The sequence below is a fragment of the Acomys minous genome, assembly GCF_964271855.1.
Source record: "Acomys minous genome assembly, chromosome: 16".
Classification (NCBI taxonomy): Eukaryota; Metazoa; Chordata; class Mammalia; order Rodentia; family Muridae; genus Acomys; species Acomys minous.
Genome location: NC_140498.1, coordinates 63,089,642 through 63,161,440, shown reverse-complemented (window position 1 = coordinate 63,161,440; position 71,799 = coordinate 63,089,642). Strand labels below are relative to the sequence as shown.

Here is a 71,799-nt window from a genome sequence, read left to right as displayed (position 1 = left end):
AGAAGCAAAGCCAATAAGAAAGGCAAAAGGGCTGGTATTTTCAGCCTGGAAGGTAATGTGTCTCTCATTACATTGCTCATAACATTAGCAATGTGATTTCCTAAATGTATTCTTTAGGAAGACACACTATTTATCTTAGGCTCTTTAAGAGCACAAAATAAACTACTTACAATATTGACAAAGGGGTAAGTCAAGACCTGTACAGAAATGGTTAAAAAAAAAAACAAATGAAGTGTTTATGGAAAGAAGGAAGTGTATTCTAAATCCACATCAGTGTTTTGTGTTGTCATATCAATGATTTCTATATTTAAAAAATACAGAAAGTATGTAGTCTTGTAGGCCTTATGGCAGGCAGTTGAGACTCTGGAGGCTAGAACTGATTGAGGAGAGTGCAGTGCCTATATATACAGAATTATACAACTTGGGAAAATGAGTTTGTGGAGACAAACTGTAGGAAGAAACCAACTGAAAGCATTATATGTAAGTGTGTCAAGCTATGGAGACGAGGCTTCAGAAGAAAAGGAAGTGACTGATCTGACCGAAGACGAGCTACTTCTGCACAGGACTACCATAGCATGAAGCAAAGCCTGTGGGAGCAGACTGGGCAATGCAGACGCTGAAGGTAGGGTGCCCTGGTATATAATTCTACCACATGCAGCGAAGACTACAGAAGATGTGGGTGGTGGAGCTGGTCCAGGGTAGGGTCCTCTCACTCAGATGGCTATCTTGATTTCAACAAAAGCAGCGACCAGCCAGGAGTGTACTGAACCTTGCACATTGACTATTATTGGAAATAGAAGCTGACTCTCAGGAAAAAAATTTAGGCATAAAACTTGTCCTCAATACTAGTCCCACAAAGGAAAATTACTCTTCAGCCCTACTAGGACTTAATCCTCCTGTCTTGAATTGTAAATGCCTGTAGTAAAAGAAATATGCGAGTTGAATTAAAAAAAAAAAAGAAAAAAATAAATAACTTTTACTCAATCAACGAACTAGCTCCTAATGTACAAACCCCAATACAGAAACAAAAATATGAAAGAATAAAAGGTAATTCATCTCCTCCAAAAATGTACAGTAACTTCAACAATAATTCTTAACATTAATAATCCCAATTCTGCAATAAACAGATAAAGACTAGAACGTTGGGTTAGAAAATAGGATTCATCTGTTTCACACCTCCAAGAGCAGAAGAGACAATTTGACATCATGAGAGACAATTTGAATAGACCTATAATCTTAGCAATGAGAGTAGAGTAATAAAAATTTTCCCAACTTAAAAAAAAAAATCTCAGGACCAGTTTCTACAGAATTTTGCCAGAATGTTAAAGAACTACTGTCAATACGTCTCAAATCATCCTATAAAATAGAAAAAATGAATACTGCAAAAACTTTCTATGAAGCCAGATTAATTAATACTAGTGTATTAACCTGATACTCAAACCGGATAAAGACACAACAAAAAAGGACAATTCAGACAAGTCTTCCTAACAAGCACATGTGTAAAAATTAATATAAGGGAAGGGAGAAATTATGTAATAACATTATAATCTCAAAATAAATCATTTAAAATTTAAAAATGTAAATGAAAATAAATTCTTTTTATTTTTATCCTTTATTTACTTATTTAATCACATTTACACCTTGAGCCCAGGCCCTTCTATCCTCTCCTCCCAGTTCCACCTTCCTGCTCCCTCCCTACCCACCCTCCTTCTCTTCTCAGAGATGGAGGGCCCTCCCTCAGCATGGGTACCAACCCATCCTGGCATCTCAAGTCACAACGGGACCTAATGTATCCTCTCCCACTGAGGACTAACAAGGCAGCCCGTTTGGGGAAAGGGATCCAAATGCAGGCAACAGAGTCAGAGACAAGCCCTAGTCCCATTGTTAGAGGACCCACATGTGGACCAGGCTGCATACCTGTTACATGTGTGTAGGTCTAGTCCAGCCTATGCATGTTCTTTAGTTGGTGGTTCAGTCTCTGTTAGTCCACATGGGCCCAAGTTAGTTTACTCTGTAGGTCTTCTTGTGGCATCCTTGACCCCTCTGGATCCCTCTATCCTCTGTCCCACACTTTCATAGCACTCCCTGAGCTCAACGTATTGTTTGGCTGCATTTGTTTCCTTCAGCCGCTGGAGTAAGCCTCTCAGAAGTCAGTTAAGCAAGGCATATGTCTGCAAGCATAGCAGAGTATCATTAATAGTGAGAGGGGCTGATTCTCTCTCATAGGGTGGGTCTCAAGTTGGGCCAATCATAGGTTTGCATCCTCTCAATCTCTGCTTCATCTTTTTCTTTGTGTAGCCTTGACTATCTTGGATTCACTTTGTAGACCAGGCTAGCCTCGAACTCAAAGAGATCTACCCACCTCTGCTTCCCCAAGTGCTGGGATTTCAGGTATGCGCCACCATGCCCAGCTTCCCTACACTTCTTATAGGCAGGAAAATTTAGGTCACAGGTTTTATGGGTGGGTTGCTGTCCCACTCTCTCCACTAGAAGTCCCACCTTGCTACAGAAGGTGGTTGACTTCAGGCTCCTTAACCCCCATTGCTTGCAGTAACAAATAGGGTTATTCCAATAGACTATGTCCCAGAGACACTCCCACTGATGTCCATTCTCTCTCCCAGTCCTTCCACCCACATCCTCATCCTCCCATTCCCACTCCCCTCACACCTGATCTCTACCCCTGTTGCACTCTCCACAACCTCTCCTACCCCAGTACTACCCTGCAACTATTTCAGACGTCTGTTTTATTTCCCCTTATGAATGAGATTCAAGCATCCTCCCTTGGGTCTTCCTTGGCTTCTTTGGGTTTATGGATTTTAGTATGGCTATCCTGTACGTTACAGCTAATATCTACTTACAAGTGAATATGTACACACTATGCATGTATTTTTGAGTCTGGGTTACCTCACTCAGGGTGATCTTTTCTAGTTCCATCAATTTCGCTGGAAATTGCATCGTGTCTTTGTTTTTAACAGCTGAGTAGTATTCATTTTGTGTAAATGTACACATTTTTCTCTTTGTCCATTCTTTGGTTGAGAGATATCTGGGTATTTTTTCCAGTTTCTAGCTACAAATAAAGCTACTATGAACACAGCTGAGCAAGTGTCCTGGTGGGATGGTGGAGCATCTTTTGGGTATATGCATAGGGGCATATATGGGTCTTGAGGTAGATCTATCCCCAATTTTCTGAGAAACCTCCAGATAGATTTCCACAGTGGTTGTACAAGTTGCACCCCCAACAGCAATGAAAGAGTGTTCCCGTTTCTCCACACCCTCATCAGAATATACTGTCACTTGAGTTTTTGATCTTAGCCAATCTGTTGGGTGTACGTGGAATCTCAGAATTGTTTTGATTTGCATTTCCCTGATGACCAAGGATGTTGACATTTCCTTAAGTGCTTCTTGTCCATTCAAGATTCCCCTGTTGAGAATTCTGTTTACCTCTATATCCCATTTTTAACTGGGTTAATTGTTGATCTTAGTGCCTGAGCTGTTAGTGTCCCATTCAAAAAGTTGTCTCCTGTATCAATGAATTTGAGGCTATTTCCCATTTTCTCTTCTATTAGATTTATTATATCCAGTTTTATATTGAAGGTCTTGAGTTTTGTACAGAGTGATAAATGTGGATCTACTTGTATTCTAAATGTAGACATCCAGTTAGACCAGCACCATTTGTTGAAGATGCTTTCTTTTTTCCATTGTATGCTTTTGATTTCTTTGTCAAAAATCAACTGTTCATAGTTGTGTAGGGTTATTTCTTGGCCTTCAATTTGATTCCATTTATCAACCATTCTAATTATTTGCCAGCACCATGTATTTCTTTTATTATTATTGCTGTGTAGTACAGCTTTAAATAAATAAAAGATGGTGATACTTCAAGAAGTACTTTTATTGTACATAATTATTTAACTATGCTGGGCTTTTTATTTTCTATATGAAGTTGAGGATTGTTCTTTCAAGATCTGTAAAGAATTGTGTTGGAGTGCCGGGCAGTGGTGGTGCACGCCTTTAATCCCAGCATGCAGGAGGCAGAGGCAGGCGGATCTCTGTGAATTCGAGGCCAGCCTGGTCTACAAAGTGAGTCCAGCACAGCCAAGCTACACAGAGAAACCCTGTCTCAAAAAACAAAAACAAAACAAAAAAAATTGTGTTGGAATTTTAATGGGAATTGCATTAATCTGCAGATTGCTTTTGGTAAGATGGCCACTTTTACTATGCTAATCCTACCAATCCATGAGTGTAAGGAATCTTTCCATCTTCTGATATCTTCCTTAATTTATTTCTTCCAAGAATTAAAGTTCTTGTCACACAAGTCTTTCACTTAATTGGTTATAGTTATACCAAAATATATTATATTATTTGTGTCTATTGTGAAGGGTATAATTTCCCTAATTTCTTTCTCAGCCCATTTATTGATTGTATAAAGGAGGGCTACTGATATTTTTTTAAATTTTCTACCCAGACACTCTGCTAAAGGTGTTTATCAGTTGTTAGGAGTTTTTTGGTAGAATTTTTGGGGTCACTTATACATACTTTCATATCATCTGCGAATAGTGATACTTTGACTTCTTCCTTTCCAATTTGTAATCCCTTAATGTCTTTTAGTTGTCTTATTGCTCTATCTAGAATTTCAAGTTGAATAAGTGCAGAGATAGTGGTCAACATTGTCTTGTCCTGGTTTTAATGGAATTCCTTTCAGTTTCTCCCCATTTAATTTGATGTTGGCTATTAGCTCGCTATATATTGCCTTTATTGTATTTGGGTATGCCCTTTGGATCCCAGATCTCTCCAAGACTTTTAACATGAAAGAGTGTTGGATTATGTCAAATGCTGTCTTAGCGTCTAATGAGCTGATCATGAGTTTTTTATTTCAGTTTGTTTATTTGGTAGATTACATTTTGGAAATGACTTTAGCAGCACAGGAAATGAAGCAACAGACAAATGGAATCTCTTGAAACTAACATTTTCTTTACGGCAAAAGAAACTCTTAATTAAGTAAAAAAAAAAAGGCAATCAACAGAAAGGGAGAAAATATTTACAGCTATATAACCAATTAAAATTTGTATGAAAATATACAAAGAACTCAGAAAACTTCAAATATGAAGAAAACAAATGATGCAGTTTTAAACTTGGCTACAGAACTGAACAGAGAGATCTCAGAATAAGAAATAAATATGGGTAGTAAACGCTTTTAACGTTTTCAACATCCTTACTTATCAAGGCAACGCAGACTAAAATTACAGTAAGAGTCCATCTAACCCCAGTTAAAATGGTTATTAGCAAAAATACAAATGAGAGCAAATGCTGTTATAGATGTGGAGAATGAGGAAACACTTACAGACTGTTGACAGAAGTGGAAATAGTGCAGCCACTCTGGAAATCAGTTTAAAGGTTTCTCAAAAAACTAAGATGGAACTACAAAATGACCTGACTATACCATGCCTGATAATACACCCAAAGGATTCTATATCTGGCCAGAAAGATGCTTGTGCATCTATACTTACTGCTGCCTTACTCACGGTAGCCAGGAAGTAAAATCAGCCTAAATATCCATCAACTAATGAATGTTTAATGGAAATGTAGCTCCTATAAGCAAAAGAGTGTTATTCAGATCTCAAAAAAAAAATAAAATAAAATCATATTTTCAAGTAAATGGATGAACCTGGGGGGAAAATCATTCTGAATCCAGACAGACAAAATTCAGGTGGCTTCAGTTCCTTGGCTATGTGTACTTAGTTTTCAATGCCTGTAGAATGAGAAAATCAAAAAGCAGGAAATAGCTATTGTTGGGTATTTAAGAATATAAGGTAAAGTGGAAATAAGAGAGGAAATTCTGGATGTTAAAGTTGAAAGAAGGGTGGGAGCAGAGAAGATGTAGAGAGATGGTTAATCACAATGAAGACTCTATAACCAAGCCGAATGCAAATCTACTATGGAACCCAACTTAAAATAATACTCTTTTAAAGGTAGAGGGTAGGTATACTACATGGCTGGATAATTTGCAAGTTTATAAAAACCAAGAGTTACTAAGCAAAAATCCCAGTAACATGTGTGGAACACTTCCATGCGACTCCTTGATCAGGGAGATACCCACCAGACTACCGAACCAAAAACAAACAAATATAAGTTCCCGCCACTTTTTTTAGTTATAAGGCAGAAATAGAGCATAATAACTTATTGCATCAAGTTCCTCAAACCTTGGAAATATAACATAGAGATGACAAGCTGTAACTGAGCTGGAAACAACTTCCCTGTCGGCAAGATTTTATAGTACCAAATGTAGGTTGCTGAAGAGAAAGACCATTAAGGATTGTAATTAATCAGGGTTCTCTAGAGTGACTTATATGGGGATGTGGTCCAGTTAATCCAAGAATGACTGACTGTGAACAGAAAGTCCAAGAATCCAATAGTCGTTCAATCCGCAACACTAGACTCCTCTCTGCTGGTCTTCAGGATAGCTGGAATCTCAAAGAAGTAGGCTATAATGTCAGTGAAGGAATTGACTTGCTAGCAAGGAGAAGGCAAGAAAACAAAGAGTAAAAACTTCCTTCTTCCATGTCCTACTTAGGCTTTCAGCAGAAGACATAGTCTCTGTTCTATCTAGATTAAACACATGTCTTTTACCAGCTTCAATAGATCTAGATTGGAGGCTTTTCTTCCTACCTCAAAGATCCAGAATAGAAGTGGATCTTCCTAGTTCAAACTAAGCAAACCTTCCTCACAGGTGTGCCCTCTGCCTTTTAGTTTTAGTTGACTACAGATATAGTCAAATGGACAACCAAGAATAACCATCACAAGTCCACCCCTTGTCAACTTGACACACAATCATAACTTACGTTTAACTTTCAAGTGAAAACAATAACATGATACAGTTATTCCCCATGTAATCACAAATGACTTATATATTTTACTATGCCATGGCATGGTGCATGGCCGTAGGCATAGAGACTGGAACAGAAAAGTGACATCTCAAATATTTTACCTCATTCAGGAATCAGAAAGACTGACCTAGAAGTGCAATACGTTTTGAAGCTCTCAAAGTCAAACTCCAGGCACACACTTCCTCCAACATCCCCAAACAATGCCACCAAGTGAGACCAAGTTTTCAAATATCTGAACCTATGGGGAATGTTTCTCAATCAAACATCCATATTCCACTCCCTAGCATCCAAATGTTTAGGGCCATACCTTTAAAATTTTTTAAAATTTATTATTATGTATACAGAGCTCTGCCTGCATGTACACCTGCAGGCCAGAACAGGGTATCAGATCACATTATAGATGGTTGTGAGCCACCATGTGGTTGCTGGGACTTGAACTCGGGACCTCTGGAAGAGCAGGCAATGAGTGCTCTTAACCGCTGAGCCATCTCTCCAGCCCTAGGGCCATATCTTAACGCAAAATTCCCCATAGCCTTTTACAGTCTCAACACTATTTAAAGTTCCAAAGTCACTTCTGAGACTCAAGGCAATCTCTAAGTATAAAGTCCTGTAAAAATCAAAAAGTAAGTTATATATATTTTCAATATGTAAATGGCACAAAACTCACATTACCACTACATACTGGACCAAAGCAAGACTGTAACTCAGGAAAGCAGACATTAAATCCTATAGCTCCACATCGGATGTTTGGAAAGTTTATCTCAAAAGGTTCCACCCCTCCAGCTTTGATGCCAGCAAAATACATCTTTCTCGTAAGATGGTTCCCCTCCCTGTATGCAGCTTCCTTGACAGGCATCTCACAGCTCTGGCATCTCCAGCGTCCTGGTGTCTCCCGTGCACAGCTTCACATAATGCCCTCTCAGGGCGTCCTTCTCCGTTAGGACCCACACACAGGCACTTCTCCACCGGAACCTGCCAGTCCTTAGCAGCTCTCCTAAACCACGGAGGAAGAATCACTCTTACATACTACGTAGCTCTAAAGCCAACGCCACATAGACAACATGGCCAAGGTTGTTTGGCTGTCAGTTTAGAGTGGACCATCTCTCCCTACCTTAGTTCACGTTAGCAACAGCGCTTTCGCTCACTTACTTTTTAGGAGCAGAAAATGAACCTCACGCTCTCTCCCAACTCGGAAACTTACCCTTGGAACTTGACCTGACACTACCCTTCTCTTTATTCCAAGGCAGAAAAGGCCTCTTCTGAGTGACTGACAGTCTCACAATCCCAGCCGCTCTTCTAACAAAGGCAGTACCTGCCTGCTGTTTTGCTCTACACACCACATTTTCTACTTCTTCCCACCCCACTTGCTCTTTCTCATCCTATAGCTATGTTAAGAGTTGTTAATAGCAATGACACCACAGATCCAATATTAGGCTGTCTCAAAATTTCTTCTACCAAAAAACAAAAAACAAAAACCAAAAAAAACTAGCTCATTATATTTTAATTTAGCCTCATGCAAGGTTTTAGTAGTACAAAGGCAGAGGAAAACAGAAATTTTTTTCCCCCAAAATATCTTAGGAATGACCTCTAGCCCAGTTACTGCTGGTGTCCTTTTTCCGCAACCTTTTGAACTGCTCCCCTCAGTACACACTGCTCTCAGCACCACTGTGTGGCCTTGGCTGTCCTGAACTTAATTTGTAGACCAGGCTGCCCTTGAACTCACAGTGATCCAGCTGCCTCTACCTCCTTGAGTGCACCGTCATGCAGATAAGACTACTCTTGACACTTAAATATTCCCATCGTAACCATTGAAGGTATTCAAAGCCCCGTTTTACTCCCTGGGCAATGTACTGGCTAATTTTTGTCAATTTGGCACAAATGAGACTCACCTGGGAAAGGGAACGCTCAACTGCGCAATCTCTGTGGACAGGTGTGTGGTGCATTTTCTTAATTAATGACTGATGTGATGTGGGAGAGTCCCACCCACTGTGGACAGTGAGATCCCTTGTCAGGTTGTTCTGGGTTGCTTAAGAAGGAAGGCTGAGTAAGCCATGAAAGCAACTCAAAAAAACCCAACACTCCTCCATGCTCACTTCATGTCCTACCTCGAGGCTCCGGCCTTGAGTTCTTATTTGGCTTTTACAATCTTCAGCACTGTCACCTGTAAGCTTTATATCCTAGCAACAGAAAGCAAACCAGGACAGGCTAACTCTGAAAAAAAAAATAGATGAAACTAACTTTTATTAGACAAACTGACAACTGGATGGTTTTCTTCCTTTTTTTTTTTTTTTTTTGGATTATTTTGGTGTATGATTGAGAACTGTCTGTGGAACAGATTGATATTTTCAGCAATGTTACAATATTTTGGTCGTTCATAGACTGCCATTTGTCCTAAATGTTTATGCCTGTGTTATACAATAAGAGATTTTCCCTAACACTTGGGTTATTTGCCTTTCACTATGGTACCAGCTTCATCATAAGATCGTGCATAACACATCTTTTTTTTAGATGCACCCTTTTCTGAAGAAGATGCAGTTTACTAATCCTGCTGGAGACAAAGTAAATTTGGATGAGAGAATAAAATTGAATGCAGAGTATGACATTCTCAACTATTGGAACTTTCCAGAAGGTCTTGGACTTAAGGTGAAAGTTGGGCAGTTTTCCCCATATGGCCCAATTGGTCAACAATTATCTCTATCTGAGGACATGATTGAATGGGCCACAGGCTTCACAGAGGTGAGTTGGGTAGAACTGTAACACTTTTAACTACGTGTAATACAATGTATCTTGTTTGGGCTTCCATCCCCCCAACCAAGAAGCTATCTGCAATGGTCACTCACAAAGGAAAAAGTAGTTTCCTCCAATGGCTTCTCTCTTCAGGGCTGGCCCTCCACCCAGGAAAATCAGTGGTATTTGTGTAGAATTTGTATATTATGTTTCTTTGTTTGGGCACTTTCTGTCTTATTAGTCTCTCTCTCTCTCTCTCTCTCTCTCTCTCTCTCTCTCTCTCTCTCTCTCTCTCTCTCTCTCTCTCTCTGGGTTTTGTTCCCAGTTTTGTTTCCTTGGTTTTTTTTGAACACAGAAAGAATGGGCATGGAGTTGAGTGAGTGAGAAGGGGGAAGTTCGGGAAGAGCTGAGGGATGTTGGAGAATGGAAGATGTATGAAAAACATTTTGTATGAAAAAAGTTTAAATACCTTTTCTATCATATTGCCTATTTTTATTTATTTTTGCCAGACAGTTTTGTAAGTTTTTAATATACTGACATTTTAAAGTTTTCTATATAAAATTTCAAAATATTCTTGCGATGCAAAAAATAATACAAACATATAAAATATTATATGTTGTGTTTTACATTATGTAAGCTATAGAATTCGACAAAATTAAAAATAAAATTACCGTTGAAACTGAAAGTTTTTATTCTGGATTTTTGCTTCCTGACTGCTTACTCATACACCAAAAATGCACGTTTTTTTTTTCATTATTTGTTTTATTTATTTTTAAAAATGTTCCATACAGTATATTATGATAATTTCCTCTGCAGTGAAGCCTTGCAGATCCTCCCCCACCTTGCTACTCGCTTGACTGCGTAATTTTTCTTTTGCTCTCTTTTTAAAAAAGAAAAAAAAAAACCAGAAAGCTCACATAAAAAATAGTTTTAAACACCCACAAAAATGGAAACCAAAATATATAAGGGGAAGACCAATAAGGTGAAAGATACCCAAACAAACCAATATGAGAGAAGCAGCCTACTAAAATACCATTGAATTTCTTGTATATTGGCCAACTAACCTCAGCCTACCCTGAAATGTGCCTAATATACCCAATGAGACTCCGTTGGAGAAAATTAATTTTTCCTTTGCAAGCAGCTATCAGTTACAGATGGCATTTTGGTTAGGGATGGGACACTGTGACCACTTCCCTCCCCCCCCCCCCAGTCCTGGGACACTGTCTGGCTTGAACTTGAGCTGACACTGTACATGATGCCACCACAGTCCTGTTGTTTCTGGAAGACACTGTTCCCTTGGCGTCATTCACCATCTCCAGCTCTTAGAGTCTTTTGGCCTTTGCACCACCATCGATGGCTGAGCACTGAGGAGAGGAGTTTAACGGAGAAATTCCACTTACAACTGAGGACTCCGAAGTCTCTCACACTCTGCCCATTGTCCAGTTGCGGGTCTCCGTGTTAGTTCGCATCTACCGTAGGAAGAAGCTTTGCTCATAAGGGCTGAGTGCGGCGCTGATCTAAGGGTACAGGATGTCACTAGGAATCCTTTTATTGCTATCTTCCTTTAGCAGAACAGTGCTATTTTGTTTTCCCCTTGGTCTGTGGCCTATCGAGTCTCAGGTTCTTGGCAAGACTGGAAGTGTCAAGCATGGGCTCATCTTGAGCTGTAGCCCTTAAAACCAGAGAGTGCTTAACTATTGTGCCACTGCGGTGTCATCATATCTTGCAGGCAGGTTACCGTTGTAAGTCTCAGGTTTGGTAGCTGAGATGACGATGACCTTCCTCCTCTGGTAGCACTGCAGAGTTACCTTCCAGTGCCAAGGATACTAGTTGGTAGGTGTAAACCCTCCAGTTAGACACCAACTCAACTTCTATGTGATTGATGACATATGCACGTTTGTTCTGCGGCAATGGAGCTTTTACCATCAGTTTGCGGAGAGCCACCCACAGACTTTAAGTAGCCTGATGTGTCTGGCCAGTGATTCCCTAGACGTTTCGCCCAATGATTCACCCATTCCTGGCACTGGAGGTTTCACTAAGGTGCCCTCGTTGAGGCATAGACTCCATTATTTGGCGACTCCATTTAGATCAGAGAGCGTCTATAGCAGCCAGTTTCTATGTTGGTCTTTAGTGTAAGTTGCCCCTCACTATATTCCTTTCCTGATGGCTAAAGATGTTGGACACCGCTTTAAGTGTTTCTCAGCCATTTGTACTTTATCAATTGAGAACTCTCTACTAAGTTATGTACCTCCATTTTAAAAATTGATTAGTTAATTAACTTAATTTACATCCCGGTAGGAAGTTCCCCTCCTTCCCCTTCTTCCAGTCCCTCCCTCTCACCTCACCTCACCTCACCTTCCCCTGTTCCCCCTCCCTAACTCCTCAGAGGAGGGGAGACTTCCCGTGAACACCAATCAATCCACCTTGGCATATCAAGTAGCACTGGGCTCATCTTCTTCTATTGAGGCTAAGACAAGGCTGTCAAGTTAGGGGAAAGGCAGGCAGCAAAGTCAAAGGCAGCCCTGTTCCTCCCTGCTCTTAGAGGCCCCTCATGAGAACCCACATCTGTTACATATGGAGGGGGCATAGAACCATCTTATGAATGTTATCTGGTTGGTGGCACATTCCCTGTGAGCCCCTATGGGTCCAAGTCACTTAGTTTTGTAGGGTTTCTTGTGGTGTCCTTGACCTCTCTGACTCTTTCAATCTTTCTTTCTCCTCTTCCATAAGATTCCCCAAGCTCCATCTGATGTTTGGCTCTGGGTCTCTGCATCTGTTTTCATCAGCTGCTGGGTGAAGCCACTGAGATGACTGTTAGGTTAGCCTCCTGTCTTCAAGAATAGCAGAATCTTATTAGTAGTGTCAATGGTGGGCTCTCTCTCTCTCATGGCCCAGTTGGGCCAGTCATTGGTTGACTGGGTAAAAGGTTTTGTGCATGGCTTGGTGTACCCCCTCCCTCCACTGGAAGTCCTGCTTGGCTACAGAAGGTGATCACTTCAGGCTCTGTATCCCTCCACTGCTAGGAGCCTCAGCTAGGGTAACCAACATGGCCACACACACCCCATTGCAGAGATGCCTCCCCACTGATCTCAGTTCTCTCTCTCAGCTCTTCCCCACTCCCCACACCTGATGCCTACCCCCCAATTCCCTTCTCTATACCCTCTCTCACCCAGTTCTCTTTTCCATCTATTTCAGATGTCTATTTTATTTCCCCTTCTGAGAGAGATTTCAGGATCCTCCTTTGAGGGTGTAGGGTTGGTAAATTTTTTTCCCCATTCATTGGGCTGCTGTTTGATCCTATTGACTGTGTCCTTTGCCTTACAGAAGCTTCTCAGTTTCATGAGGTCCCATTTATTAATTGTTGATCTTACTGCCTGAGCTGTTGGTGTTCTGTTCAAGAACTGGTCTCCTGTACCAATGTGTTCAAGACTGCTCCTCATTTTTTCCTCTTCTATTAAATGTAGTGTATCCAGTTTTATGTTGAGGTCTTTGATCTGCCTGGAGTTGAGTTATGTGCAGGGTGGTGAATAGGGATCTATCTGTGTTCGTCTGCATTGAAGACATTTAATTATACCATTTGTTGAAGATGCTTTCTTTTTTCCACTGGCCGCTTTGCTTCTCTGGCAAAAGTCAAGTGCCCAAAGGTGCATGAGTTTATTTTTGGGTCTTCAATTCCATTCCATTGATCAGCCTGTCTGTTTATATGCAAATACCATGCAGGTTTTATCACTATTACTCTTAGTGCAGCTTGAAATAAGGGATGGAGATACCTCCAGAAGTTCTTTTATTGTACAGAACTGTTTTAGCTAGCCATATAAAGTTGAGGATTGCTCTTTCAAGGTCAAGGTCTATAGAACTGTGTTAGAATTTTGATCAAAATTTCATTAAATCTGCACATTGCTTCTGGTAAAATGGCTACTTTAACTATGTTAATCCTGCTAATTCATGAGCATGGAAGATGTTTTTCAGTTTCTTTCTTCAGAGACTTGAAGTTCCTGTCATACAGGTCTTTCACTTGCTTGGTTAGAGTTGCACCAAGATATTTTATACTATTTGGGGCTATCTGAAAGGTGCCATTTACTGAATTTTTTTTCTCTTAGTCCTTTATCATTTGTAAGAATGATGGTTGCTAATTCTTTAAAAGTTAATTTTGTATACAGCAACTTTGCTGAAAGTGTCTATCACCTATGGGACTTCTCTGATAGAATTTGGAGATCACTTATATATACTCTCATATCCTCTGCAAATGATGGTATGTTTACTTCTTCCTTTCTAATTTGTATCCTCCTTGACCTCCTTTAGTTGTCTTATTGTTCTAGCTGGAACTTCAACTGCTATGTTGAATAGATATGGAGAGAGTGGGCAGCCTTATCTTCTCTCTGATTTTAGTGAATTTGCTTTAAGTTTCTCATCATTTAATTTTTTAATTAATTAATTTATTTATTCACTTTACATCCCTATCATAGCCCCCTCCCTCCTCTACTCCTGGTTGAACACTCCCTCTCTTTCCCCGCATTCTTCCTTTCTTACTCCTCAGAAAAGGGGAGCCCTTCACCAACTCACCTCTGCACATCAAATCACATCAGAACGGAGCGCATCCTCTTCCCCTGAGGCCTGACGAGGCAGCCCCACGAGGGGGAAATGATCAAAAAGCAGGCAACAGAGTCCATGTCAGACACAGCCTTGGGGACCCACATGAAGCCTGAGTTGCCCATCGGCTACATCTGTGTAGGGGGCTGAGGTCCAGTCCATGCGTGGTCCTTGCTTGGTGCTTGAGTCTCCACAAGCCCCTCTGGGCCCTGGTGAGTTGGCTCTGTTGATCTTCTTGTAGAGCTCCTGTCACCTGCAAGTCTTCTTATCCTTCCCTCCACTTTTCCACAAGACTTCACACTCTTTGTCCAATATTTTCCTGTGAGTCTCAGCATCTGTTTTGATCTGCTGCTAAGTGGAACCTCTCAGAGAACAGCTATTACAGACCCCTCTATGTAAGCATAGCAGAGTATCGTTAATAGTGTAAGGGGTTAGCTCTTTCCCACAGGTGAGTCTCAGATTGGGCCAGGCATTGGTTGGACATTTCCTCAATCTCTGCTCTATCTTTTTTTTTTTTTTTTAGTTTTTTCTCACTTTTTATTGTTTGAATTTTGCATACATACATAAAACATGTTTTTTTATAAACCTGACCACCTTTGTTTGTTTCTATGCAATTCCTCTCCACTTCTTTTTTTAAATATTTTCTTATTTTTTAGATATACATTTATATTATTATGCACATAGAAAGTAAACTACATACAGCAAGAAGAGCCATGGAACAGGAAATATATTAACGTTATATTCATAGTGTTTGGCTACTTGTATTTGGTAACCTTGAAGAAAACATTTTCCTATCTTAGTCAGTCTAAAATTCTTAATGTAAATCAATATCTGTCATATCTCATCTTTAGCAACTTAAAACATCTATCTATACCTAAAAACATCTTAACCCCTAAACAACTAAGCTTAATTGTAAAATCAACCTATTTGGTCTTCAACACAATCAGATACTTGATAAGGAATAAAATTAATCACCTGAGTAAACAGGAAGTTCAGGTTAACAGTTTCTAAAGTGAAAAAAAAAATGACAGAGACAGTTTGCTGCCTGAAAAGTCACCCAAAACTCTCTATAATGTTGGAGCATCATCTTCAGCCTTCTGGCCCAATATATCTGGCATACATGTTTGTGAAGCAGGAACTATTGAAGACTTGCTTACCCTATCTTGGCAGAGTTTGGCCATCGACTCTACCTGCATCCAAGTTTGTCTATTTTTAGGCAAAATTCTGTCAGAAGTCAAAATAAGGACATTCTGCCCAGTGGCTTGTTGGACACATTTGAAGCCATCTCCATAAGGAGGTTCTTTGATGTTCATCATCTTCTTTGAGGAAGGCTGGGTGTTGCCAGGAGTTAACCTGTCTTATTGTCAAAGAAGCTTTAAAACAATAAAAACATCTTTAAATGACAGGTAGGACTCTGAGGTTTTTGAAGACCTTATCTAACTATTTTACCTTGTCTATCTATAGAAGCATACCTATCTGATAAACCAAGGATGTATATTCTTGTGATTAAGTAGACTAGTAATTGACATGACCATGATTTGACCACCTAGTTTGTATTACTCAATTATCTTAAACAGCCTGCAATAGCACTTTCAAAGTATTGGGAGTAAACCTTGTATTCTACTTGAGTGGTACAGGTACAATACCTCATATTTGAGTAGAAATATATATATAATGTATGTGAAAAATAATCTTAAATTTGAATTTATACCAGTGTATCAAAAATAAGCTTATTTTTATATCAATATACAAATGTCTATACCAATGAATTAAAAATAACCTTGTGAGCCCAATTAAGGCCTTAAATTGAGGAGTCAACTCAATAATCTACTTTTTGTTCAATCATCTATATATATTTCTATATTCTCCTTCTATCTTTTCAGCCCCTATCTCCAAACCTAAGAAAAAAAGATAAAGGAAAAGAAAGACATCCATGAGTCCAACCTCGTTTTCTGCCTGGATAAAACCAATAATAACTTATACCCAACTCCCAATGAAAATAAACATCTATAGCCCAAGAAAGCAGCCAAAAACCTACCCAACCCTCTGTAAGGGAAATGGGGCATCCTTCTCTTAGGGTTTCTTTCAGCTGATTTAGGGCGATTAATACCTTTATAGGTGCCTAAATAAAATTGGTAAAATGGTTCAACAAGCTAGGATTAGCATTTGTGGTCCAGTTCCTAAATGTTGAGAGATTCTAGGCCTAATAGAAGTTCTTTGTGTGACAGTCTGAAATGCTGGACCAATTGGGATCAGACGCTTTCTTCAGAGCTGTCTTGGAAGCTGTCCTGTTCTGATGGAGAATGCCAAATGCTGCACTTGGAGCTGGAACATGAAGGATAAACATGAATAGTTGCTATTTTTAAGTCCTTGGCTTTTTTGCAGCTACACTCCATTTCTCATGGCCTACTACAGTATGTAACTAGGTTATCATGAGATATATTTCCTTAGCTGCTAATATTTGTGGTTCTATGCTGGTGTATAGGCATCTGGGGTTAGAAGGACTGAGGTGATTGTAGGTTTTGTATCTGGTCTTGTTTTTGCTTTCTGTGTGCTCTGTTCTTTGGTTGCTGTTGCCTCTTTGGATCCTAGGCAAGTGTAGTGACTGTGAGGTCCTTGGAAAAGACTGCTTCTGCAGGACAGCAGATGAAAGAAAGGGCTGAGCTAGGAGGAAAACTGAGAGAGCCCATGGGAAAAGGCTATGGGCATCAGGCTATGTCACACCATGGGGAGTGACAGTGTGCTGGAAGGAGACGCATCTGCAAGAAGGCTGTAAACAAAGAGTAAGTCTTGAGAGATGGGGGTCAGAGGGGTAGGGGACCCTGAGGACTCTACTCTGGGTCCTCACCAAAAGTAGAGTCCCCAGGGGATGGAGGTAGGGTGTAAGGAGGGACTCCCACAAACTGATTGCTATGGGACTCAGAGTGAGAATGAGAGATCGCAGTGGAGGCCATGAATGAATAATAGTGAAAATCACCTACCTGAGTCCTAGCCTGGTATGGTCGCCGGGGGGTGGGGGTGGGGGGTGGGGAGGGGGTGTGTGGGGTGGGTGTGGAGTGGGGTGGGGGGGTGGAGGGGGGGTTCCTGATAGAAAGCGTTTCTTGGTATCAGCAGTTGAGATAGCACAGAATGGGGATAGGTTAAATGGGAAGGCTGGGCAGATGGAGGAGGAAAGAGTTAATGTAGGACCACCCCAAGGGCCAGAGCCCTTTCATTGGTTTTGTAATTACCATACAAAGTAGAGTTCCTTGCAGCATCTTCCTACATACTTTATCCTAGTAGCCCCCCAGTCTCCTGTGTGTGTGTGTGTGTGTGTGTGTGTGTGTGTGTGTGTGTACATACTCGCAGAGCCTGTACTAGGATGTGTTTCAGCTTGCAAAAACCAAGCCTCCCCCTCCCTGGCTCACCGAGGTGGTTCCCGACTTCTAAGTGGATAAACATCACCTGTTGTTCTCTCACAAGTCTGTTCCCCATCTCATACTTGGGATCAAAACAAAAACATGTTTATATCCACTACATTAAACTTTTGTTATCAAAATTACAGAAGTTTAAGCATACTTAATAACTTATAAGTCAACAATTCTTTTAGTCTCTGACCCCAGACACACACTTTAAAAGCATGCCTGGGGCTGAAAAAAAAAAAGTGAGCTTTAACCCAATTTTAGAGCCAGCAATAAGGTAAAACAGCATTAAACAAATTTAATGTTATCCATACCCAAATAATATTTGAACCCCTATTATATCAGATCTAGTGGCCAAAAAATCCAGAGGTAAATTCTGAGCCTAGTTGGCTGGCAGCAGGAGAAAGAAACAGTCTATTGCTTTTTGCTGTGACTCTTTGTCTTTCACTGAGTCTCGCAGAAGCAGCTTTGAGACATCATCATACCCAGTAGTTCCCTGTACATTTAAAATTTTTATATTTCCATTTTTTTTTTAAAGACAAGTATTCTCTGTGTAGCTCTGGCTGTCCTGGACTCACTTTGTAAACGTAAGTCTGTCTGCCTCTGATTCTGGAGTGCTGGGATTAAAGGAGTACACCACCACACCTGGCTTTATATTTTCAATTTGAGGAAGAGAATTTTCTTATCTACTGTATGTAACTAAAGTATGTGCATTTACCAGTATGTATCTAAATGTTCACGCATTTCATATCAAAATATGCCTAGCATCTGTTGTAGGATTTCATTATTTACAACATAACTTTGTTTTTCTTTTTTCCTTTTTAGTTTGTGGAGACTTGGTTTCTCTCACAGTCCTGGCTGTCCTAGACTCACTACCAGGTTGGCCTCCAACTCAGAGATCCACCTGCCTCTGCTTCCCCGGGTGCTGGGATTAAAGGTGTGCACCACCACGCCCAGCTTTATTCACGACATATCTTTCGGCTGAGTTTGGAGGTTTCTATCTGAGACCCACTTAGCTGTTACTTTTGTGTCTGTGATAATGAACAGTGGTGTGGTTAGTGGAAGTGGAAGCCACTCACCTCAAGGCAACCAGGAGAAAAAAAATAGAGGTAGGATTAGCCTATTGTCCCTATATACCTCCCAGTTGCAAGCCTCCAATCACCAATTTATTCGTTATTAAAAATATTTCTTTTTATTTTTCATCATTTGTATGCATATATAAATATTTGCATGTGGAATACAGGTGCCTATGGAGACCAAAGGAGGCTATTTGATCTCCTGAAGCTGGAACTACAAGCAGGTTTGAGCCATGTAATGTGGATTCTGGAAACCAAATTCAGGACCTCTTCAAGAGTAGTATGTGTTCTTATACTGAGCTATTTTTCCAACCCTGAGGTAGTACCACCACATGTGAAGGTCAACACTGTTAATATGACATCATGTCCAAGCTGTAGCCACATCCAATCAATTACTTATGGATACAAAAACTATGTTCATTAACGATCTGTTCTATAAACAATGGGCTCACTAGAGCAGTAGGCAAAAAAATCTGACTTATAACTTACACACATCTGATTTTCCTCAGACTCCCAAGTCTGCATGCAGTGAAAGTTGTGGTCCTGGATTCAGAAAATCCCTCCCAGAAGGAAAAATGGCTTGTTGCTTTGAGTGCATTCCATGCCCAGAGAATCACATTTCCAATGAGACAGGTAAATATGTGTACTGTGGAGAAATTCTCTATCCATAATTACTAGTCACTTTTTTTTTTAAATGAGGAGCCTGATTGTTACATTGACATTGGAAACACTTTACATACTGAGCCATCTCCTTAACCAAAAATGTTTACTTAATAATCTTAGTGTCCAGGTGAGCTGCTGAAGAAAGACCCCAGACTCAGGCAGGATGCAAAAGCAAAGAGCATTTATTCTGCAGAGATTCCAGTGTGCCGGGATCACCACCTTTTTCAAAATGGTGATCCAGAAGTGAGTATGCAGGCTCAATTTATAGACAGTCAGAGGGACTTGTGGTGAGCTTCAAACTGATTGGTTCGAGGTAAATCAGTGTATGGGGATGGGATGGGGGGATTCAGGATTGGCTACTTGTTCAGGGACTCTTCCTAGTTACTGGGGATTTTGTTGAGTCATTGAAGTATGGCTTCTACTTAGAAGCTGACCTTTAATTTGAGTGGTTAGGGCCATCTGTCATAGGGTCTGGCTGCCCTGTTAAAATTGTCCTCCTGAGTAAGATAAAGAATGTTAAGCAGTATAATGGAGCACAACTTCTGCACTCAGGAGGCAGCAGTAGGCAGGTCTCTGTGAATTTACAATCAGTCTGATTTACATGACAAGTCCCAGGACAGTCAGAGCTTGTTTTATGAGAACTTGTTTTAGAAATAATATTAGTATCAGCCGAGCACAGTGACCAATGCATGCTATCCTAGCACTTGTGGAGGCAAAGACAGGTGGGTCTCTGTGATTTTGAGGCCAGCTTGGTCTACAAAGTGAGTCCAAGACAGCCAAGGCTACACAAAGAAACCCTCTCTTGGAGAAAAACAATAATAACAATTATTACATTATTTTAATAATTTATTAATCAATAATAATTTGTTGGTTTTATTGATATTATTTTAATAATATAATAATGCAAGTCATTATTGTTGTTGTCATTGTTTTAGTATCAAATAAAGTACCTTCACACTGACATTTCTGAATGCTATCACAGGGCTTAGAGGACTGCAGCCCATGCTCATCAGTGCTCCTCTCTGTCCTCTGAGGCTACGTGCAACACACAAAGAATGACTGGGCAGTTTCCCACTCACACCCACACACTGTGTCTCTTTCAAGTTTGGGCAAACAAGAGCTGGTTAGCAGAAGTGATTTGAACCTAAAAGTATTTGAATTCCTCTCTGCTTCTTGACATACTGGGAGGAACTGGTGGTGATCTGGAATGAGACAAAGATTATTTCAGATTTTTAGCCACCCTGAAGTCAGGGCAAATGTTCCTTTAAGGTATGTTTCTCCAGATACCTCTGAATATAGGCAAGGGGCGACAGATCTTCAAAGACCCATGCAGGGAGAGGGAAGAAGAACAAACATGCTCATCCCTAGAAGCCTCACACTTGACTCCTGGCTTAAAGCACAGGCGGTGCTCTAGTCCCCCAGACTCAGAAAGGTTTCTAAAAATATTTTTCATCTGTTTTCAAGGGAAGCACTTTTCACCTCATTCTATGAGTCTGAATTCCCCACAGTACATAATTCTTAGGAGGTTTAGGTCCAAACTGCTCCCCAGAACAAAGATTCTACTCTCTGCCCCCCTCTAAGATTGTAGCCATATTATATTGCAAATGCATTTAGTCCAACTTCAAAATTTTCTATAGTCTATAACAGTCATGTAACACAGTCTTGAAATCTCCTCTGCCAATACCATGAATATAAATCACTTTGATTTAGCCCCAAATTAGTCTCAAAGTCTTCCACATTGCTACAACAAACATGGTCAGGCCAATCACAGCAACACCCCAATCTTGTTATCAACTTCAGTCTTGGTCATTGTTCTACTGTGAAGAGACACCATGACCATAGCAACCCTTATAAAGGAAAGCACTTAACTGGGGCTTGCCCTAAGTTTCAGAGGGTTAAGTCATTATCATCATGGTGAGAAATATGGTGGAACACAAACAGTCATGGTGCTGGAGAAAGTTGAGAATTCTACATTTGGAGCCACAGGCAGTAGAAAGACCTGGCATGGGATTTGGAAACCTCAAAACCTACCCCGAGCTGCACATTTCTCGCAACAAGGCTAATATTACTCAAGTATTGCCATTCGCTAATGACTAAGTATCCAAATAGGTGAGCTTATGGGTGCTATTCTTATGCAAACCAAAACAACACACATGCATGTGAAAATAAAAAGACAATTGTGGAAGATCAGTTCTCTCTTTACCTTTTTGCAGGTTTAGGAATAGAACTCAAGTTGTCAGGCTTGCAGAGCAAGTGCTTTTCCACACTAAACAGTCTTGCCTTACCCTGCCATTGGATATTTTTTGTTAAAGCTATGACTGCTTTTCCGCTGGCACCCTTCAGCTTTTACCTAAGTATGTCGATGTACACTGAATTAAGAGTTCAGGGCAGCTTTTGTGGATGTTCAAGGGGTTCTGTAGGTGCTTGCTTTCTTAGGAAATGGGTTAGACTTCAGCAATAGGAGAACCAAGGTTTTTACAATCTCAAATACAGTGGTGATAGTGGTATGTGGTGGTATTAGTAGTGCAGGTTCTCTCTCTCTCTCTCTCTCTCTCTCTGTGTGTGTGTGTGTGTGTGTGTGTGTGTGTGTGTGTGTGTGTGTTCATGTGTGGGTGATTGTACACATCTGTATAGAGACTAGAGGATGATGTTGGATGTCATCTTCAATCACGCTCCACCTTCTTTTTTGAGACCGGATCATCTCTCATTGAACTTGAAGCTTGCTAAATTGGGCCAGACTAGATATGTAGAGCGTGCACACACACACACACACACACACACACACACACACACACACACACACATACACACACACACACACAGAGAGAGAGAGAGAGAGAGAGAGAGAGAGAGAGAGAGAGAGAGAGAGAGCACGTTATAAAGACTCCCAACACTGAAAACATCACCACTCAAATATAGAAAATGCAGATAAAAATATCTTCAGAAACAAATCCAAAAGCAAATGCATGTCCACATGGTATACATCTTATTTATTAATTGTGCTTAATAAAAAAAAGATGAAGCTCTACAAATGAAACTTTCAGATAAAACTAAAAAAGGAATGGGATATCAAATACAACAATAGTGTAAGAGAAAAATTAACAAGAGAATATCTTCAGAAAATTACAGAAGAAAAAGATAATGAAGAAAATGAGACTTCAATTCCCAGTACCCACATGGAGACTCACAAGTATTTATAACTCTAGTTCAAGAAATACCCAACACCCTCTTCTGGTCTTCAGGGAACTATGTGCACATGATATGCAAACATATACACATACAGAAAAACACCGAGAGAACTTTAAAAATTAAAAATAAATATTTTAAACTAAATTTTATGAACTGTTTAGAAGTTTGATAACCAGCAGAAGAATAACTGAAAAAATATTAATACTGAAAGTGGAGTCATTGAAGTTTTTAATAATGTGAAGTGTAGTATAAATAACTTCTCATCCACATATTTGAAATTCTAGGCAAATTTAACAGAAAGCAAATAAAATGTAACAATTGCCCCAACAATAAATTTAAATTATCAAGAGCCCACTACCTGAGATTGGAGCACCAACTTGGCTGGTAAGACCACTTGCTGCTCTTCCAGACCTGAATTCAGTTCAAAGCACCCACATTTGGCGGCTCCCAACAATCTATAACCCTAATTCCACAGTACATGATGCCTTCGTCTGGCCTCTACAGGCACCTGCAATCATGTGCACAAGCCCATATACATACACATAATTAAAGGTTTTAAATATTCTTTTTAAAAAATAAATCTTAATAAGAAAAATAATCCAATGTCTATAAATGAAGAGAATTGTCTACATTTTTATATTAATGCCTTCACGCATTCCCTTCTTGTTGGTTGTTGTTGTTTTCAGAGAAGATCTCATAAAGCCCAGGCTGTCCCCTACCTTGCCAAGTAGCCAAGTCTGGCCTTGTACTCCTATTCCTCCTGGCCCCACCTCCTGAGTGCAAGGACTACAGATATGTGCGATCATATGGCAAATAATTTACTTACTAAAACTCCTTCAGACAGGAGAAAAGCAACCAGAGAGGCTGGTTCACTGAAGATCTACACTTTAGAACACCATTACAAGAACTTCAGAAGCCATTTCATCATCTTCTTCTTCTTCTTCTTCTTCTTCTTCTTCTTCTTCTTCTTCTTCTTCTTCTTCTTCTTCTTCTTCCCACTTTCTTTGTTTTGCTTGGTTGGTTGGTTGGTTGGTTTGGTATGGTTTGATTTTTTTCGGTTGTTTTTTTGTTGTTGTAGTTTTGTTTAATTTTGTTTTTCAAGACAGGTTTTCTCTGTGTACCCTTGGCTGTCCTAGAACTCTGTAGACCAGGCTGGCCTCAAACTCCTAGAGATCTGCCTGCCTCTGCCTCCCAAGTGTTAGCATTAAAAGCGTGCACAACTACCACCTGGCCAGAAGCCATTTCTTACCTCACTAAAATGTCAAAATCGAGAGGGGGACGGGGTACGCGCGTGGGGACTGAACCATGTGAGTGGGTGTGCCTATGCCACAGTGCACATATGAGATTGGGGACTCAGTCGTCAACCTTCCACTTGGCTTGAGACCACGTCTCTTCACAGATGCCTTTGCCAGGCTAGATGTCCCATGAGCTCCCGAGAAGTGTTCTATCTGTCTCTCATCTCACTATAGGGGTGCGCAGGGATAGCAATGTTTGTGCTGCTGCATCCAGCCTTAAGGTGGGTTCTGGAGATCCAAAGTCAAGTTGCCAAAACAACATATAGTTGAATTAGGATGAGAACTTGTAACTTTGTCCATGTCGTGATGCAGGCAATAGGCAGGCAGTCATCACATTATTCTCCACAAGGCCTTCTTTTATTAGTAACAAAGGAGGGCTGTTAGACTAACCTACTCAAATGCCTGGGTGAAGGAGAGGGGCTGTAAACCAAAGAAAAATAATGAACATGAAGTAAGAAAAAAAAAATACCCATTTTCACCAGGTGTGGATCAATGCATACAGTGTCTGGATCATCAATACGCCAACACAGAGCAAAATCACTGCCTCCAAAAATCTATGACCTTCCTGGATTATGACGATCCCATGGGGCTAGGTCTGTCCTGCATGGCCTCGTGCCTCTCTGCACTGTCAACACTAGTTCTCGGCATCTTCCTGAAGCGGCAGGACACGCCCATCGTGAAGGCAAATAACCGCGCTCTCAGCTACATCCTGCTCGTCGCCCTCAACTTCTGTTTTCTCTGTTCTTTTCTCTTCATTGGCCATCCCAGCACAGCCACCTGCATCCTACAGCAGACTACATTTGGAGTCGTGTTCACCATTGCTGTTTCCACTGTCTTAGCCAAAACTATCACTGTGGTTCTGGCCTTCAAGGTCACTGCTCCCGGAAAAAGAATCAGGTGGTTGTTGGTAACGCGGGCACCGAACTTCATTGTTCCCATCTGCACCTTGATCCAAATCATCTTGTGTGGGATCTGGCTGGGAACATCTCCCCCCTTCATTGACATAGATGCACACTCCGAACATGAGCACATCATCATCATGTGCAACAAGGGCTCGGTCACTGCTTTCTACTGTGTGCTGGGATACCTGGGGGCTCTGGCTCTGGGTAGTTTCACCATGGCTTTCTTGGCCAGGAACCTGCCTGACACCTTCAATGAAGCCAAGCTCCTGACATTCAGCATGCTGGTGTTCTGCAGCGTCTGGGCCACCTTCCTCCCTGTCTACCACAGCACCAAGGGCAAAGCCATGGTGGCTGTGGAGGTCTTCTCCATCTTGGTCTCCAGTGCAGGGCTGCTAGGCTGCATCTTTGCCCCTAAGTGCTACATCATTTTCTTAAGACCACAAAGGAACTCCATCCGGGGTCTCAAGGACAAAATACAGTATAGGTACAAGGCTTAATACATTTTCAAATTAAGTTTTCAAGTTGGAACACGAAGGAGATTTCACTATTGGATTTTCATACATATATTTTGTCCCTATTCATCCTCCCCCTCATAAACTGATACCCTATCCCTTCTATCTACATCCTCCTGTTCCTTATCTTAAAACAATATTTCTATATTCATAGATGTGTTTCATTACTCCCACCTCCCTCACTTTCTCCCCTCTCTTGGCCACATTCTACTTTCATACTGAAGAAAGAGAAAGAACTCCAGCCACCTGTAGTATTTATACTTAGGAATATGGCTTAAGTTGCTTGATTTAACAACTTCCAGTTCCATAAAATTCCTCTTAAATGCCATAACTTTAGTCTTTTTAAAAGCTGAATAAATGCCACTGTAAATATGCTCCACATTTACTTTGTCTATTCATCTGTTGATGAATCTCTAGCATCTTTCCTTTTCTCAGCTACCATCCAAGTACAACAACAAGCATGAATGTGCAAATATCTCTGTCGACGTTCTCCGGTCATCGTACTATCCAAGAGTGCTATGGTTTCATTGAATGGTGGTTCTACATTTAATGTTTTGAGTAACTTCTACACTGTTTTATACAGTGGTTAATATCCTACTAAGCATGTAATGAAAATCACAATGGAAAAAGACTGGGTGTTGGGCCAACTTCTGGAGGTTTCAGACTTTGGAGAATGGCAGAGAGACCGGCAAACTGCTTGTCCTTACTTTCCCTATGGTCTAAGTTGTTGATGATGTTTACCACCACCACTACCTCCCCAAAATTCAGAAGAGATATATAAACCAGCAGACATGCAGACTCCAACACAAGATACAAGAAACATTAAAAAGGAAGGCAATATAGTTTCCCCCAGAGGGGCATAACTCAACTGGTGAACTCAACATTCTGAAATAAATAAAATATCAGTTGACTATATCAGAAGCTTTCTTGTTAAAAAAAAAAAAAAAAAAAAGATCAATGACCTGAAAGCAGATACTTACCAACAAATTAATCCAATACAGGACATACAGAGAAAGTCATCAACACAAAAGAAAAAGGCAGGAAGAAAGATGAAAAAAAAATCAGCAACATGGAAGAAAACTTAAGCAATGAGACTGAGATGAGGAGGGACAAAAGTGTTGAAAATAAAAAGCAAAACAAAAAACCACAGTGGGAAGCATCAACAAGGGACTCAAAGAAACAGAAAAAAATGTCAATTGGGATGGAGAAGGGTAGAGAAATATAGACACCAGTAAACAAAACATGACCATAATGTCCAAGAAAGACCAAGCCCAAGAACCACATGATAGGAGTGAAGTGAACACCAGAACTGCAGGAGATCCATTCGATAACCTTAAGGCAGAAAATGTCTGAAGCCTGTAAGAAGAGGCAGACTTTCAAACACAAGCAGCATTCAGAACCCCAAGTAGACATGACCAGAGAAGAACCTCTCCATGGCACATTATAGTCAAGATGTCAAAAACATGTAGCAAAGAAACAATATTAAATGCTGCAAAGGAAAAACGCCAACTCACCTACAAAAGCAAACCATCAGAAACCCAGAAGTCATGAAATGACCTATTATTTCAAGTCTCAAAAGCAGATAATTTCCAGTCAAGCCTATGATAGCCAAGTGGTCTTCTAAATTTAAAAATAAGGATATTTCAAGATAAACACAACTGGTGGGGGGGGTGTCCTGACCACCAAGCCAGCACTGCAGATGACACTAAAGGAATACTATAAGCTACAGAAGAAGAAATTATAGTCACCAGAGAACAGGAAGAATAGATATCATGAGCAGATGAACAAAAGAGAGCTGGAAAGAGCCTATTATATGCAACAGAGTAATCCAGATACTAACGCAGGACAACATAAAGAACAAACAAATTATCCAGCCAACAAACATGACAGAAATTAGTAGAGATTTTTCAATAATAACCTATGTGTGGTGCCTCAACTCTCCAATAAAGAGGTACGGACTGGTTGACTGGATGGAAAGCTACATCGGAACAGCATGGAGACGGTGGAAGGTCATGGCTTGACAGGGGGTTGGGAATGAGGAAGAGGCGATGAAGAAGAGCATGGAGGACTGGGGCTCTAAAATGACTCTGTGTGGTATTTCAGTGGTGAACATAGGTTATTACGCATTTGCCAATACCCACTGAACGTATGATGCCTGTTTGGTGTAATGGTGGATGCATGTAGTAACTGCAGCAGTTGGGGGGCTGTCGGAATGGCAAGTTGAAAGGTAGCCTGGGCTACAGATAAAATCTTGTATTAAATTAAAAAAAATTAGAACAAGAAGGAAATATGAACATAATGTGAAATGTGGACTTTGGGTGAGGATGTGTCCATGTGGGTTGTAGGAAACTGATGGTGGCAGGGTCTAACACATGACAGGGAAAGGGAAAGGGAATAATAAAACCCCTGTGCCAACCTCTTGATGTTCGTGTAAACTTCAAGCTCTAAATTCTTGTTGTTGTTGTTGTTGTTGTCTTGCCTTTTGAAACAGGATTTCTTTGTGTAGCCCTGGCTGTCCTGGAACTTGCTCCACTGACCATGCTGTCCTCAAACTCATAGACATCCACCTGCCTTTCCTTCCCAAGTGCTGGAATTAAAGGTGTGCACCGAGACCGCCCATCAACTAAATAATTCTTATAAAATGAAAATAAAATTTACTCATAAGTTCAAGAAAAAAAAAAAAAAAAACTAGATCCAACTCTACAATGCCTCCAAGAAACACACATCCCTGGAGGAAAACATTCAATCGAGGGCATTACAACCAAACACACCAAATTTTAGGGCTCCAGCTTCATAAAATAAACATCAAATGGAAAAAAAAAACCAAACAAACAGGTCCTTAGATGATATTATTAAGTAGATTTAATACCAAACTTTATTTATTTATTTATTTATTTATTTATTTATTCATTTATTCACTTTACATCCTGACTGTAGCCCCCGTCCCTGCCTCCTCTCCTCCTGGTCCCACCTTCCATCCTTCTCCCCTCCATCCGCCCTCCCTTACTCCTCAGAAAAGGGAGCCTCCCCCTACCAGCCCACCCGAGTATATCACGTCGCATCAGGATTGAGCCCGTCCTCTTCCCATGTGGCCTGGGGAGGCAGCTCCGCCAAGGAGAAGTAATCAAAAAGCAGGCAACAGAGTCCATGTCAGAGACAGCCCCTGCTCCCCTTACTAGGGGGACCCACATGAAGCCTGGGCTGCCCATTGGGCAACATCTGCGTAGAAGGTCTAGCAACACCAAACTTTCATATAGACGGGTCATCCAAACTAATAGTCCAGCCAAGACACAGCAGAGTTAAACTACACTGTAGATCAGATGGACTTAGCATACACCTACAGAACATTCCATCCAATCCTTATTAGCAATCATATTTGGCTATACACTTTCTTCTTAGCAGGAAGCAGTGCCGCCTGCAGTGGTCTTTTCACTCCAATTAACTTAATTAAAATACTCTCTTACAGGTGTGCCTAGAGGCTCACTTCCCAGGTGGTTCTTGATTTCGTCAAGCTGACAACGGAGGTTACCTGTCACAACTACTGATCCTATTTTAAGAATCCAGCATTACTCTATACTAAGGTTATTAGTAAGGTCGGTGTGTATTTTAAGTTTATCGGTCCTATATATTTTTTATTTTTTTTTACATTTACATAGAAAAGTAACAGGTTTCATCATGACATCTTCATACACATGAGTCGTTGTATTTTGTTCTCCTTCACTTATTCATTACACTTCCTGTGCCCCTCTCTGGCGCTGTCCCTTCCTGGTTGGTTTGTTACCTTTCTGTTTCCACGTCACATGGATTACCTTCTTCGTCTCTCTAAAGATTGCTTCCTCCCTCTTCTAATCCCTGTTGTTTTCATGACCTCTAAACGTACAAATGCAAAAAAAAATCCACACATATACACAAATATTTATATGTCCAATCTAAGTTTCGCATGAAAGGAAACATTCAATATTTGTCTGAGTGTGGCTTATTCTCCCAAACATGATTCCCAGTTGCATCCATTTTCTGCCACCGTCATGACTTATTCTTTACCGCTTTACGAAATAATCCCGTTGTGTCCATGTATCGTTGTACCTCTATGGGTGTCCACTCTGTTTGTTCTGGTCGCTTTTCTAGGTGGGTTCTCCTTCGGGGCTTGCCTCAAGCCTTTCACCCCCCTGCCTCAGTATCCAGAGTACTGTGGTTTCAACCTGGTGGCCCATACCTATTTCCGGGCCTCAAGTTCTCTGGGAAGCTGTCGGTCTCATCAGTGCCCCTCCACTTTCTTTCTGAAATGCTCCTTCCTGCTCTCTTCCTGCTCTCTCATCCATGCACGATCTACAACATTCTTCTCTTTCTTCTTTCCTTTGCCCTCGTTTCATCTCCCCGCCCTGCTGCCTTTTCCCTTTCCTTACTGTGGCCTTCTCTTCCTCGCTTTTCCACACGTCTCTACGCAGGCTCTGCTTGCATTACTTTTGTTTCCCCTGAACGGTTATCTCGACAGATGCCACATTTCTCATCTTTTATCTCATATTGTCCCAAAATCTACATCCCGTCTTACCACCCTGCTCTGCACCCGGAGTTGCCCCTCATTCTCCTCCCCTTGCCCCCGCCCCTGTTTTATCATTTTCTTCATAGCTGTTTCTGTCTCAGATATTTGCCCAACTTTTCTCTTCTAAGGGACCTGTTCCTTGACAACCCCTCCCATTGTTTGCTTGGAGACTGGACCCTGCTTTGTATCCCAGCCCATTGACTTCTTCCTCCCTGGTGTCAGGCGACAGTCATGGACTGCCATGCTAGGCTCTGCTTTGTCCCAGAGCATTTAATTTTGGATGTCTCCTGAGATGGCACTCTCTCCCCTCTCTCTCTCTCTCTCTCTCTCTCTCTCTCTCTCTCTCTCTCTCTCTCCCATGACACTCGGGTCCTCTTGCATACTCCCAAAGATGGCATGGTCTAACCATACACGGATGCTGTGGCTTTGATTTCTGAGTTAAGTAACACTGGTCAGTCACCAAGTCTCCATCTTAGAGGAGGATCTTTTCCTATGGCACTCCTGAAGACGGTGATTTCCCACCGACCCTTGGGTCGCCACTGTCCCAAGGGAATATGATGACGCTGGGTGGGGCTGGAGGTTGATTTAAGCAAGGGACATGCACAGGTCTCTGTTCTATACTCTGGCTTGACCAAGAAAGCTATGTAAGCTCAGACAGAGGAGCTGCGTCGAAGCTTAGTAACTTCTTTCCTATAAGCAGGCCTATATCAGCTAACGCCAGTGTCCTGGAGGGCTACTCTGGAGGAGAAGTTAAAGGTGGTGACTGAAGGGCAGGGATTATCTTCACACTGTATGTAGTGCTAGGTGGGCAAGAGTGGACACAAATCTTCATGTGGCAGTGAGGAACACCTGCCAACAGAGTAAGTAGTGAAGAGGACGAGCTGTGAAGGGAACCCAAGCTCTCAGGCAGAAAATCCATCTCTGTTGAAGTTTTTATTGGTCCTTGGAGCCAAGGCTCCCCCACAGCCGGCAGGCTACAGCCTGAGGGTGGCTGTGGCAAGCTACAGAGGACAACTGCTCTCCCAGGCTCTGTCCAGTTGCCCAAAGGGATAAACTGAAAGGGACAGAAGGGACGCGATGGAAACAGATCATCAGTCCTCTTCCTATCTTGGGGTAGGACTTCCCTGTCTCCCAGGGTCACCAGCCCAGCATCCAGATATCCACGGTTGCTGGAGGCAACCCTTGAACTTCAGTCCTAAGTTGTCTATGTGGTCTGGGTGTGCCCATTGGTCAGATGCCCCACTGCCCGGCTCCTCACGCCATTGGTGACGGATGCTCCAGATGCTTGAGCCACCTTATTCTTCAGCTGGAGATCTTGGGGGACTGCCTCGTCACTGCTGGAGTCTGATTCTTCCACATCACTACGAATGTCACTCTTCATCTGTGAAAGCAGATGGTGCTAAGGGTCAGAAAGGAACGGGGGGGGGGGGGGGGCAGGGAGGGGCTCTGCTGGGGGCTGACCTGGTCAGTTCTCCGTACCTGACCACTCTTTAGGAAACTAAAGAGCATGCGTAGAATGAGGCTGAACCAGTACAGGTGAAGAATCTGCAGTATCACCAGGAGCACATTAAAGAAGTAGTAGGCAAAGAAGGGTCCCGAATTCTCGATGGATTCAAACAGAGTGGAGTACATGACCCTAAAACAGGAAGCAGGGAGGGGTTTCACCATTTGGTATAGCTTGCCATTCCTAGGAATCTGCATGGACTTTCTGTGCTCCTGAACTTCCCTAGTTCCCCCATCCTAAGATGGTATCTCTCTTCGCCTGCTTATGCTAAGTCAGTGGAACCTACAAGTTTGTCAACTGGCGTTTCTGGACTGCAAACTCCAAGGCAGTATCTAATGTCCCACTGGCCCTCCTGGGTGACCCTTTATGGTTATCCATCTCTCTTTAGAGACGCAGTAACTCTACGTAGACCAGTCAGACACAACGTTCCTGAGCCTGCTGTTCCTCCACCTCCACCCCTTGCCTGCTGTTCCCCAGCTCGGGCTAAACCATCTCTCTGCAAGGTCACAGCTCTTGTTTCCTACCACACACCCTTGATCATTAAAACCACCCTGCTGTTATTTCATATGAAAAAAAGGAAAAGCCAAGCAGACACCATTGATCAATCTCTGCCCCCTGGCTACTTCATTTCTTTCCCCCTTCTGACTCTTGTGCCTTCTAGGAGCCCACACCTCTCTCTCCTCCTCCACACTTACCTCTTCCCTCCTCCTCCTCTCCTTCCTCCCTCCTCCACTCTCATCTCCCTCCCTCCTCCTCTCCTTCCTCCCTCCTCCACTCTCATCTCCCTCCCTCCTCCTCTCCTTCCTCCCTCCTCCACTCTCATCTCCCTCCCTCCTCCTCTCCTTCCTCCCTCCTCCACTCTCATCTCTCTCCCTCCTCCTCTCCTTCCTCCCTCCTCCACACTCATCTCTTCCTCCTCCACCTATCCCCCTTCTCTTCTTCCTCCTCCACACTCCCCCTCCTCCGTTTTCTTCAATAACTTCCAATTCCTTTTTTCTTCTCTTTCATCTTTTTCCTCCTCCTCCTCCTCTCTCCTTTTCATCTTCCTTCTTCCATGTTTTCCTCCATCTTCTCCCTTTATTGCCTTTCTTTTCCCCTTTTCTTTCTCCCCTTGCATTCCCTGTCTGCTTCTTTCACTCTCTCTCATCACCAACCCTACACCTAACAGGCACTAGGCAAATTCCTCACCACCAGACTTTGCTACACCTGCAGTCTTCACATCTCATACATTCTCCATTAGTCTCCCACAAACATCAGGGAGCTCCAGGAATTGGCTTGGATCCATACCTTATCCCCAGATGACACCATCCAGCCTTCTGCTGCAAATGCCTACCACAAGCTGGCCATTCCTGCATTTATAACCTGCCCTTCCAGAAAGTTCAGCCTAGCATACCACTTGTCTCCTCTATGTCTACAAAGGGGCACAGGCCCCCCAAATCAGCACAAAGCAGCTGGGCTCCTGACGCCTCCTGAAGTTTCTCCTAGCCCTGATGGTGTCTATTTGATCTGGTCTCCTTCTCTCGGCTGCTCTGGTTCGTCTATTTGCCCCTAGACTCCCACCATCTGCCCTCAGCCCTCCATGGCTCCCACCTCCCTGCACATAACATCCATAACGTCCTTCACGACCTGCCCTGGTCACCCACCTGTATTCACCTTATCTTTCTCTCTCTCTTCCAACCACATGAACTCACTTCTTCTGTTCTCCCAACACTGGAACACAGTCTAGCCTCAGAGCCTCTGCATATGCTGTTCCCTCCACCTGGACCATCTTCCTCTAAGGTTCTCGAGCCCCATTCATTCTCTCTATATATGACAGCTGTCACTGCAATGTCTCTGAAGAAATATTCATCCAAGGCCAACTACCTACACGCCTACTTCCTGCACACTTCCTAGTTTTACCTCCTCGTCGCTTCCATAAGCCTTGTTTGTATTCTGCTTGTTGGTCTATCTACCTTTTCCTCACTGACATCAGCTAGCTCCAGGAGGCCAGTCATCTGCGTTGCTCTCTCTGATATTTCTTCACACACACACACACACACACACACACACACACACACACACACTCCAGACTCAACGCATTATCAAAAGGAGAAGATAGTTACTAGACAATTTTAATGACCAGGCACTTGGACAGCTTCCTGCTCTCTCTTTTCCTGTTCCGGGAGTGCCCTGCACAGCGCTGCACTCGGTTCTTTGTTTCTCTTACCTCTGGGCCTTTGCATATGCTGAGCTCTGGAAAAACAAATCCCAGGCAACACATCCAGTTCCCTGAGGTAGGGCAACAGGAGTGAGGCATGCCTGCATCCTGGACACACCCCCTCCCCTCTCCCTAAGCCCTCGGGACTCACTGGGTGGGTAAGTATATGAGGCGAGTGTAGAAGAACATTAAGGAGAAGATGACGAAGACAACGTTGCACGATCGCCGAAATTTAGCATAGTTCAACATCTTACCAGCCTGGAGAGAGCAGTAAAGAGAAATACACTTAGGACCAAGAAAGTGGTGGACCAGATGAAGGGGATCCTCAACTTGGGGACAAGAAACTATGGGGTGAGTTCAAGTGAACTGGGGGTAAGGCCATATCTCCAGAACTACCTAGGAAGGGCAAAGACAGAGACAGAAGATTTCATCTCCAGGAAGACTAGGACATGGGGCCTCTAGTACCTGAAAGGCTGGGGGTGGGGGTGGGGAGTGGGGGGAGGGGCAGGGCCTCACAACCAAAGGGGGTCAGACAGGGATGAGGACTTCCTGTCCCAGAGACCAAGAGGGAATAGGCCTTGCGTCTCAGGGAAACTAAAGGGAGAGGGCGGGGGGGGGGGGGGGGGGCCTGGTCTTATCTCTCAGCAAGGTTGGGGAGGGGCAGAGCCTTATCCCTCTAGCAGATTAGGAAGAACAGGGTATCCTTAGATAGCCCAGTTGTGGTAGGGGCCTCCTCCCCATGGTCAGGAAAAGAGCCGGATGGCAGGGCAAGTGTAAAGGTGACCCTACCTCCAGCAAGTAGTCGGAGCAGTCATGCAGCAGCATTATCACAGCACCAATGCGCAGCAAGTTGGTGCTGTAGGAGAAACTCAGCAGGCCCACGGCCACAAAGTGGTGCAACACCTGCTCCATGAAGTCCTGCAGAAAACAGTAGGTCACCACCAGGACAAAGCCTGTTTGGCGAGAGGGCCACATGCCTGGAAGCAAGCCTTTTTTCAGGAGATCCATAAGGCCTCTGGAACCCATACCTTTTTGCCAGGAATCAAAGGCACCTCGGGGTACAACATTGAAGTCAATCCATCCCACACAGTCCTTGCCCAGAGATTGGGAGGCATCTCCCACATGGTACCCAGCTGGACTCTTAGCTCATTAACTCACCTTGCGTTTGATGTCGAAGGGCAGAGACATTAGCAGTGACATGTAGAAGCTCAGCTCCAGGAGGTACCACCAGTACAAGGCGGGAGTCAGGATCTACAACAGGGGAAGAAAAGATTAGCTGTGAAATATACAGATTCCTACCTGAAAGGGCCTTGGATGGAGATTCTCCCAGGTTTGCCCAAAACCCTCGACACTTGACTAGTAACTAAGTAAAGCATGCACTCCCCATCCCTGGAGGTGATCAAGAGATTGGGGCTTCGTGGCTCAGGGAGTTGAGGCAAAAATCTTCAAGTCCCAGGAGACCAGGGGGGACTAGGGACCACAACCAGACAAGTTATGGAGGGAGGGGGAGCTCTATGGGGGAGTTATGGGGAAGGGGTTGAGTCTCTGGAAAGTTGAAAGGGAACCATCTTAACTGCCTGAAAGCCTGAGGAGGAGTGAAGCCTCACATCCTAGAGAGGCTGTGAGAGTCAGGGTCTCAGGGACCAAGAATACTAGAAAGGGTGGGTCCTCAGCCCTGAGGCAGGGTTAGGGAAGCAGGTGCTGGGGCCAAGGCTTCATCAGCTAGACAGCTGTGATTCTTTAGCCTGTGACCACAAGAGCCGAGCTTCTCCACCATCCCCGGCACTCACCTGGGCTGGGTAATTTTCCCAGCACAATGTCAGTGTCCACAACCATGGCTCCTAGGAAGGAACAAGGGAATCTCAAGCTCTCCAAAGGCAAAAGCCAGCCTCCTACACTGGGATCTGAAACCCCTCCCCCATCCCCATCCCCAACCCATGAGCCAGGCTTCCATGGCCTTCTAAGTACCAATTCCACTCTGCCCTGCTTTTCTATATTTTTCCAGCAAGGGTTGCACTATGTGGTCCACATTGCCCTCAAATTCACGACCCTTCTGCTTCAACCCTTGAGTGTTAAAAAGTCTGATGACCGGTTTTCAACCGTCAGCTTGACACAACTGAGAAATCACCTGGGACTGCGGCCTCGGTGAGGGACTGCCGAGATTAGGTTGGTCTGTGGGCACGCCCTACACGAGCGACTTCTCTCAATGGGGTTATTTGAGATGGAAAGAACTATCCTGAACACGGGTAGCACTATTTCATGGGGTGGCCCTTAGACTGGATGGACACTAGCATCCGTGCCCCTCCTCGCTGTGTAACCATGACGATGGGTGTACCCAACTCCCTCAAGTTACTTCCCGGGCTATGACGGACTGGAACCCCGAACCGCGAACTGAGCTGCAGAACAGAGCCAGTCTCCCTTGTCGGGATATTTTATTACAACAGCAGAAAAAGAAACTAGGACGACGTGTTCTCTCCTCCACGGTAGCTCAGGCCTCCTCCCACTCCTCCCCAGCAGGTCCGCTCACTGAAGATGAGCGGCTCCTGGTGCACAGTAGGCCTTCAGTAAGCACCTGTATGTAGGAGCTTATGGGGGATAGGTGACCCTTTGGGTTTACTCACGTGATAGAAGACTGTGATGCTACCCACGAAGGAACACAAATAGAAGACAAACCTCCAGCTACAAGGGCGGGGGAGAGAGGGGAAGCTAGTGAGGCATCTGCCCAAAGAGCAGTGTCCAGGCCCCAGAGGCAGAACCACATCTGCCAGGGAGGCTGAAAGGGGGTGTGGCCTCACATCCCAGGGAGTCTGGGAAGGGAAGGCCCTCAACAAGTACCAAGAAGGGAGAAACCTCATCACCCAGTCAGGCTGGGAGAGGCAGGGCTCCATTATCCACCTAGGTTTGCAAGGATGGCGCCTCCTTGCCCAGGCAGGCTAGGAGGAATGGGGTCTCGCCATTCCGACGGACTTTCCCTCCCCTGCACCCCGCAATTACCTAGCTTCACAGAATTTCTTGGACAGGTAAGGCATGTCCTGGTTCCGACGTCTTCTGAACCAGCACTGAGTCTGCCGCAGCGTGAGGCCACACTGGGCAGCCAGAAGGACCATCTGGGCCTGAGAAGGAAAGAATGAGAGACAAAGCTTATACAGGCCTAGTGCTGCTTTCCTACCCTTCGTCTCTGGATGCAATGATCCCACTGTGATTCCCTGAAGCTTTAGATCTTCCCCCCACAGAGTGGCTGGGTCTACTAGAGAGAGAGAGAGAGAGAGAGAGAGAGAGAGAGAGAGAGAGAGAGAGAGAGAGAGAGAGGAGGCTTGGGAGAGAGACTGCCAGAACGCTAGACATTAAGAGGACTAAGCCCTACTCATAGAATTAGGCGGGTCACTGGGGGAGTGTGACATTAAGAATGGGCGAGGTAGCTTTGTGTTGCATCCCACACACCAGGAGGAAAAACAAAAATTACGAGGATGAGGGATGGGGTTTCCTGAACCACCATCCCCACTCCCCCCACCCCCACCCCCACCCCCACCCCAGGGGCGGTTGAGTCTCACCCTACCCGGTTGATTTTGTATTGGTCAACTTTTGGTGGCCGTGTCTTTGAGGTACTATCTTGACTACTGACTGATGAGGCAGGTACCATGCCTGGGCAGATGGGCCTGAGCTGTGTTAAGCAATCTGGCTGAGCACAAGCCAGAGGGAGCAAACCAGTAAGCAGTATTTTTCCATGGCCTCTGCTTCAGTTCCGGCCTTGACTTCCTGCCCTTTCCTCCCTCAGTGATGGACCGTTACCTAAAAGTACACGCTGAAATGAATGAACCCTTTCTTCTCCATCTCCTTCTGCGCTTAGTGTTTTTAGCACAGCAACGGAAAGCAGACTAGGGTGCTACCCTAGGCAGGCATTTAAGCTGTCTGCTGCTCTATAGAAATGACCCTGTCCCCAGCCAGGGGACACTGTCTTCACTTCCACCTTACCGGACAGAACCTGACTCAAACCAGGCAACTGGGTGGCCACACCAAGGATGGGAACAGAGGCAGGCACAGGGCTGCTTCTGGCATTCCAGCCACTCCACTGGAACAGAGACATCTTGTCCCTCCCCAGAACAGAGAAGAAACCTATTCTTCTTATCATAATTCCAGAATGTGCTTATTGAGTGACCATAAGGCTGATGTTCCAGGCTAAGAGTTGAGGGCTTCCTAACCTAGGAAGCCTCTTGGGGGTAGGACCTTGTGCCCAAGGAGCCTGGGAAAAAGAGGCACAGCCTCAGGCCCCAGGAAGCCTAGAGGTACAGGGACTCACGACCCAGGAAGGATGGGGGTGTCAGAGTTTCAAACCCTGGGGAACCTGAAATCAGTGGGGCCTTCAAGTCTCAGGGTGACCAGGAAAGGTAGGTCTTCATGTCCCCAGGAAGGCTAAGTAAGGGACATTTGGACAATTTCAAGCCTGGAGTCTTTCAAGGGTAGATTCCTCCAGGTCACAGGGAGACCAGGAAGGGTGGGGCCTCATAACCCAGGAAGCCTGAAAGGGGAGACAGGGTGGCATTGCATTTCTGGAGAACAGGACCTCAAGACCTAGGGAACCTGAGACTAGGAAGGGCAGCCTGCTGCTGGGACAGAAGTGGCTTTAAGACCCACGGGACTGGCCCATTAGTCTCAGCACAGCTGGGAGGGATGAGGCCTCATAAACTAGGAGACAGAGGGAAGGAGCCTCACATACCAAAGAATCTGTGGACACCAGTTGAATGTAGGGCGGGGCACTTATGGGTCGAAGGTCTCTGCCCTGCTTGCTATAAGGGCCACACACCACTTTCTATATGCCTGAATCCCAGGCCATCTCTATGCAGATGTCAAGAGGATGTGGGGGGGGGGGGGGGCGGAGCCTCACCTCCACCGGTCTCTTCTCCTTCCTGAGGTAGTATTTCTCCAGCACCGGGTTGGGATTTATCTGTCTCCTGATTCGATCCCGTATACCTATCCACTGGCTCAGGGGCAAGGCCAAGAATCTGAGTGCAAGGGAGACAAAACCAGTAGAACTCAGATTAAAGGATGTGACTATATAAAGCAGGAGTATAATGAGGAAATCTGAGGCTTGGATGAGCCCCGTCAACATGGTTCAAATCTATCCGAACAGAGGGTTTGGAAGCCCAGAGACGGAACACCCACATGGGCAGGACACAAAATTTTCTGCCACTACTCCTAGCCTTAATTCCTCAAGGCTGAAAGGGTTTACCTGGATACTGCATGCATCAGACCAACTGTAAGAGAAGACACTAGCTTCCTCCTCAGGAGAAGGGTGCTCAGGACAACTCATAGGGAAGCCAGGTTCCTTCCCTCACCCTCAACCAGAATGAAAGTCTTTCTCACCCCACCTGTCCTAGGCACTTGGGTCTTCGTCTCCCTCCGTCAGTCTCCTTTTCCTCAAGGGAAGGGGGGGAGGGGGCAAGGATTGCTCCCTGTTAAGTCTGACATCCCATCCCGCAATCCCAACTCCAGTGAAGGTACCTGGTTCATCTGGCCCCACACTGCCCACAAGAGGGAGCCCCAAGACCACAGACAGAGGCTGAACGCCATCTCCAGGATGTGTGTGTGTGTGTGTGTGTGTGTGTGTGTGTGTGTGTGTGTGTGTGAGCGCGCGCACTTTTTTCTAGGTCTATGAGGTAAATATAGCTTCAATGAAAGTTCCTTGGGTCCCTCATATCTGGCCTGTGTTCCAGAGGCAGAGAGTGTTCAGGAACCCCTTGATGAATAGAAACCACAAAGATGCCCTTCTGCTCAGGGACAGGACCTGAAAGGTAGCCTCTTGAGAATGACCTAGGGCTCTGTCTAGGACTCCTTGGAACACAGCCTTAGAAGAATTCTGGAGGTCTGGAGATGCCACTTGGTTGGCAGAATGTCTGCCTAGCTCGTACAAAGCCCTGGGTTCCGTCCCCTGCACTCCACAAACCGGGAGTGGTAGTGGAAGCCTGTCATCCAACACTTAGGAGTGGAGACAGGAAAACAAGATGTTCAAGGGACTAAGGAGAGGGCTCGGCAGTGAAGAACACTTGCTGTGTGTTTCCAGAGGGCTGTAGTTTGGATCCCAGCACCCACATCAGGTTGCTCACAGTCACCTGTCACTGGAGCTTCAGAGGATCTGACACTGTTTTCTGGCCTCTGTGGCCACATGCATGTTCGTGGTACACACACACACACGTGCACACACACACACACACACACACACACACACACACACACGCACACATGCACACATACACACACACACACCACACATACATACACACTCACTCACACACACTCACACACACACACACACACACACACACACACACACACACCAGCCACAGAATGGCACTCACCTCTCAAAGATGATGCGCACAACCATGAGGACCAGAGCCACTGGCAAGGCAGCAAGCATGTGGTGAGGGTGGGCGAACACCATGCCATCTCGATCTTCCAGCTCTGCCCATGTTCTATTGGGTGGCAACCAGTACACATCCTGCCACAGCCACTCGATCAAGTTGTACAACATGCTGTGGAAACACAAGCAGGTAAACGCCAACCAACTCACGTCAAAGGGAGTGGGAGTGGGAGGGGGCCGGATCTCCTGAGCCAACAGAGCACTCCGCTTGAAGAAAGGTCAGAAGAGGGGGGAAACACTGAAGAGATGGCTCAGTGGTTCAGAGCACCGGATGCTCTTCCAGAGGACCCAGGTTCAATTCCCACCTCCCACCCAGCGGCTAACAACCACATGCAACTCCAATTCCAGGGCGGGGGGGGGGGGGGGGCGCGGAGGGGGGTGGGCGGGCGTCAATGCCTTCTTCTGGCTCTGGCAGGCAATGCACCCACGTGGTCCCATACACATTGTAGTGGTCTGAGTGAGACCGCCCCCATAGTCAGATCTATTTGAATGCTGGGTCCTGGTTGGTGAGAAGAATTTTGGAGGAAGTCACTGAGAGTTGTCAAAGCCCGCTCCAGGCCCAGTGTCTCTCCCTGCCTGCAGTCAGGATGTAAGCTCTCGGCTGCTGCTTCAGTACCCGCTGGCTGCCGCGCTCCGCTCCCGCACCACGGTGATCATGAACTAGCCTTCTGAAACTGTGCGCAAGCCTCAACTAAATACCGTCTTCTACAAGTTGCCTTGGTCGTGGTGTTTCATCACGGCAACAGAACAGTAACTAAGACACACACACACACACACACACACAAAATAAGTAACTCTTCTAAAAGTTAGTGATATTTCCGGTTTGTCTACGAAAGCATTTCCGCAGTTAGATCCTGGAGGTTCGACCTACCCCAGGGCTAATCCTCAACGGATGCACAGTATTAGGATACAGCAAAATGGAAGAAGAGCCTTTGGAGGTGGCACATCCTTGGGACCGCCCTATCTTGGAGCCCTTCTTCTATTCTGCTGCTGCTGCTTCCTGGTCGCCATGCCTCAAACTGCTCTGCTCCACCGTACCCTCCCACCATGATGTAATGACACACTCCTCAAATAGTAACCCAGGACATACCTTTCTCCCCTGAAACTGTTTATAATACATGTTTTGTCACAGGGGTAAGATCACTTAACTGAGGCTTGATATCTGTTTGTGTGATCTTGTCTCTGGTTGGTTGGTTTGTTTGTTTAGGGGGGCATTGTTTTGTTTTGTTATTCTTTATTTTCAAGATAAAATTGACTATAACGAACCACATAAAAGCCAAGTGGACATGCAGCGCATCTGTAATCCTAGCTCATGGGAGGCGGAGACAAAGACATCCCCAACATAGCTGAAACAGCAAGCTCGGTCCCAAAAATAGACCTTCCATGGATGAATGAGATGGTGAGGAATTGAAAAAGGCACGTGACGTCAAGCAGGAGCCCCTAGACGGACATGCTCACATTCGTATTTGCACTCTTACACACATGTAAACATGCATACACAATTATGCACACCACATATGCAAAGAAAAACAAATCACCTCACCAAAGTGGGCGTGGTGGTGTGTTTCTGGAATCCCACCACTCAAGAGATTAAAAGGCAGCCAGGCGTGGTGGCACACTCCTTTAATCCCAGCACTCAGGAGGCAGAGGCAAGTGGATCTCTGAGTTTGAGGCCAGCCTGGTCTACAAAGCAAGTCTAGGACAGCCAGGGCTGTTACACAAAGAAACCCTGTCTAGAAAGAAAGAAAGAAAGAAAGAAAGAAAGAAAGAAAGAAAGAAAGAAAGAAAGAAAGAGGAAGGAAGAAAGAAAGAGAAAGAGAAAGAGAAAAAGAGAAAAAGGGAAAGAGAGATTAAAGGCAGGAGATCCAAAGTTCAAGGCCATTCCCTTGGCTGCATACTGAGTTTGGGGCCAGCCTGGACTATGTAAGACCCTAACTCAAAAGACAAAAATCAAATTCACAATGGCAAAGCAAGAAAGAGATAACAAAATCAATGCCTGGGGCTTCAGATGTCCTCAATACCCTCTCTCCTCCTCCCTCCCCAAACCTCAAAAGCACTTCACACACACACTAGCACATACTGCCTACACAAAATGCTATCAACATAAAATTCGAAATTAGGCCAAAAAAAAAAAAATCTAGGATCCTAAGGTCGGCTTCCTGTGGCTACTCTTGCAAACTGGTTATCCAGCCGTTCTGTAGGTCAGAAGTTCCAAATGGGTCTCACTGGGCTCAAATCAAGGTGCCAGCCAGGCTGGCCTCCCCCTGGAAGTTCCTGGGAGAACCTGAATATTGGCTTTTCCAGCATCAAAGCTAAATCGTACAGCTGAGCCCCACCCTCGGCTCCTGCCCCAGGGATTCTAAGCAGCCACTCTTGAGGAAGTCAATTGAAGGGCTTCAGGGTTCCTCATTTTTCACTTTCTTCTTTGAAAATGCAGCTCTGCAGCTCTCCTCACAGCCCATATGCCCAATCTGAAAAATGAATATAACAAAGCCCTACTTTCCTGGGCTACGGTGAGGGCTAGAACAGAATAGAGGTGGGGCATAGGAGGTGGTAAGTCATCAGCTCATAAACACTCCATCCTGGTTGAACTCCTGGCTCAGTCGTTTACCGGTTATGTAACCCTGGGAGTGGATGAGTTCATCTCTCTGCATCTCAGTTTTCCCATCTGTAAATGGGGTCCACAGTGGTTCCTTCCAAGTAGGAAGTTAACAATGATGCCTAGAGCAGTGTGAGCATGAGTGACAGTGGCAGTAATGATCCCCAGAAATAAGATTTGGGGGAGGGAAGTGGTTTGAGAAAGACTGGGGGGGGCGTCACTGGCACGTGGCAGCCTCTGGATATTGTGGGTGCTATATGCAGACACGGGCATGTGTCTATCCATAAGCTCGTGCATGTACCTGTGGAGCCCAGAGACAGACACTAGGGATCTCACTGAATTGTTTTCCACTTAATTTTTTGAGACAGGATCTGTCACTGCACCTACAGCTCAGCAGTTGTCTGGACAAGTGACTACCCAGTGGGCACTAGAGATTCTCCTGCCTCTAATCCCCAGCACTGGCATTACAGGCATGTCTGTGAGTGCTGGGGACTTGAATTCAAGTCTTCTCGTTTGCACAGTAAGCACTTTACCCATTGAGTCATCAATGAAGCCTTGAATGATTTTTCTTCTTCAACCTCCACCCCTACCACCCCACTCCCAATTCTGGGAGTGGAACCCAGAGCCTTAGCCAGACTAGGAAAATGTCTGCCAATGAAACACATCATCAGCCCCTCACTGGGAGATTCTAAGCAGGCAATCTACTATAGAGCCATAACCCCAGCCCTAGACCAGCACTGTACCACTAAGCCATGACCCTAGTTCCTCACTGGGGGATTCTAGGAAGGGACTCTTGAAATATGAAATGTAAAATGCTCACCACAACAGATACATGGTAGAAGATTTATTGTAGAAGCATAGGGAGAGAAGGAAGGGAGGGCGATCAATGTTGCAGGGGAAGGGAGGGGGAGGGAGGGATGGAAAGAGGGAGAGAGAGGGGGGAGAGAACAAGAGAGAAAGAGATGAGTTTGCCCTTTTTATAATCGTGGGGAGGGGTACACATAGTAACAGGTAGGTAATGACATCATAGGTTGCTAGGCAGACTGGGGCAGGATGCTGACAACTCTATCACTGAATAACACTCTCAGATCCATAGTAGTGGATTCTAAGCCTATGCTCTACTACAAAACCATGCCTCCAGTCTCTGATTGGAGAATTCTAGGCAGGTCCACACCCCTGGTAGAGACTCTTTACAGCTGAGCTATACAATTCCAGCTCCTCACTAGAGAATGCTAGTACAAGATCCACTGTGGAGCCACATCCCAGCCCTATGCTTTAAAAGGCAAAATCTTCCCCAGTCTTGCCTCCATTTCCCAAATGCTGAGATAAGTCATTCATCATCACAGCTACTATGATAATGATAATGATAATAATAATAATTATAATAAATATTAATTATTTATAATAAATAACAACAACAATAATAATAATTATTATTATTATTATTATATCTTCAGTGCTGAGACAAGTCCTATGGCCCCTTAGATGCTAGGCAAGCACTCATTGTTAGGACTCAGCTTCAGTCTGCCTACCTGTGATGTCACTGCTTACCTGCCACAGGAGCGTGGCCCTGCCCTGGGACATATAAAAGACACCCTCCATGTGGTGCGCTCTCTCTCTCTCTCTCTCTCTCTCTCTCTCTCTCTCTCTCTACTTCTTTACCTCTCTCTCTCTCTCTCTCTCCCTCCTCTTTTCCTCCCTCTATCCTCTCTCTTTAATTTCTCTCTCTCCCCTCCCGCCGCCCCCACCGTGCGTCTCCAGAGACAGTTTCTGTATCTCCTAATTAAACCTCTTAAGTGGATCTGTTGCGTGGTGTGATTCCATCCCTCTGTACAGCTCCACTGTTCACCTCTAACCTCGCCGCTCACTTTTAACATTTGGCGCCAAACATCGGGGAGGCCCTTCTGGTTATAATAAGGGGTGATCCTTACCAGATTACCCAATAAAAACCACTAGAATCCTCTCTTTCCATCACAGACCCGCTCGCCCACCCACCCACAGATCCACTCCTAAATCCCAATTCCAGCCTCCTCACACACAGGATAATTGACAAATAAATAAATGCTATTTCTCCTGTCACCAACTAACCTGGACTCAACTACAGGCTTCCTGGCTACTGGGTTTGATACAGTTTTTTAAGTTGTCCTATAATGTTCTACTGTATTAACATTCATGTGTTTACAATATTAGATGTTCAACCATTGCCTTAAACCATGTTTAGCCTAAAATTCTAAATGTGATATTATTGGTCATACAAAAACTGTTCTGTTCTCTTTTATGTACTTGTTTTTTTTTTAACGTTCCAACTTGAGAGATTAAACTATAAACAAAGCTGTCTATTTAAATATTCTTAAGATAGACAAGACTGTAGTCTCATTACCATTTTAATTAAAAGGCTGAGTATGTGTCCTAAGCCCCATAAAAAGAACTGGTAAAATCTTTACAACCCGAAAGGAGCCTTCCCCGACAGGACAGGCTCTGTTATAACAAGCTCTACTCCAGGCCTTAGCCACTACCCCTGAGGGAAATACAGATGTGCATGGCCCTTCCCGCTGGGGTCCAGCCTGAGCCAGCTCTGGCAGGGACCTGTTTCAGATTCAGCGAAAAGGAGACCCCGGTCTCACAGCTGCTACAACCACTGCCTAGCCTGTTGACAAATGTGGCTTATGAATGTCACTGCTCACATGCAGGCTTGTTCTCTGTGTCTGGTCACTGGAGGTTCAACCAGCACAGGAGCTGTACACATTTCCAGCCTTCAAGCTTCTTGAAGTGGTAGAGTACAGATGGCTCTTAAATACAGCAGCCTCACCGAACAGGATAATGCCACAGGCCTGTTTCAAATTCAGACGCGGGTTACATAGTCACATGGCCAGCTTCTATCACGGGAGACTTCACGTACCTTCCCAGCCTCTTCACATGCAGGAGACCAAACTTTGACGATCAATTTCACCTATTGCTTAAAGTCTCCAAGAAGGTGTTTTAAGAACCTGTTGTTGGTAAATGTTAAGTTACGAAGGTCAACGTGTCTAAACAAATGCTTCATTTCTTCCTGTTAACTGTGCTATTGTATTAACTGTTCAGAGTCTTGAGACTGATCAGTGGAGCTCTGATTTATTAATCTAATTATGGTAAATCATTCCACTCTATGATCCTAATACAGTTCCAAGATTTTAAATTTCCTTTTTTTTTTTTTTTTTTTTTTTTTTTTTTTTTTACTGTTCCACAGAGGCCAAAAGGGCTTCTGCCTTCCCTAACCTCATCTCGGAGTGTTTGTGCTCTTAACACAAAGTTCTTTTCCCAAGCCTGTACTATGCTATGTATATCTACTACCCTTTTCCTACAATGTGTTCACGTCTAACAATGTGTATTTCACTGCAGGTTTCAAACAGTGATGGTGCTAATGTGTCTGAAATTTATCTCCCTTTGTGAACATAAAAGGATTCCTGTAAGCTCCAGGAAATCCGTCTCTCAGATCAAATGGTGTCCAGAGAAGTAATACAATCCAAGGCCTAAGTTTCTCACCTAAGGGTGGGATTCCTTTTCCTTTTCCCTGGTTTTGGGGCTCCCCTCTCCCTAATTACCTCATTGCCACCTTTCTACACCCAACACCAGCTAAATCCTCCCTTCCTAGTCACAAAAAACGCTTCCCTTTGTCCGAGAGACTGTTGACATCTCTCTGGTTCATTGGGAGCGGAGGTACCCAACCTCTTTGCTGACCTCCAACTAGGCTTGTGCCCATTGGGTGAGTTTCCCGATGTAACTTTCTCTGCTGTTCTGTGACAGCCGCTGAAAAATTCGAGCGCACTCGTAGCTCCGTCCCTGTGGCTAACTCATCTGTTGAGTTAGGCTGTGGCTAGCTCATCTGTTGAGCTAGGCTGTTGGTCGCTTGTTAGTGCTGATGAGCTAGTAACTGGTCTGCACCAGTCCCTTGGGTCATAATCCGTTTTGGGGGATACTCTGATGGGTTTACTGACCTCACCTCCCCATGGGAAATGCCCAGTCATCCGTTCCTCCTGACACACTTTTGGAAACACCCACCTTAAAGCTTACATGCCTCTGCAACCAAACTTGGACAGATCCAGAACCAAGCTGTTTTAATTATTGCCAAAAATCAGGTAAATGGAAGGAAGCTCTTCTCATATCCAGACCTTTTCTTTGCTCTCCCAACATTTTCACAAATTGTCAACATTGTCTTAAGCCTTTTCTCTTTGCTCTCCCAAGAGTTTCAAATGTAAAAAAAAAAAAAAAAAAAAAAAAAAAAAAAAAAAAAATTCTCCCTGACCTACTAACTTTGTCTTAACCACATATATGTTCTGGTATCTTGCCAGACTTCCTACATCTGGGACATCGTCAAAGCAGCTACAAACAAGTGCTCCCGTCCAACCTCAGAAATTGTGCCAGCTGGGCCTGCATTGTTCCTCCTAGCTGGGCCTGCATTGCCCTTCCCAGCTGCAGATGTTCTCAGACCCTGAAGAGCAAATACAGCAGCCTGTTCTTCCGGAATCTGGCCAACATTTCAGCCTTTTAAATCCCCTATCTCCACCCTACTGTCAGCAGGAAGTAGTTAAGATGATTACTTCACCCTTTATCCATTTACAAAAGGCTGAAATGGTGTGCTTCAGGTTCCCCCAGCACTCCTCAGTCCCCATTTGCCACAGGACATGGCTGGCAAAGCCTGCCCTCTACCTTGAACTTTCAGGACAAAACTTTTCCTTCCCCCTCACTATATAATTTCAACATTTTGTTACTATTGCTTTTTTCTATCTCTTTTCTCCATTACCTACATTTATATACTTTAACTTGCCTTATATAAAACCAATCCAACGTTCCTCAATTTTTAAATATAGGACAAGATAGGAATGTTAGGATTCTGCTTCAGTCTGCCTACCTGTGATGTCACTGCTTACCTGCCACAGGGGCATGGCCCTGCCCTGGACCATATAAAAGACACCCTCCATGTGGCTCTCTCTCTCTCTCTCTCTCTCTCTCTCTCTCTCTCTCTCTCTCTCTCTCTCTCTTCTCTCATTATTTCTTTACCTCTCTTTACCTCTCTATCTCTCTACTTCTCTACCTCTCTCCACTCTTTTCCTCCCTCTATCCTCTCTATTTCCCCTCTCTCCCTCTCCCTCTCCCCCACCCCCACCCCAACATGCATCTCCGGAGACAGTTGCTGTATCCCCTTATTAAACCTCTTAAGTGGGTCTGTTGCGTGGCGTGATTCCATCGCTCTGTACAGCTCCGCTCCTCACTTTTAACAGTCACCATCAAGCCAACCCCACTCCACCCCACCATAACCCCTAGCCCCTGGTTTTTAAAGTCAGGGTTTCCCTGTGTCACCCAGGATGCCCCAGCACTCAAAACCCCGCTGCCTCTGCCTCCCCAGTGCTGGGATGTAAGGTATGCCTCACCAGAGGTTTTTCTAGATGATTCCTAGGCAGCTCTCCCAGCAGGCTTATGCAGCCTGGAAAGCCTCCTGATCTCCACTGTCCTTCCCTTAAAATCTGGCCCCTGTGCTCAAGCTGGGTTGGGCCAGAGAAGTGTGCAAAGCAAGTAAAATGTGAGCGAGGTCAACCAGAGAGTCAGTGTAGGTTGCTGTGTCAGTGCATCCAGTCTGGACCTTTATTACCTTCCAGGCCCTTCTACCCCTGGGCTCCCACCTCCTCCCCAGCTGGCCTGCTCTTTGAAGCCTAGCTGGCCCCTCTCCCAGCCAGGGCCCTGGCACCTGGGACTCAGCTGATAATCCCTCTTACTGACTAAAAATATCCCTGAATGCGAGGAGAGAGAGAACAAGGCTTTGTGCTGAGGGGCCCAGTATAAGGGCCAGCTAAGCTGAGGAGAGAGGAAAGGAGGAGGGGAGAAAGAGAAGGCAAGGGGGCGGGGGGGGGGGGGGGTGGAGAAAGGAGCAGAAAAACCATACCCTGCTCTGCCTACCAGGAGCCTGTGCGTTTAAGTTTGGTCCTTCCTACTCTGAGAGCCCCAGTGTAACCAGCCTAACAGGCACGAACACACTCTAAACAGACATTTGCGTCCCTCGTTTGGGCTACCAGACTGTTGAAACAATGGGTCCCAAGAAACTGGAAAATACACACACACACACACACACACACACACACACACCCGCCAGGAACCTCCTGGTGGGAGAGCAGAGGGGAACTTTCTCCAGGAATGAGGTATCACGCTGTGCCAACAACTTGTCAGACCACATTGCTGGTGACACCGGGGCCCAGATAACATTGACTGGGGGGACCCCTTAGACATGCCTAACTCTGTCCTCTACTTAATCCGTAACCTCCCTTTAGATCCCCAACATAGATGTAAGAGAACCACTAAATTTCTTCGTCCCTCTTCCCACTGTGGCCGTGCTGAGTAAATCTCCTGCTTTTCCCTATTAATTTGGCTGTTGTAAATGATATATGGAGGAGAAGTGGCCAAATATGGATGAAAAGTAACTGATACCTAGCATCGATGTCTGACCTCCACATACATGCGCATGCACACACACACACACACACACACACACACACACACACACACACGTGCACGTGCACAATAAAAACTGCCAGAGATTGACAGGAAGCAGGAAAACTGGGGAGTTAATGTTTAACGATTAGACTTTGAATTGTGCCCAATGAGAACACTCTGTAGACTGGAGGGATGGCTATGGGAATAAATTAGAAATACTAAACTGTATGCTTAAAATGGGTAAGGTGGATAGCTTCTACATGTTGTTCATCACGATTAGTTGCTCAGTTAGCAAAACTTCACTCAACGCTAGGTAGAAGTGACAGAGGAGATGAAGAGTTATGCTGTCTGGCGTGGGTGAATCAAAAGTTTGGTTTGTTTTTTTTAAATCAAAGCAAAATGCAGGGAGACATTAATGGCCCCATTTATAGTTTGTGTAACAGAAAACCACCAACACCGTTCCAGTTTTTGGCTGGGCAATCTAGCCACATTGGTAAGCTCCAGGTTCAGCAAAAGACCTAGTCTCCAAAAAGTAAAGCGCAGAACAATTCACCTGAAGCTGACCTCTGACCTCCATATGCACATATGTGTATGCATGCATGTAACACACACACATACACACACACACATGAGTTCTTTCAGTCTTACCAGCTATATATGTACATATGTACACACTCCACTGCCACATATGGCTAGCAGCCACTATCTCTGCTAATGCTGACCTGAGAGGCTTTCCTCATCCCATCACATGGTACTAGACAGGACTGCTCTAGGCCTTGACTAATGAACTAAATGAAGCTGCATATGACTGTAATCCAGCATTCAGAAGGCAGAAGCAGGACCATCATAAGTTACAGGCCCCGTCTCCTGAAACAAGAGAGAAAAGGAAAGTAAGAGGAGGAGGAGGAGAAAGGAGAGAGAGGGCAGGGAGGGGCAGGGGAGGTCCATTTTATGTTTCACACACTTTGCCATATGGTATGACTGTACAGAGAGCCATCAGGATAGCTCGGTGGGTAAGGGTGCTTGCTGCCAAGCCTGATACCCTGAGTTCAGCCCCCCCCAGAACTCCCATGATGGAAGGGGAAAAACTGACTCTGAAAAGCTCTAATAGAGAGAGGGCTGTGGCATACTTGCACCTACACTCAATAAAACAGAAAAATGTTTAAAAAGCTAAATATGTATACAGCCTGAATAACTTTTAGGACAATATCAAAAAAGGTCTCTCACACATGCGCATAGGATTAGAATACTAGAGGGTGAGAAAAAGAAAATAGAGGATGTGCCTCAGTTAGTGCGGCACTGGCGCAGCACGCATGAAGTGCTAGGTTCTATGCCCAGGGCCAAATAAAGTCAGGTGAATCAGAAATGTAGAAACCAGTCTCCATCACATGAAAAACCTGTCTCAAAAGAAAATTAAAAACAAAATTAAAGGCTAGGAGATGGCTCAATGGGTAAAGCTCTTATGCAATAACGCGGGGCTTGGGTTTGAACTCCCAACACCTATATAAAGCCAGAAGTACAGTTGTCTATAATCCCAGGATCCTGCACTAAGATGGGAGGTTCCTCGGAAGCCTGATATCCTCCCTCAAACAACATGAACACCCTGCCTCCATTACGGAAGAAGGCAATAGTTGCCCTTTGACCTTTATGCACTTTTCGGATCCATCTCATTTAAATCATTACTGCGAGCTTTGATCTTTTTGAACCCTACTTTATTTGGGTTTCTCTAATTCCTCTATCTCCCTTCCAACCCACCTACCCTAGACAGGAGAGAAAGCTTAATAGGAACAGGGGAGGTAATCTTTTTAGAAATCAGTTCCCTGGGGCGATTTCACTCTTAGCTGTTAGGATTCCAGCAGCCCCATTAAACAGCAACCCAGCAAAAGCTACAACCTCAGCAGCCAGAACCTTGGAGCATTTCTCTTCGGGAGCATCTAGAAGCAGAAGCAATGAGCAGCCAACTGACAGGAAGCAATGCAAAGGATGCAACGCCAAGCCTCTGTTTCGGGAGCCCCTATCCACCTCCTCTCAGAGTCTGTCCCGGGATGTTTTTCAACTGGCAAAGACCATACCTCCACATGAGGCAGTTCCCTTTCCAGCGGACAAACATCACACACCCTCACACAAGGAAGTTTCACATCCCACTCTTGGGATCGAAACAAAAGCCATGCGTACATCCACTAACACCTACCTTACCACGGGCCTTTAAAGTCCTTATGACCCAGCTTCTCCTAGGAAACAGGCTAAGGTTGTGCAAAGCAGAAAGTAGAGGCAAGAGGGTAAGAAGGTCAAAGCCACCCTCTGCTATACAGCACCCACCTAACATCCAGCTGTGACAGTGCGTGCCAGTAATCCCAGTATGTGGAGGACAGGAGAATCCTTGGTCCTCACTGGTGAACCAATCTAGGTGAATTGTAGAGCTCCCGGGGTGGGGGGGTGGCAGGGGGAGAGACAAAGAGACAGAGAGACAGAGACAGAGACAGAGAGACAGACAGAGATACAAGTAGAAAGATAGATAGATAGATAGATAGATAGATAGATAGACAGACAGACAGACAGACAGACAGACAGACAGATGTAGTGTAGAGAGCAACTGAGGAAAATACCCAATGTTTACCTCTGGACTCTACTTGTCTGAGGGTGAGTGTGTGTGTGTGTGCCGGCACAAATTTTAGAAGAAATAATAAAAAGAAACAAGCAGACCATGCCCAACATGACCCCCAAGCAGGGATCCTGAGCCAACCACCAGCCCAATGCCACGCAGCCCAGGGCAGACCACATCCAAGATGTCCCCCATCCTGGCAGACAGCGAGTCAGAGAGAGTACCACCAGTTTGGCACCAAGGGGCCCAGGTGGGCAGACCATACCTGAGATGACCCATGCCCAGTGTCACATGGCAACGGTGGGCATCATCACACTCCTGACACCACTCCTGAGATGAACCCAGACACCCAGACACCTTGGGGTACCACTAAGATGAGCAAGTAAAGTGGTGGAGAAATGAAAGAAAAGGAGAAGCAGAAGGATGTGTGCAAATTGAAAAGAGGCAGAAGTAGAGACCCAAGGGTAGCAAGGAAGAGCCTGATGTGATGTAATGCCACCTAAGGCCTGGTGAGGTCCTGGCCTGTGCTGCCAACAAGGGCCACGTCTGAGTCCATTGCCCTGAAAACAGTGGAGTTCTGTTACCACCAAAGGCCAGGTGACTGTCCCTGGTCTGGGCTGCTACCTAGGGCCATACTGATATCTGAGAGCTGTGCAGAACTGGATCCACCCCTCACTTGGGCATGGAGAAGAACTGGCCCAGAAGGCATCAGAGCAGAACAGCTGTCCCTGCCCCTCTCCAGCCATAGTACTCGGGAAAGTGGGCCCCACATTTCAGCCAGAAAGCACAGTAGAGCTGGCCCTGGGTTTCAGGAGTTTTGGATGAGCAGGCCCCGGCCCTGAGGGTATGAGCATGGGAGAGCTGGCCCTGCCACTTGGCTGCCATGTGGTGGCATAGACAAGGCAAGGGTGCCCTGCCCCCCTCACCCCTCATGCCCGGCTACAAATGGGAAAGCTGGCCTATAGATCCAAAGATATAGGATCTCCATGACACATGGCAAAACCAGGGTATCCAAGAGGAGTCCTAGTGAGGATCCAGGATTGGAAGTGTAGAAGCCAGAGGTCTCAAAATGGTACACTGTGGAGGAGACATGTGACATAATACAGTTCCCACAATGGGATCTTTTTTTTGGGGGGGAGGGGGATGAAAGGACAGAGAATGGGTAGAAGGGGGTGAGGAAATTAATAGGAACGGGGTGCATGATGGGAAATTCATAAAGAATCAATAAAAAGTTTAAAAAATAAAGAAAGGGGAAAGAAACAAAGGTTTCTTTGATTTGGTTGGTTGCTTGGTGTTTATTACATTTGTTTGTTTGTTTGTTTGTTTATTGGCACTCATGGGCCACCTAGCATTTATGTGGGGATCAGAAGACAACCTATAAAAATCTATTCTCCTCTTCCACCATGTAGGCTTTGGGATCAAACGCAGATTGGCCAGCTTGGCAGCAAGCTACTTTCCCTGTCAAGCTATCTCGATGACCCCGTTTCTTTGTTTTGAGAGAGGGTCTCTGTAGCTCAGACTGGCCTCAGAGCGAGATCATCCTGCTTCTGCCTCAGAGCGGTGATAACATGTGAGCCCCCAGGGCCAGCTGAGAAGGAAGTACTCTTTTTCGTTTTTCTACCCTCCAGTGATGGCCTCGCCTCCCACTAGGGTCTGCCATGACACTTTCCCCTGAAGGCAAATTGCAGTGCAGATTCCTTGCCCAGAGTTTACAGTCTTTAACAGGAGGACATCGATCTATACCTGCTTCCAAGAACCACAGCCTCCTTGTTCAAGTCCTGTCAGCTACTCTGGCTCTAAGCCAGCCTGTTTTCTTCCCCCTCTGTCCTCAACTCATGCTAATTTTTGATCTCTTGTCAATGCCCCTGAGGACCCCACTCAGAAGCAATGTTCCCGGCACATTCACACCAATAACAATTCCATATTTCTCTGTCAAGGCCAAACTTGCATATCCAACATTGTCTTATCGTTGCTTGGAAAGCCATGTCACCCTAAGTCTTGCTTTCTTTCCTACTCATGGCTGCTGGGGCAAGAAACTACCACCTACCCCACCTTCAAGAACAGGAAGGCTAAAGCTGTCGGCCAGCTGCTGGAGAATGAGCCTAGCATGCGTTCCTGAAGCCCAGAGCTCCATCCTGAACAGTGCACAAGCTAGGCATGGCGGTGCACGCCTGGTAGCCCAGCACTCGGAGGAAGAGGCAGGAGCATCGGGAAATCAAGGTCATTTTTAACTACATAAAGAGCTTGACATCAACCATGGTTACAGGAAAATAAACCAAAAACAAGCAAGCAACCAGACAGACAGACAGAAACAAAGCATCTGAAACACACCAGATAGCACTCTATGCCTGCCCTGTCCATGACTCTCCCTTTCCTCCCTGACCCGCGTCACGGTACTCTCTTAAAACTGCTGGGCTTCTCCCTCACTAGTATCCTAAATCAGGAAGCCCACATGGAATAACTTAACTATTCATATTGCAAACGGACTCACCTACTGCCAAGTGCCCCCATGGTATCTCTAGGCCATTAAGTGACACATGACTGCACGTTTATTTTCAAAAGAGACTTCCCCTTCCTTCCTCAGCAAACTAGCACCTGCAGGAGAACAAAGCGGCCATAAAAACAAACACAGTAAAACAAAATCAACTTCTATCCTAGAGGAGGTGTCCAGTGGCTATAGCTATAACCATTTAGGTTTGATTTGGTTTTAAATGTGTGCGTGCGTGCATGTGCGTGTGCGTGTGTTACTAGAACCCATAACCTCATATGTTCTAAACAAGGATCCTACCACTGAGCCACACCCCCTAGCCCCTCACTGGAGGATGCTAGGCAGATGTTCTACCACTGAGATCTATCGCCAGCCTCTTTTACTGCACTAAATTTCCTAGGCTGCCCTTGGGCTTATGATCCTTCTGCCTCTGGTTCCAAAGCACCTAGCAGAGCAGGCCTGTGCTACCACACCCGTGGCTGTTGTTTCTTTTTGTTTTGCTTTTATTAAAGATTTATTTTAGTTTTAATCATTTACACACACACACACACACACACACACACACACACACACACACATACTCTATGTGTGACTATATGCACATAAGTGTAAGTGCCTGAAAAAGCCAGAAGATGGCATCAGACTCTCTGAAGCTGGAGTTCTAACTGGTAGTGAAGCCATCTGAGTGTTGCTGGAAAGCAGATCCTCTGTAACAGCGGTGTCTGTCTTTAACAGGTAAGCCATCTCGCCAGACCCAGGCTTGTCATGTCTTAAAGACACAGCAGCATCTATGTTGCCTTGGACCCTGTACCAAGGGAAGGAAGCAGAAAGGAGAGTTGCAGTGAGAGACGCCAGTTGTCGAAGACTCTGTGGGAACACCCTCTGAAGAGGGGAAGAGCAGTGGCGCTGGGACTGCGTCTCTCTCCTAGGGTGGGTGGGCTGAGGTTCCTTGCCAATGGTGTAGCTCAAAGAGTGGGTTCCCAGCGAAATCATCACAACGCCTTAAAGGACCCGAGGTGTGATACTTGCTGATGGGTAGCAGCAAGGTAGCAGAAGGCCCATTCTGGCCCTATTCATCCCTCTTCCATTACTCCAGTAGCAGCTCATAGCTCAAACCCATCCCATCTGATCAAGAGCCTGAGGGTTTCTCATGGCTCCTCGATTGCCGGTTGAGGTCTCCATAGTTACCTGGCTCTTCCTACAAGTGGAGACCCAACCCCACTGATCTCCTTGACTCTATGGTTCTCAACCTAGGTTCACAGATTCCCCCCAAGATCTATACAATTATAAGCAGAAGTAGGGTCAAAGAACGCCTGCGCTGAATTTGGACACGGACAGAAGGCAATCACCCAACACAGTATCCAGGCTCAGGCAAGGCTGGGCGTGGTGGCACACACCTTGAAAGCCGCCCCTAGGGAGGCAAAGGCAGCAATCCTTGTGAACTGAAGGCCAGCCTGGTATACATCGAGAGTTCCAGGCCAGCCAGGGCTACCTAGTAAGATTCTACCTCAAACTTAATTAATTTTGTATTGCCAACTGAAGTCAAAATCTGCTCAAGGAAGTCAAAATCTGCTCAAGGAAAGCCGGAGCAGATGACTGCCTCTGTCAGTGATAGGACTGGGGAAAGCGACTAGAACCAGGTTACCAGCTCTTGCGCATGTGAGGGACACAGAAAAGGAACATCCTGTGCCTGCCCTCACTTAATCGCATCACCTGAGGAGAGACTAGCCCCAGGCCAGTAGGTGCCCTGACTTCAGAACACACCTGCTTGGCTTCTGTGGTTTCTCCCCCAGATTCATCGTCTTTGCATCCTTCAAGCCTCTGGTACCCGCCACCCTGCTCTATGTATTGCCTGGCCTTTATCAACCCCTGCCTCCAGGCTGGCAATCAGGAGTTCTTTTCCTGGCTAATTCCTTCTCCCTGCCCCTGGGTAAGAAGAAAATCTGGGACACCCCACCACCCCTCATAGGAAGTTTCCCCTTGGGCAGCCCCACCATGCAAAGGGAGGATGTCTTGCCCTCTTTTCAGGGTTCATCAACACACAGATGGGGCAAAAATTACAAAGTGAAAAGGTCTCACTACCCACCCTCCCTTGAGCGAGGGCCTTCCAAGGTTCGACTGTGGTTGGCCTTCAGGTCCTTGAAGAGCTTCAGTCTCTTAGTCTGCTCCTCTTAGTAATTTCCCCTCTCGCTCACTCTGTTCCAGCCACACCGGCCTTCCTGCCATACCTCCAGCACACACCAAGCTGGGCTGGCCTCAGGACCTTTGCACCTTCCAGTCCCGCTGCCTAGAGTGTTCTACCCCGACATGATCATCTGGGTGCCTCTTCATCCATTAAGCCTCATCCTTTTTCCTGTCCCTTCCCACCCCCACCCCCAGAAAACATGAGCTCCCAATACCGCCCAGTATAGCGTTTGATACAAGTAACGTACCACAAGCAGAGATGGAAGGGAGGCAAGGCCAATAACAGGGCAAATGGGGACTCCGGGGTATAGCTGATAAAGAAAACTTCCTTTTCAGACAGTCATAGAGCCCTAGACCAAAATATGGCTTCAGGAGCCCAAAAGAAGCTGAGCACTAGCCACATTGGTACATATGATAACATTATACTAATGAAGATATGAGTCCAGTCTGTGGCAAGAGAAAGGCTTCTTTGTGTCCTTCTAACAAAAGCCATGCTGAGCTTGAGGGGACCTATTAGAAAGGGACCAAAGAAGACCTAGAGAAGGCCTGAAGGGAGGCAGCAGGGCTGTTTCTCGGGCAAAGGCACTTGCCAGCAAACTTGACCAAATTCAGTCTTTGGAACATACATGGTAGAAGAACTGACTCCTACAAGTTACACACACACACACACACACACACAGACATACACACACAGACATACACACACAGACACACACACACAGACACACACACACAGAGAGAGAGAGAGAGACATACACACACAGACACACACAGACACACACACACATACACACACACACACACACACACACACACACACACATACACACACACCACTACAGATAAAATTAAATTGCTGTAAAATGACGGACGGGGAAGGAGAAGAATAGGTACATATAGGAGGAAGATTCCTGCAGTGAGGTGCCCACGCAGGACATTTGGAGACAGTTTCTTACTTATATTTTAATTAAAGTATTTATTGGGCAACACTGGAGATGTTAGTTGAGGGCTCTACACGTACCAGACAAGGATAGGTCTATACATGGCCTTTGTCTTATTTTTTTCTTTTTTCTCAACATTTTATTTACTCATGTGGGAAGGTGTGGGTGTGGGTACATGAGCGCCACAGTGTTCTGTGTGGAGATCGGAGGGCAGCTTGAAGGAGTTGCTTGCCTTCTTCCACCATACGAATTCTGAAGATCAACCTCAGGGCATCTGGCTTGGCAGCAAGGATCTTTACCCAATAATGAGCCATGCTGCTGGCCAGATTTCCTCTTTACTAAACCCATAGCACTCTGGTTTCGTGGCTCCTCACCTACTCCCTGCCCTGTCTCCCAGCCAGCTCCCGTCTTATTCCTCCATAGCCTGCCCTGTGTCACTCCTCCAGCAGCTCAGTGTCCAGAGACATGACAAAAGGCGGATTGCTGACGTGAATGTAACCTCGCTCGCCAGGCACCAGCCATACACATCAGTAGCTGCCCCAGCCCACTCGCCTATCCAAAATCCACTGACTTCTCCCTCATCCAAACCTCCATTTGATAGAGTTGCCATCGTGACCTGAGCCAGAACAGTCACCTCTAACTCTGATCTCCTGGCTCCGGCCATCACAAGCACCGGTCACACTTACTGGTCTGTTCGATCAGAATAAATATCTAAATTCCCGGTTGAGGCCTAGCCATTCTGCTATTCTCTAGACCTCAAGGTGTTTTTTTTGTTTTTTGTTTTTTGTTTTTGTTTTTGTTTTTGTTTTGGTTTTGGTTGGTTGGTTGATTTTTTAAGAGAGGAGGGGGAGGGGGAGGGGGACAGGGAGAAACACCAGAACATGATCACCCCAACAGAGGGAAGTGATCAACGTGTTGGGGGGGGGGGTCCAGAGTCCCCATCAGAAGCAGTCACTGCTCCCCATATTGTGGGACCCACAAGGAGACTGTGCTGCCTATCTACTACATCTGAGCAGAGCCTTGCCAAGAAGAGGAGACAAGGCAGTCCAGAGGAGACTCGATAGGCTGAGGTCAGATGTTAGGGGAGGGGGGCTCCCCTTTTTGGGGGAAGAAGGGGAGAGGGGATAAAGGAGGGAGGGTGGAACTGGGAAATGATGAGGGAGGGGGATGTAAAGTGAACAAATTTTTAGAAAAAAATTTTTTTAATTTTAAGTTTAAAAAAAGAAAAACATGATTGCAGTGTCTGAAGAGGCCAGAAGAAGGCATCAAATTCCCTGGAGCTAGTTAACATCAGGTGGTTGTCAGCCACCTGATAGGTGTGCTGGGATGCGAACTCAGGTCCTCTGCAAGCAAGAACAAGTGCTCTTACCAAGGAGCACTCTCTCCAGCCCCCAAGGATCTCAGTGTCCTTTCATGACTCTACTAATTACTCCCCCAAGCACCCAGCTGTCCACTTGGAGCCTTTGGTTTGCGAACACGTTCCTCTGTCCGGTGAACATGCTTATCCATCCTTGGCAGAGCCGTTCTATCTGGCATGAATTCCAGAGTAATGGCACCTAGGCTGTGAAGTAGCCTTCTCTCAGTAATTGTTACCTGAGATTTTAGGGGGTTGTTCCTTTGAGGGATTCTTAGAGTCTTTGCATAACTCGGTCGCCCGAGATACACCAGGCCAACCAGGTACGGCTGAGAATCCCTTGCGTGTTGGTTTCTTCAAGACAACCCCCTAGATCATGAAAGAGGTTCTGATATAGGGAAACCGACTCGCTAAAAGTGCCTTTTGTGTAACAATAAAAAGCACTTCTAAGGAGAGCATACTTGGGACTGACCCAGCCCCCCCCCCCCCCCCCCGCCCCGCAAATATGTAACAATTGCGCAGTTTGGTCCTCCTACGGGGCTCCTAACAGCAGGAGCAGGGGCTGTCTCAGACTCCGTTGCCTGCCTTTGGCTCTCTTTCTCCTAACTGGGCTGCCTCACCCAGCCTCCAGAGGAGAAGATGCACCTAGGTAATTTGATATGCCGAGGCTGGTTGATATTCAGGGAAGCCTCCTCTTTTCAAAGAGAAAAAGAGGAGTGGCTGGGGGGGGGGGGGGAGGAGGAGTGGCTAGGGGGAGGGGAGGGGGGAGGACTAGGAGAAGAGGGGAGTGAAATTGCTCTGGATGTAAAGTACCTAAATGAATTAATTTTTTAAAAGCATTTCTAGGAAGTTGCCGGCATTCAGTCACTGAAAGGCTGATCCCCCTGCTGTTTGAGAAAGTGTAGATTCATTCCACGGTATCTCTCTTTTCTTCAATCAATCATCACGTGTAGCCCAGAACACTGACAACTGTCCTCCACCTTTCCCTACTCACGGGGTGAGGGGGGAGGGGGGGGGGGAGCCAAGCCACACCACTGCACTCAGTTTCGCCCTGGGGCATGAACTCTGCAATAGTCTTACGTTAACAGACTGACTCCATCAGGCACTGATTACTAGCCAAGCATTGTCCTCAGGTCTTTAACTAAACAGGTTGTTTGAATTCTATGGTTCCCATTTTTACAGCAGAGAAAATGAGGTAAAGCCGCACTAGCCTGAGGGCTGAGCCACTCTGCAAGTCCAGACAGTAGTAAACGTGGGGCAACCTTGGGCACCCAGATCACAATCTGCAATGATTTCTTGTGTCATCCCAGGGGTAGTAGGAGGGGGACCTTTAATCACTCTACCAGTCATCTTTAATAAGCCTAGAGGCTCGTTTGCTAAATGTTCACTCCCTCCCAGGCACTGTGCCAACTAAATGTCCTTCCCGCCCCCCCCCCGCCCCCCCCCATGGCCAATGGCCTTGGGTTTAGAGGTGGATACTGTTCTGCTTATCTCGAGTGGAGCATGGAGGCCTCCCCCCAGGTCCTCAGGAATGTAAAGGACACTGAGATACGCCAAACACCATCCCAGTAAGGAGAAAAAACAGTGCAGACCCATTTTCCGGATGGGCAAACAGAAACTCGGAACCCTTTTCCTACAGCCAACGAGCTCCAGCTTAGGTCTATTGTCTCTTCTCTCCTTGACTTCTAAAAAAAACGACCCCCTTTGGGAATGAGTGAGGTGAGAAGGGAGGCAAACAAGACCCCCCAATATTCCCTGAAACCTGGCTGGCCTTCAGTGGAGGCCCCCCTACCTCCCCCCACCCCCCCTCACCCCCGGGCAGGCTCAGCGATGCTCTTGGAACTCAAACAGCAGCTATGGCTGGGAGGGAGCTAGCTGTAAAGGTCATGGCCAACTTCATAGTCTTGAGAGTTCTTCTCTCTTGGGGAGCTCCATCCAAGCAGTGGGATCCAAGTCACTCTGCTGGAGGGAGGCCTCACTGGTGCCTACAACCTTGACTGGGCTCAGACTGCAGTCTTGGAGAGCCCTGTCTCCCCATATCACAAGTAGCTCATAGGTTTTTGCAAGCCAAAGCTGGGTCCTCCTAACAGCCTCTCTCTCCCCTTACCTCCACACTCTTCTTTAAGACACGCCCCCACCCCCAAAACCCCATCCCAGAAATTAAGGGCCTCTCCATGGTCAGGCCCATGGCTCATACCTGCCATTGAAGCTACCCGAAAGGCTGAGAGGTTAGGAGGACTGGAAAAATCCAAGGCCTGCCTGGCTCACAGAATGAGTTCAAGGCCATTAGTGAGACCGTCTCAAAATGAAATATAAGGGCTAGGTTGATGGGTAAGGTGCTTGCTGTACAAGGATGGAACCTGAGTTCATATCCCTAGCACGAATGTAAAAAAAAAAAAAAAAAAAAAGGCATGGTGATCTGTGCCTGTAACTCCACGGGGGAGGGGGTTGGGGGGGAGGGGTAAAAAAGAGGCAGATGCCTTGTTCTGCCAAAACAGCAAGCTGCTGGTTCAGTTAAGCAACCTTGTCTAGGAAAACAAGGTGGCAAATGACAGAGGAAGCTATAAGAAGTCAACCTCTGGCCTCCACACATTTGAGCTCACACACACACACACACACACACACACACACACACACACACAGAGAAGACACCACATGTGAGCACACACATACACAAAGGAAGGAAGCAACCAAAGTATTCTAGTGGTGGAGTTCTTGGGTGTCATGAGGTCCTAGATTCAACCTAGCCCCCACCCCCATCCCAAATGAAATAAAATAAGGGGCCCTTCCAAACTCTCCGAAGCCCAGCTCTGAAGTCTCCGCACAGGCATTCCCTCACACCCCCACTTCCAAACAAGCATGAAACACAATTCTTCTGGGAGAACATAAAAGAATTTCCACCTTTCTTCTCATGGCTTCACACACGTTCCATCAGGGGCCAGCCGCCTCTCCTGCCAAGCCACGGTGTCTTTTCAACTTTCCCCACATACTTCAGGACCTTCCACTCAAGACGCAATCAGATGGCGGCTAATTGTTGTCTTAAGCATCCCTCTTACCACACAGCCCGGAGAATAGAATTGGGCTCCTGGTCTTCCAAGCCATGGTCAACCACTCCCTACCTCCTTTCTTCCTTCCCCGTGTCCACTTTCGCTATGTCAGCCTCTTTTCTGGTCTACAAACAAACTGATTTGGGCCTTTTCTCAGGATTTTGATGCCTGGGCCCAGAAAGTTTGCCATAGCAGGTGCATCACGACAGGCTGGCCATTTCTCTCAGACACCATTGGCTCCCCTCTCCACACTCCAACCTCCTTTCTCCAGTTATTAGGAGTGTGGTCTACACACTCCAGGCACCACTTGAAAGTGAAAAGATGTGATCCTGTCCCCATAGGCCAGTCTACGTGGCTGCCAGACAGGGCCCTGCTGTGTCTGCGGTCATCGCCCCGTCGCGGTGGCACCCAGCGGGCGCTCCGCACCGAGTCTCCAGTGACAGACACCCCTGTGGCGTGGTGCCCGTTCACACATCGGATTCTCCGCGTCACGGGGCCACGATAAGCCCCCATTCGCTCCCGCGCATTTCCCAGTCAAGTCCAGCACTTGCACCTGCTCCCTCCAGGAGGGGGGGGGGGGGCGTGGAGCAGAGCTCTCCCGAGAAGGTAACCGGAGCCGGGATCAGATGACATACCCCAAGAAGTACCTTGTGGGCGGAATGATGAGGAACTCAACGACCCTGTGTTGAGTCCGCGCCGGGCTGGTCTTGACCCAAGAGATGAGACACGAGAACGTTACGAAAGTAGCTACTAGGGCGGCGGCCCCGGAGAGAGGCGTTCGCTTACCTGGAGGTGGAGGCAGCCGGGTGCAGGCCGAGGCGGGGCGGAGACCAGCTAACCCGAAGATGCCGCGGACACGCAGCTGACTGTGCTGGGCCGGGAAACTGCTCTCAACAGGGCCTCCACTGCCAGGAGAGGAAATAGGACCGGAGGGGGCCTCCAGGAGGGGCTTGATGGGGCCCTAGGCGTGGCCTAAGCAGGGGAGAAGGGCGTGGCTTCAGTGCCCTCCAGCCGGAGCACCAGAACAACTGCTTGATCTAAGACCCTTTTAACTCTAAAACTGCCCAACCTGCTGCTTGGCCTCGCCCCCGCGCCACCAGGCCCCTCCCTAGACCCCGCCCCGCAATTCTCCGCGGCCTCCAGACCCCGCCCTCAGCCCCCTAAATCTTCCCCGTGGGACCCCGCCCCCAGCCGACCCTGCCCAAAGAAGCCAGGCTCCGCCCTAGACTAGGATCCGCTGCCCAAGACCCCGCCCACAGCCCCCTCCCCGCCGCCGCCGCCAGGACCTGACCAGCACTCCACTCCAATCTCTACCCTTGCTCTGTCACACCTCGCCCCACCCCTGCTTTCAGCCTCTTTCTCTTACAGATTAAGCCTGGTCCCCAGCCCAGCTCCGCTTTGTCAGACCCCGCCCCTACCTCCCTCTCTCCGGGAACCTGGCCTTTCTCCAGCCAGGCTGTCGGTTTTTGCAGCACCTTATCTCCGACCTTTTAACCCAGCAACTCCTGCGGGATGCTGTCTGGCTCCTGCTTCGTCTGGTCTGCTTCCCAGTTCAAAATGTCTTCTTTGTGATGCTCTGCCTTGTCCTTCTGCCTGCACCCTGTTTCTCGGATGCACTGCTAGGTTCTGCAAAGGAGGCCTGGATCTTTCCGCGGGCATCGGTACGCCTGTATTTAAGTAGTTGGAGTCCGTCAGACCAACATAGAGGATCTCGGGACCTAGCCCACCCAGGGGCTATCTGCAGGTTTTGTGAGGTGCAAAGGTCAAGCAAGATCTGAGAGGTGAAGCTGAGATACAAGTCGGTGTGGGAGATAGTTGTTGCAGGTGTTTGATCAAGAGCAACGCAGGAGGAGATTGAGCCTTTCCTTGTCTGCTAGAGCCAGAGGAAAGACAATGCTAGGGCAAACAGTTACCAGCCAAGGGAAGAGGCTTCTAATGGTTTCTTTGAGAAAATGTAAAATGAGGGCATCAAACCTGTCTGTGAGGACTGGACTTGGGAGCAAAGCACGGTTGCTAGACTGCTTATCTAGGATACAGGGTTGGATCCCCAGTACCACATAAACCAAAAGAGATAGTGTAGACCTCAGATCCCAGCACTCAAGAACCCATGGAAGCCATTCTGAGCAACAAGAAACCCTGACTCAAAAAATAAATTAATTAATTAATTAAAAACCAATATTTTATGGCTCCCAGGACAGACCCAAGGCAAGGAAGTTGAGATATTTCTGGTCAAAGGAACCCGTCACTGGGAGTCCAGTTTTCAGTCCCTTCCTCAGAAGGTTCCCATCCCTAAATGTGCCACCCTCTATAAACATTAATGCGTTTATTTTTCTCCCTGAGTTTTTGAGACAAGGTCTTTCTTTTTGACCACCACCCCTGCCCCAGCCCCAAACTCAGTAATCCTCCTGCCTCTGCTTCCTGCACGCTGGGATTACAGGGGTGCACCCTTAAATTGGGGGCTATACTTATCTTTTATTCTCTTCCTGTCCCTATGAAGTTTGTGTTGTCTATGTGGAAGCAGAAAGTCACCCAGGGCATCCCCAAGCACCCGGAACATGTCAGCCGGTGACATGGGAATGCATGCAAGCCAGGGGTCCACAGAGAAGTAGAGGATCTGAGTGTGCCTGGGCCATGGAGAAATTTTCAGTGTGAGTTACAGCCAAGGTAGGATGGCGGGAGAAGGAGAAGAATGTCAGCTTTTCATTGCACTCCTGGTCATCAGCCTGAGAGTGCTTAGGTATTCTTAGAAGACTCTATTCCTGGCTCCTTGGAGCTGAGAAAAATAAAAGGACTAAAAGAACCATCAGGGATGGCTGACAAGATGGCTCAGCAGGTAAAGATGTCTGCCACCACCAAGCCTGACAACCTGAATTCAATACCCAGGACATGGTGGAAGAAGAGAGCCAACTACCACTAAGTGGGTTTCTTCACTTCTACATGCGTACGCACACATACCCATGGTGTGCACAAAATAAATTCAAGGGTAATTAAAAGTAGTATCAGGGGTCAGCAGTGTAGGGCCCGCCACAGAAATCTCCCAGGACACTCTGGGTAGAGGTATTACCCGTTTTTGAACCTGGGCTGCCTGAGAGGGGCCATACAGAAGTGTGGGGGATACAGGAGGCTGTCGTTCCGGAAGGCATGACCCGGGGATGGCCAATAGAAGGAAGACAGTACGCCCGAAAGTGTTAGAAACAACATGCGCAGGATTTAGGGAGACAGAGGACGCCAAGGCCTGGCAGGCATGAGAGAGCAGATTTCTAAGCTGGTGCGTGCAGTGTATATTGTCAGGGAAGAGGTACCCTAACGAAGGCGAAGGCGGGAGCTCAAGCCTGGGAGAGGAAGGCTCCCATGTTTTCTCTTCTTGCAGGCTTTCTTTCATTCCTTGCAGTTTGTCACTTTTCAGGTCTTTTTGTCGTTATTTTTATTCTACAGATAAGGATCTCTTATATCTCAGGCTAGCCTCAAAATCCCTATGTACCTGAGGAGGATGATCTTGACCTTTCTGATCCTCCTGCCTCCACTAATCCCTAAACTCTGGGATTATAAATGTAAGCCACTATATGAGATGTTTTGTGTGTGTGTCTGTGTGTGTGTGTCTGTGTGTGTGTGTTTCCCAGGGCTTCTTGCATGCTTGAAAAGCACTGTCCTGCTAAACTATATCCCATTATTAACCCCTCACCAAAACACTCACACACAGACTTTGACACCCTGTGTGACCTTCCCATCCATGTGAGTCTCATAGGACTAAAGGAGCTAAAAATCACCAGGACACGGGAAGCAGTTATATGTTGCTCTTCCCCGCTCCATCTTAATTTCTTTTCTGTTACTACAATAAAACACTCTGACAAAACTGACTTTAGGAAGAAAGGATTTACTTTGGCTCAACAATTCCAGATTCCCTGCTCATCACTAAAGGGAAGGCATGGAGGCAGGAGCCTGGGGCATCTGGCTACAATCCATGTGCAGTCAAGAAACAGTGATGGATGCTGGCGCTTAGCTCATCTTCCCTTTTCTGTATACTCTAGGATCCACAACAGTGGGCAGGTCTTCCCGCTTCAATCTAATGAAGAAAACCACTGATAGGCATAGCCAGATGCCTCTCCCAGGTGGTTCCAGACTTCATTAAGTTCATAATTGAGACTGACCATCCCAGCCTCCAACTAGGGGTTTGAGGTAGACACCTATATTGATCTTCCCCAGACCCTGGGCTCATTGGCCAGGCCTGGAGTCTGAGCCCTGAACCCTGGACCCACAAAGCCTGAGCTAAACACAACAATACTTATTTTTAAAATGGTCACTGTCTTAGTTAGTTAGGGTTTCTATTACTCCAGTGAAACACCATGACCAAAAAGCAAGTTCATCGTTGGAGGTAGCCAGGACAGGAGATTGAGCAGGGCAGGAACCTGCAGGCAGGAACTGATGCAGAAGCCTTGGAGGGGTATTGCATACTGGCTTGCTCTCTGTGGCTCACTCAGCCTGCTTTCTTATAAAAATCCAGGACCACCCGCTAAGGGCTGGTCCGTCTACATCAATCATTAATTAAGAAAATGCCCCCACAAGTTTGCCTATAACCACATCCCATGGAGGCATTTTTCTCAATCGAGGCTCCCTCCTCTCTGGCGACTCTAGCTGACATCAAGTTGATAATAAAACCAGCCAGCACAGCTGACACACTTTTAACTTGACATACAACTAGATGACTATTAAACCACAACCTTTTCTTTCTTGTTCATCCCTCCTCCCAAAATTACACATTAATAAGGACATTACAATATAAAACATTTTACAACTTTAAAAAGTCCCACAACTTTATAAATGCAAACACTTATTTTTATTTTTATTTTTATTTTTTTTGGTTTTTCCAGACAAGGTCTCTCTGTGTAGCCTTGGCTGTCCTGGACTAACTCTGTAGACCAGGCTGGCCTCAAATTTACAGCGATCCGCCTTGCCTCTGCCTCCCAAGTGCTGGGATTAAAGGCGTGTGACACCACCACCCAGCTAATGCAAACACTTTAAAAGTTGTCTCTTGCTGGGCAGTGGTGGCACACGCCTTTAATCCCAGCACTTGGGAGGCAGAGGCAGGTGGATCGCTGTGAGCTCAAAGCCAGCCTGGTCTACAAAGTGAGTCCAGGACAGCCAAGGCTACACAGGGAAACCCTGTCTTGAAAAAACAAAAAACAAAAAACAAAACAAAACAAAACAAAAAAGTTGTCTCTTTCCGTGGCCATGGTGGCACATGCCTTTAATCTCAGCACTCGGGTGGCAAAGACAGGCAGATCTCTGTGAGTTCGAGGCCAGCCTGGCCTACGGGGTGAGTTCAAAAAAACAAATTAAGTACTTTCTAACCCGAAGAAAAAAAGAACTAGGGACACCGTCACAATCTGAAAAAGCAAAACCAAACTCCCCACAGTGTAAATAACAAAATGTCTAATGTCTAATGTCTGGGATCCGCTCACTGTCTTCTGGGTTTCTCCACAGGGCTTGACTCATTTCTCCCACTCGCCCTCTACAGCGCCCAGAGCCTGTCTTCTCCACTCTGGCTAACTCCACTCCACTGCTCTTGCCCTTCTTGGTGGTCATCCCCATGGTGCTGGCATCTCCAGAAAGCAGGGGCCTTCTGCTGCAACTGGGATGCACTTTAACCAACAGCCTCTCATAAGCTCTCTTCACGGTGCCAAGCCTCAGCTTTCAGCATTATCCCTTCAATCCTGAGCCTTCACTTGCCACTGAGGCCGCACCTTCACCAATGGCCTTTCCTGGCCTCTCCCGGTGCCAAGCATCGGCTGCTCTCCATGACCCTTACGTGTCTTCCAAACCATTATCACCTGGGTATCACCTATTATACTGCTAAGTTCTGCTGACAGTATGAGGTGCAACGTTGTTCGCCTCTGGAGCAGAGCTCTGTATGCTGACTCTTCAGGAAACACTTCCCAGAAGATTTCACCCCAGTGATGTTGGTCTCTTCTTAGTCACCACTAATTTCTCAGTTCTAGGTCACCTGACATCAGCATCGATTGTTCCTGGAAAACAAGGTTATACTTTAGTTGTTCTAGACTCGTGTTCATCACAACTGCAGCTGACCAGACACTGTAGATTGTGGGGGGGAATGGTCTGATGTATTTTGATGCTAATTACTGCTTGTTGTCTGTGTGACTCCCCTTTGTGTGTGTGTGTGTGTGTGTGTGTGTGTGTGTGTGTGTGTGTGTGTGTGTGTGTTTTTCTCTCCTTTATTAATTTATTCTTGTTACATCTCAATGGTTATCCCATCCCTTGTATCCTCCCATTCTTCCCTCCCTCCCATTTTCCCCTTACTCCCCTCCCCTATGACTGTTCCTGAGGGGGATTACCTCCCCCTGTATATGCTCATAGGGTATCAAGTCTCTTCTTGGTAACCTGCTGTCCTTCCTCTGAGTGCCACCAGGTCTCCCCCGCCAGGGGACATGGTGACTCCCCTTTTAATTAATAAAAAGCCATCCCACCTGGGCAGGACAAAGGAGATAGAGGGATGGCTAAAATTCCCTGGCTAAGGGGGAGACAGAGAGAGGAATCCTGGGAAGAAGAGGAAGAAGACCAGAGAGACCTGAAGTGAGGGGAGGAAGGCCGCCGTGGGTTCGATGGAGGAGACGCACATGGCCGGTGGTGGGGATGGAGAATCCAGCGCAGATGGAGAACATGAGCAAGTATCTGGGGTTAGAGATGGGAGGTAGCTTGATAGAAGTTACAAGAAGCAGATGGCATGGGATTGAGGCAGGGATCCCATACCTGCCCCACTATGGGAGTAGTTTAGAAGATTAATGTCTGCCCTGCCCCAGGTTAATAAGTGTCTGTGTCTTAATTCATTGCTAGCCCGTAATACTAATAATATTGATAATTAACAACAATAGTAGATCCTTCACATAAATGGCCCAATAGATTCTTTCTTTCCCTCTGAAACCTCACAAGGCAGTCTTCCATCTTCTGCATCGCCCTCAACATTCTTCCAAGCGCCTCCAAAACAGCTTCCCAAGCGTTGAACACCCAGTGGCTTTTCCTGCACAAAGTTCCAAAGTCCTGCGCGTAACGTGATCAGGTCTGTCACAGCAATACCCGACAATCCTGGTGGCAACTTGTCTAAGTTAGGGTTTCAGTTGCTGCCTTGAAACACTATGACCAGAGTAAATTTGGGTGGTTGCTTACTAGTGTATAATTTCAATATTCTTCACTGAAGGTGGTCAGGACAGGAGTTCAAAAAGGGCAGGAACCTGCAGACAGGAGCTGATGCAGAGGCCATGGAAGTATGCTCACTGGCTTGCTTATCGTGGCTTTCTTAGCCTGCTTCTTTGTTTGTTTGTTTTTTAGTTTCATCATGCTATTTAATCTAGCACGTCTAATATAAATACTTCCCCAGCATTTCTCCTAGAGACCTCTTTGCCCACTGTTAAAACCTGCTTTCTTACGGAACCCAGGACCATTAAATAGCCCATAGCACTTGTTGTGGAAGTTTTGGGCTTAGATGTAAAACATGTTTTTGTTTTAATCCCAGGTGTGGGAATACAGGGCTGCTCCAGTTTGTCCGCAGCTGATATTTGCCTCCTGAAAAGGGCGCATGATGTTTGCCAGCTGTGAGTTACCTCATGCAAGGGTGTGGTCTTTGTCATTAGGGATAAGGATAAAAGCCGACCCAAAGAGAGATGGGGGGGGGGGCTCCAAGAAAGAAGAAGGCTGCTGGTGCTCCCCCCTGCCACTCCCCCACTCCCCCACCCACCCCCACTGCTCCTGGTTGCTGTTGATGCAGTTGGATGAGAAGAAGTCAGAGATATCCTGAAATGAGGATTGGACTTGTCCCAAGGAACCTGCTGACCCTAAACAGCAGGAAGCAGCTAAAGAAAACTATACTCCCCGCTTCTCCCCCCAACCCCCCACCCCCTCTCCTCACTAACCTTCTTTCTCCCCTACCTGGTGTTGGGGTGTTGGAAGGGACTGGGGTAGAGTAGGGAGAAAGAGATTTAAGGAACCCAAAATAAAAATAATTTTTAAAAGTACGCCAACGGGCACCACCCAGAATGGGCTGGGACCTCTGACATCGATCACTAAGAAGAGGTCCCACAGGCTTACCTACAGCCTGATCCAGGTGGGGACACTGTCTCAGCCGAGGCTCCCTTCGCTCTGAGGACTCTTGAGTGTGTCAAGTCGACATCATCAAACTAGCCAAGAGGATCTGAAACGGTCCTAACCTCTAAAGTCTGTGACTGTGTTGCTTCAATTTACTTTTTTATATGTATTTATTTAAGGGGGGACACTTAAGTGCCACAGCCTTTATGTGGGGCTGGGAAGCCAGAAGGCAGCGTGCAAGAGTCAGTTCTGACCTTCCTTCCACCATGTGGGTTCCAGACATTGAACTTAGGTGCTGAGGCTGAACAGCAAGTGCTTTTACCAACTGGTCCATCTCAGCAGCACCTAAATATGTTACATCCTGTGCTTAGACAAGATTATACATGGGATAACATGATGGCCCCTGAGAAGGGAGATGTCTCAGGACCATCTGGGGCCTGGTGTTACACCAGGGCCCTCACTGTGTTGCTTGCAGACATGAACCCGAGTCCCAGTGATGTCAGGTGAATGTTGAAACCCAGGCCAGACCCTGCAGAGGTCATACCCAGCAGCAGCAGCTAGTCTCTCCCCTCCGTCATAGCTGATTCTGTGTACAGGCCTCGGGCTAGCAGACTTCACACTGTCAGTGCATATCTGTGACACAATCCAAAGGACAGACATTAAGTAGATGAGTCCCTCTTCTCACTCCCCCTGCCCTGAGACAGCTTACCCACAAGCTCACACTGTGGAAGACATGGTATAAACCCTCCCCATACCCCTGAAACCTATAGGAAGTCACCTCAGCTCTACTCTGTGGTGCTAAGCTCTCCTCAGCCCCCCCCCTTGTGTTGTCTTCTTATCCGCACTTGGACTTCACTGCACTGAGTAAGCTCAGTTTGGGATTGCTGCCCTCCAACACGGTAAAAAATGTGTGGCGGTGTTTTCTTTTTCAAATTTGGTCTATGTATGTGTATGCACATGGTTTTTATTTTGTTTCCTTTTGTTTTGCGTGTGTGGGGATTCACTGTGTGAGGGTGCCTGTGCGTGCCTGTGCGTGTGCGTGTGGGAGCCCTAAGTTGATGTCAGGGATCATCTCTGATCATTCTCCCCTCTAATTCACTGAGGCAGGCTCTCTTCACCAAAGCCAGAGTTGGCCAAGGTGACTAGTCTTACTAGCTAGCTAGCTTGCTGTGTGGACCGCCTGTCTCCACCTTCCAAAGCTGGAAATACGGCAAGAAGACATTGTCTGCTGGCCCTGGAGATCAGAACTCGGGTCCTCATACTTACACACAAGCAAGTGCTTGACCACTGAGCCATCTCCCCAACCCGTACATTGCTTTACTCATCAAGTTTGTCATCACTTTCTTCTTCTTCTTCTTTTGTTGAAGGAAGGGAGCTATGCAGTCTAGCTGTGCTGAGATTACAGGTATGCACAACTCTGGCTGGTGTGTGTGTGTGTGTGTGTGTGTGTGTGTGTGTGTGTGTGTGTGTGTGTTGCTGGGAATGGACCCAAGAGCCCCTCTCTACCACTTTAGCTCCCTCCTACACATTCTCTTTTCTTTCTCCCCTCCCCCCCCCCTTTTCAAGACAGGGTCTCTAGTGTACCCCCAGGCTAGCTGCAAACTCACGATCCCCCTGCCTCCCGTCTCCCAAGCGCTCGAATGACAGGCACTACTCATGCCTGACCCCTGGATCTTTTTAAAATTTTCATTCTCAGGCCAGTTGTAGTGGCATATAGTTGTCATCCTGGCGCTGGATGTGGAGGAAGAGCAGGAGTTCAAGATGAATCTTCTAGGCTCCATAGTGAGTTGAAGATCAGCCTTTACTACATGAGACCATATGTTTATTGAAAAATAAATAAATGAATAAATAAATAAATAAATAAATAAATAAATAAGGAGGGCCAACAACCTGAATTCAATCCTGGGATCCACATGGAACAAAGAGAAAATGGAATCACATGAATTGTCCCCTGACACCCCATACACATGTCATGGCACACATAATAAGTAAATGAATATAATAAAGAATAAATTCCTTTTCAGTTTATGATTCTACTACGCCATCCACCTGAAAAGATGAGTCCTGATATCAACTTAGGGCTTCCACGTACACAAGCATGTCTGAGAACAGCTAAGATTACCAACACGTACCATC

General features: G+C 45.9%; 2 protein-coding genes across 4 annotated transcripts; one reads left to right on the top strand and one right to left on the bottom strand.

Moving 5' to 3' along the window:
* The first annotated feature begins 23,621 nt into the window (after nt 1-23,621).
* LOC311585926 (vomeronasal type-2 receptor 116-like) lies at nt 23,622-26,812 on the top strand. The gene has a single exon (XM_084761672.1). It carries the CDS (start codon nt 24,379-24,381, stop codon nt 25,219-25,221), a length of 843 nt encoding a protein of 280 aa, XP_084617798.1. The 5' UTR covers nt 23,622-24,378; the 3' UTR covers nt 25,222-26,812.
* A 3,882-nt stretch (nt 26,813-30,694) lies between these two features.
* Nucleotides 30,695-62,908, bottom strand: CERS4 (ceramide synthase 4). 3 transcript variants are annotated; one of them, XM_084763441.1, is made up of 12 exons: nt 62,861-62,908; nt 62,356-62,541; nt 39,831-40,004; nt 38,360-38,477; nt 36,472-36,590; nt 36,099-36,156; nt 35,268-35,318; nt 34,636-34,728; nt 34,267-34,395; nt 33,629-33,735; nt 31,256-31,412; nt 30,695-31,157 (listed from the first exon to the last, which is right to left on the bottom strand). In XM_084763441.1, exons 3-12 carry the CDS (start codon nt 40,001-40,003, stop codon nt 30,981-30,983), a joined length of 1,182 nt encoding a protein of 393 aa, XP_084619567.1. In that variant the 5' UTR covers nt 40,004; nt 62,356-62,541; nt 62,861-62,908; the 3' UTR covers nt 30,695-30,980. The 3 variants fall into 3 exon arrangements, with proteins under 3 accessions (XP_084619567.1, XP_084619566.1, XP_084619568.1); XM_084763440.1 differs by lacking the exon at nt 62,861-62,908 and having other exon boundaries at nt 62,356-62,621; XM_084763442.1 differs by lacking the exons at nt 62,356-62,541; nt 62,861-62,908 and adding an exon at nt 62,205-62,347.
* Nucleotides 62,909-71,799: the final 8,891 nt, after the last annotated feature.

What these genes read in the sequence shown, in the direction of transcription:
- LOC311585926 (XM_084761672.1), top strand. Translation starts at nt 24,379, where the DNA reads ATGACCTTCCTGGATTATGACGATCCCATGGGGCTAGGTCTGTCCTGC.
- CERS4 (XM_084763441.1), bottom strand. Translation starts at nt 40,003, where the DNA reads ATGTTGTACAACTTGATCGAGTGGCTGTGGCAGGATGTGTACTGGTTG. An exon ending in AGGAGAAGAGACCGGTGGAG is followed by an intron (nt 36,591 to 38,359) that starts GTGAGGCTCCGC and finishes TTTCCTTCTCAG; the next exon opens with GCCCAGATGGTCCTTCTGGC. An exon ending in AAGAAATTCTGTGAAGCTAG is followed by an intron (nt 36,157 to 36,471) that starts GTAATTGCGGGG and finishes CCGCCCTTGTAG; the next exon opens with CTGGAGGTTTGTCTTCTATT.